Consider the following 72,089-nt stretch of genomic DNA (forward strand, 5'->3'; position numbering starts at 1 on the left):
TAATTTCTGAATTATTGCCGATAAGCCTCAGGGACTAACTCGTATCCCATCAAGATATAATCCTTAACTACATCATAGTCAGCGCTCTGCTCTGGTGACAGTGAAATGTAAATATCACGAGCTTTGCCTCTGAGTACACATTGCAATAATAGAGTCAAGTACTCTCTTGACCACTTCAAACTCTCAGCAATTTTTTTCAAAATAAGGAAAATATATGTCTACGTCTTCTTCTAGAAAGGGAGGTACTAACTTGATATTTCTTAAAACATCAAAAGTAGGGGAATGTATTCGCTTTGTCAGCTCTAATTATTTTAACCTAATCTGAAATTCCCTTTCTTTTTCTCTTTCTTCCTTATCTAATTGCATTTGTTTGTCTGGTAACTACATTTGTCTTTCTTCCATCTCTTTTCCCATTTGTGTCTTTTCTATCTGAAACTGAACCTATCTTATCTCTGATTCCAAGCTTTTAGTTGTACTTCCATTTTCAATATTTCCATCCAGTCCTGAGTAAAATTCAAAATATTCTCTACTTTTGATAATATTTTTAGAACAAGCTTGTTGATTTCACTAAAGATTTAAAAATTGTAAATGAATACTTGGAATTTTGAAAAGATTTTTAAAAAACTAGGGAAATTAAAATATCAAAAAAGTTTTCTGAAACACTTCAGCCAAAATTCAAATATCCAACGAGAGCGCCCAATTTCTTTGTTCGTGTTTAGACTCTCAAATACAGTAACAAAGAAAACGGTAAACTACAATCTTTTTTAAAATGTAACAAATAATTTATTTCCCTGCGAAAAGAATGTAAAAACGGAAAAGAGAAATTACGATTTTAAGAATCAAACCCGAAAATATCCAAGAATAATCCACGAATTAAATTTTAGAAGTCATAGTAATGAAATGTTCTAATGAATTCAACTTCGAGTCCGGACAAGAAATCCAAAATGGAAGGCTATGATGTATACTATAACCAACGTATTGATGTTGTGTCTACGGTTCTGTGTTTTGTTTGAATTTCCGAATAAAACTTCAAGAAATGTCTTTGTCAAAGACTTCTGTATCATCACAAATATTTTCAGGAAAAAAAATTTATATTTTATAATCCAAATAATTTGAATAGATGTTAAAATGTAATTCCAAACTGGTCACAATGACACGAACACCTTGCTATCAAGTGTTTAAACGCGCAACTGACTAAATTCTCTATAGACAAAGGTTATACAGTAACTTAAGAAGCAAAACAGATTCCCGGATCAGGGTCAACCCTCCGGTAAAACCAGAATTTCTAGAACATCGTGGACTATTTACGTCGGAAGTTACGTAGTCACAGTCAGCCTCTATGTCACTATTATCAATCCCACTTTACGAATGAATAATAAGAAAGAAGTAATTTACTTCATTCTCAATCAAAGTCAGGAACTAGGTCAGCATAAGGTTACAAAGTTCTATTTTTAAGTGTTTTCGACAGATCAGTCAGGTCAAACTAATTTCTGGAAAATATCAAGTTCGAGTAAACAAAATTACATTATTTTAACATGTAATAATTCTTTTTAAAATCTTACAGACAATTAAGTTAAATCAAATATAAATTAAATGAAATATACATAACACTGGTAAGAGGAACTACTGTTTCCATTCCAGCTTTGTTTAGCTGAATGACAGTCGAACACATAATTGCATTCGTTTATGGTTTTGTTTTTCATTGTTTATATAGGCCAATGAAAAAATATGGATATAATAGAACAGATTTTGAAAAAGTATGGATATAATAGAACATATTGTTAGGGGTGATTATTTAGGGATCATAAATCTATTGCTTTAAATACCCTGTCCAAAAATAGCAAAATCATTAGCTTTATTGGGAATTTTAATACTAATTCACTCACTCTTACATGATGTATAACTTATGCTATTGACCTGCATTTTTATTATACGAATATATTTCTTCAAAATCCAGTACATGTACTTCTGTAGTCTTCATGGAATTCAAAAGCAACGCGGTCAAATATATCTGAACAAAAAAATGATCAGTTTTGAGAGTAAAATCAAGCGTACTATATCTATGTAGTAGAAACCTAATCACATTTAGATAGCATTAAGATAACCTTCAACTGACACCAATTTCTTAGGGCGGCTAAAGTATCATCAATTAAATGGGCTTGAAGTTAATTGAGCGTGTAATGAAGCTAACGAAAAACAGTTATGTAAGCTATCACTTGAAAATGTTTGAATGCCGAGGTTTATATCAGGTTGAACTGGTTCGAAAAGAGTAAACTTAGAAAGGTTCAAACGATACTTGCGGTTAGCCTTGAAAGATTTATTGACGAAGGTATGTTACAGATATATTTGGTAGGATACAGTCTAGCTCTTCGATTTCACTTTCTCCTCGTCTAGAAGTTATGCAACGTTCGAGGTGGAGTATGAGCTAGAAATGTTTATATTGACCAATCGCAAATAACGTTACTGTTTAAAATTAGTTTTTATATTGACCAATAAAAAATAGTTTTACTGTTGAAAAGTAGATTTTATTTTTGACCAATCACAAATAGCGTTGCTCTTGAAAATTTTATATTGACCATTCACAAGTATTATTACTGTTGAAAATTAATTTTTATATTGACCAATAAAAAAGTGTTACTGTTCAAAATGAATTTTATACTGAACAATCACAAATAGCGTTACTGTTCAAAATAATGTTTTAATTTGACCATTCACAAAGAGCGTTACTTTTGAAAATTGATTTAACCTGACCAATCGCACATAGCGTTACTATTAAAAATTACTTTCTAAATGTCTTAAAACGGAAAGTCAATCTTAAACGTCAGGTCAGAGTTTTACTATGCCAAGACTGCTCGTCGATTTATGTTTTGTTTCTGGAGGTAAAGCAATCAAAGCTGAATACGTAAGGACAGCTTCTAACGGAAGAAGGCAAGTATAAAGTCAGACCGAATGTCAAGGATTACGGTGAAATCTATTTTAGTTTAGCTCTCTTTAATTAAAATTGTTTAATATTAATTGAACCTTAACACAGTCAAAGAACCACTCTCTTCATTCTGTTTATGAAGGAATTTTCTTAATATGCATTTCAATTGTTTTATAGTGTACCTAATTATGGTGGTAAAGAATTATTGTATTTATTACGTTAGATTATTTCAAACCAATCTATATTTGAGTCAATTAATGTTTTCACGTAAACAGCAATAAATATAATGTAGCGTCTGCTAATGAGACGGCAAGGCTACAATTTTCATTCTAACTCTAGTTTCTAGACAGTTAATAATTGTATCGTAATAGTATATCCTTTCTATAACTTTCGTAGCTTCTCCCAGGCAAATGAAAGAAACGACTGGGTATGCCTAAAAAGCGTCAAACGTTGTTTCTAACATATTACCGCAAATTTATGAGTGAAGTTCCAGTAATGAAATTTAAGCCTTTCATCTAAAGGATTTGAAATTCAAGTTTTTCTGTCTTTATTTCTTTTGAAAACTAGTAATGTTTCATAAACGTCAATATTCACTAAAACGAATCATATTGTATCAGTATTACTATTTTGGTCTAGGTTTTAATTGCAAATTATATCATAAAAATTAAATATAAAAACATACAAAAAGTAGGCCAATGTGTAGTCTGAATACAAAACTCACTTAATAGCTATTTTGTGCACAGTTAAGTCGAAATTTTCATTAAATTCGGAATGGTAAATGATACCACTTGCAACCGCCATCCCACCCTCATCGATAACCACAACAATACCCCTACCAGCACCACTCCCACCCTTACATTTTATCTGCGACGTAATTTTGTTATTGGGAGCAATAACACAACAAAAAAAAATTTTAGTGCATAAAAAATTATATTTGGTATTCCACTGACACTTGTCGCGTATCAAATTAAAAACGAGAAGTTTTATAGTCCGATATCGCCTTAAATTGATTGAAACATTCTATCCAACATCAATTTTTTTAATTTCCATCTAAATATATCGTGAATCAAAGGTTTGCAACATCGGTATCAAAGGCCAATAGTCCTAACACCAATACTTGTGACGTCGTTATCATGGACCAATCGTCCTAACATTAAAGATTTGTGATATCGGTATCAAGAGACACTCGTCCTAACATTAAATGTTTATGACATCGGTATCAAGGGACACTCGTCCCAACATTAAAGGTTTATGACATCGGTATCAAAGGCCAATAGTCCTAACACCAATACTTGTGACGTCGTTATCATGGACCAATCGTCCTAACATTAAAGGTTTATGATATCGGTATCAAGAGACACTCGTCCTAACATTAAATGTTTATGACATCGGTATCAAGGGCCAATCGTCCTAACATTAAAGTTTTATAGCATCTGTATCAAATGCCACTCGTCCTAACATTAAAGGTTTATGACAGCGGTATCATGTGCCACTCGTCCAAACACCAAGGTTTGTGACGTCGTTATCATGGGTCACTCGTCCTAACATTTAAGGTTTATGATATAGGTATCAAGAAACACTCGTCCTAACATTAAATGTTTATGACATTTGTATCAAGAGACACTCGTCCTAACATTAAAGGTTTATGACATCGTTATCAAGGGCCACTCGTCCTAACATTAAAGGTCTATGACAGCGGTATCAAGGGCCACTCGTCCTAACATTAAAGGTTTGTGACATCGGTATCAAGGGCCACGCGTCTTAACATTAAAAATTTATGACATCGGTATCAAGGGTCACTCGTCCTAACATTAAAAATTTATGACATCGGTATCAAGGGCCATTCGTCCTAACATTAAAGGTTTATGGCATCGGTATCAGGGACTACTCGTCTTTGTTGCTCTTTAACTTGCAGTTTTTTTGTTGTTTTGTTTGCTTCTTTTTTATATATATAAATAAATCTACGCTGAATGCATTCATGTATTTTACTAACACCAAACAGTTTGTGTTGCGGAAGAAAAGGAAGAGATACACTGAAAAATGGCATACTGGATCCGCAAGAATTTAATTGAAGGTTAAGGATAAACCCATCGACATTATTTTTGCTTGTTTTCGGAGCAGAACATCCGATATACAATCTACACGATACGTTTATTCCTTCCTCATTGTGTGTTTGTATTTACAGTACAGATATATCATTATTATTTTATTGAGTGGGGTGGGGTCCTTGAACCACCATTACTGAGACCTGACAAGAGGATTTTGAAGAGAAAAAATAATTTTAATGCTGGTTTTTGTTTTGTCTCCTTAGGTTGTTATTTAATAGTCTATTTTGTCTAAAAACAGTTAAAGCAAAGATGAAGAAAGGTGTTCTCTGAAGTTAAAATAATGTAGAATAAGTTAAATAAATTGCTATTCTATACCTATTTAATAAAATAATGGGAAGAATATATATATATATATATATATATATATATATATATATATATATATATATATATATATATATATATATATATATATATATATATATATATATATATATATATATATATATATATATCTTTGATCATGTGACTCAAGTCAGCAAATTATTCACCATTCTTGGTTGTTGTTGTTTTTGTTATCTCGTGAAAAGCACTTAACGAGAGATCCACCGTAATACGCTATTTGAAAACATCTAAACATGTTTTGTATAGATGCATGCTTCCTAAGTACACGTGACAGTAACACGACAAATCCCACTGAAAGGAATCGCATGATTGATTACCGGAATTGATAGAACAGCAAGTTGTCTCCATGAGAGGAGGTTGAGTTATATATTATTCCAGTAGATTTACAAGTAGTCAAGTGCAAAATATGTACACTTACATGTTGCGAACATACTTGTCTGCACAAATATTCCCAGTTTAATAAATAGGTGATATCAGTCCCAAACTGTCCACTTGTAGCATTACAGATCTGGGGGTCTATTTATCAAACTACTTTTTCTCGACCTAACTTTATCCCGAAATTACACCAGACCTTTGCGAAACTGCGCTAGGCCGTGAAACGGGGTGTACTAGAAGACTGTGACAAGGGAAGATTAAAGATGCTTCACAAGTCAAATATATTCCTATATCCAGTCCCAAAAAGATTTAGTTATTTTTATTGAATAATTTAAACACAGAAAAAATATAATGACCTCAAGTATGGTATATGTGTTGGGAGTAATATGGTATATGTGTTGGAACTAGATGGTATATGTGTTGGGACTAGATGGTATATGTGTTGGGACTAGATGGTATATGTGTTGGGACTAGATGGTATATGTGTTGGGACTAGATGGTATATGTGTTGGGACTATATGGTATATGTGTTGGGACTAGATGGTATATGTGTTGGGACTATATGGTATATGTGTTGGGACTAATATGCATTAACCGCGAACGCAAGACCTATTTACTTCATCCATAGTCTTTAACGCCGTTGCTACTGGTCGGTATCCAGCTGTATTGACCGTAGTTAAGTAAAAAATAATATTCACAGCTTCCTAGACGCGTGCCTATTCGATGAATTGCTAATGGCAAAGGTTAAAAAAAAAATGGCGATGGAAGCGTGTAATGCTAACCACTTCATGATTCCGATGGCCACCAGAATCAGTAGATCTAGGTCTCATCCAGAAAAAACTACATATCATACACAATAAATAAAGAAAATATTAATACATCCATCCATTTAAACTGAAAAGAGAACTATACAATAAATATGATTTATGAAAGTATTGACAATGGACGGCTTGTGAACACTAGTTGTTGCTCTGAGAGAGAGAGACAGACAGACAGACAGACAGAGACAGACAGACATGAGACAGACAGACAGAGACGGAGACGGAGATGGAGACAGAGACAGACTGTCATGAAGACAGAGAGAGAGAGAGAGAGAGAGAGAGAGAGGAGGAGGGAAGGAGGGAGGGAGGGAGTGAGGGATGGAGAGAGAGTAAAACTGACCGTAATATTGAATATTAAGAAATATTATACCCTTATTCATGTGGTCCAATATATTTCAAAACTCAGTTAATAAACCTATACGGAGTTTTTGTCAGTTAGTTTCAGTCAGGAACACAATTAAAATCCGTTATTCTGGGTAAAATATACATCACGAAGTCACGTTCATTATTTAAATTATCTTACTTAGTTTTCTGAGTACAAAATATTTTATCAGATATTCAAAAATTATCTTTTATTTTTATTTGGAATGGTAAAATTGATAGGATATTACTAAACATATTCTTTAAATAAACCCTCTTAATTTCTTCAGAATATGATTCTTATTATAGCAGATAGTGTCTGGATGAACAAAATCAATCAAGTATGGAGATTATAGACTTATTTCATTAATAGAGAATTAGTGTAGTTTCAGTGGTTGAATAGGTGAAAATATATCTATACATTCAAAATGCTATCATAGTTTTCATGTCTTTACACTCATTACCAATTACTGACGATGAAGGCGAGGATGTTCGCTAACAGTTTTAGATAGCATGTGTTAACTGGACTTGTGGTGGTTGAGAGAACTTTTCCATCTGTGATTTTTGTGTTAAGTTGTAAAACTGCACATAATCAACGATTTCCAATGATAATTACGTTAATTATCCTCCAGACTGATTTCACCGTATAATTTATATTGATAAATTCCTGTATTAAATGGAGAAATCAATGCCTAATTGACTAGTAATTAGGTAATAAAATCAAATTAATAATACGTTGACTAGTTTTTCGTTTATAAAACCATCTCACTAAATATGAATCAGTGCACGCACTGTAATTTTCTCAGATGACATTACCGATGCCCAATGATTATTGTCTTTTTAAGGACAATAATTTTTCAGGGCTAAATCAAGTTCTTTGGTTTATTGTTAGGATTCTGCTTTAACAATTAACGAACGAAATCAATTATGTACCGAGGAGAGAGAGACAGAGAGACAAATACAGAGACACAGAGAGAGAGAGAGAGAGAGAGAGAGAGAGAGAGAGAGAGAGACAGAGAGAGGAGAATATATCTTCAAAGAAATATTCAAACTTTCAGTCTGTTAGACCTTACACTGTTTCCCCATTTCCTAGTTGTTTCCATAGAAAACGGTTTTTGTTTTTCAGACCTTTGGAATTCACAGTCCACTATTTTTTAGCGATCGATCAGAATAAGCGCTGCATTTTGGCGTTAGGGAGAGTTATCATTAAAAACGTTATGTTTTTGAATAAAAATTCTTTTAATTTTTAATAAATGTGAAAACTGTAATTTGATTGGCTGACACCAAAAGTCAACAGAACATTAACTGCTGTTGGATATCTCAATTTTAATCAGATTGTCATTATTACTGACATTCAAGTGATGAGGTTTTCTGTTTGAATCAATCAAAATGAAGATTCAAACATAGGTTTTGATGTTTGAATCAGTCAAAACGAAGAGTCAAACATATTTTTATCATACATTTTTGCTCGTATGTATACACGTTTCTAAAAATACATGTGAACAATGCAATATCTTATATTAGAGTAATGAAAAGGCAAGCAAAAATACAACGAAATTCATTACATGGAAATACTCGGGTGTCGATGGAAATGTCTTTAAAAAAGCGTTTTCCATGATAAATTTGATATGTATAACGGAATATTTATCCTCCTAAACGAATGAAACAAAATGTTGAGCAAGGCTCCCGACTAGAGTATATTGTTATATACACGAAAATGGGACCAGGTGTTTTTTCCATGCATGGTAGGCCGTAAGAAACTATTAAATCAGATAATATAAGAAATACAATTTTATAAGAAAGAGGGATTTGATGGTACATATAAGTAGTTAATGAGATTTCATGAGAACACAAGGATAAGACACATTTCATTACAACTAGATGACAAAATTAGGTAGTCGATATTAGAATACTTAAAAACAGAAAGTATTATCAAAGGGAACGTATTGATGAAATAGTAAAATTTGAAATGGAATTTAAAAAATGGTGTATATAAAAATATTAAGCGAATAAATCTTGTTAGAGTGATAAGTTGATGCTCCGCCAACTGGTTGCGTCATAAATACAATTATTGATAACGGGAATCTTTCCATCTAATTTTTCCGTCTTTAAGCAAATTGATAGATCATCAGCAAAACAATTATCGATCTATATCAATGTTACCAACCTTATATAATCTGTTTGCAAAACAATTATCGACCTATATCAATGTTACCAACCTTATATACTTTGTTTGCAAAACAATTATCGATCTATATCAATGTTACCAACCTTATATACTTTGTTTGCAAAACAATTATCGACCTATATCAATGTTACCAACCTTATATAATTTGTTTTCAAAACACATCGTTCTTCATTTACGCCAAGCTTTAAAAATATATAATGTTATGCATATCTCACAATAAGGTTTTAAATAAAAGCATTCATACTAAACCGTCTTCGCATAGTTGGCTGATACGAAGCTAGCGCATATAGATGGCAGATAAGTAATCGGAGCAATTTAATGAGATTTTTAAAAAAGGGTCTGATTTCGTAGATTATGAATTATTGATGAAAAAAAATTAAGATATACAAACTCTTTGATAATTCACTTGCTTCGTTGGATTTTTACTTAACAGGACGTCAGAAGTGTGTTTGTTTGGACGATGCTACGCCTTTACAATACGTCAAAAGTGGAGTCAGCAAGGCTTGATTTTTTTTTGCCCTTTACTCTTTCTAGTTTTTAGTAACTATTTACCTCTTGATATAAATGCAAATGAAACAGAACTTTCTGTGGATGAAAAAGTCCTGCATGTGATGAGAAATACAATTCCTTCTATTGAACAAAATATACAAATGCAACAGGACATTGATGCTGTTATACTGTTGTGCAAAAAGCAAAACGATGCAATTAAACATTGAGAAATAACTGTATGGCAAATGGAGCAAGGCAAGGATTAAATAAATTGGATGATATCAATATATTTGTTTAGGAAAAAAAAAATAATGACATTTAAAACAAAAAACCAGTACATGTGATTACTGACAGGCATTTATCGTGGAAAAACAGTTTCAAGAAAGCTCGTGTGTTCTGCAGAATCCTCTTGAACGGACCTATTGAACAGTCTGTCATCGTATGTGCCAGAATATATGCTAAGAACGTTGTATAATAGATAGGCGTTGCCAGTCTTTGATTATAGTTGCACCATTTGGGAAATTTCAATGCTAAAATCTCAATGAGATAATTAAACTCCCCAAAACTAGCTGCTAGAATTATTACAGGAAAGACTCTCTATCTTATCATTTATTAGCTAATTTTCAAATAGTTTACTTTGGAATAATAGAGTAACATGTGTGTGCGTGTGCGTGTGTGTGTGTGTGATTTAGATTTTTAACGTAGCTTATACATTTTTTCAGTCATATATCTACAATGTCTGCAGTGTGGCAGTTTATGGTGATGTCTAGCACTGGGGCAACTTTGCCGCAGATATGCAGCATCATGTCCCACCCAGTCATATCATCCTGACACGAAGCCGACCATTCCAAACACTAACTATTAATGCTGAGGGCCAATCAAAACAGCGGCTAGTATAGAGCAAAGTATTTAATAGCTATTTTGACGTATAAGTCCTTTCATAAAATATCTACACAAAATGTCAATAATCTCCTAATTCCAGCTTCCAATATCTGTTCACACACGTTAGTACATATATGTCAACTGTACATCATAATACATATCTGTAAACAGTGCATGGTAGTAGATATGTCAACTGTACATCATAGCACAAATCTGCCAACTGTACATCGTATATATCAACTGTACATCATAGTACATATCTGTTAACTGTACACCTTAGCACATATATGTCAACTGTACATTTTAGTAAATATCCGAAAACTGTACATTTTAGTAAATATCCGTCAACTGTACATAATGGTACATATCTGTCAACTGTACATCATAGAACATTCCTGTCAACTGTACATCATTGTACATATCTGTCAACTGTACATCATATATGTCAACTGTACATCATAGTAAATATCTGTAGACTGTACATATTAGTACATATATGTCAACTACATGAAATGGTATATATCTGTTAACATTACAGTATGGTACATGTTGTGATTGAAATCTGTACATCACAGTAAATATTCATCAGATCGGTCACCATAATGTAGACTCGAATTACAAATATCATGTTTGGCTGGTAGTGTTACGATTTTAGGTCTTACAATAAGTAACAGAAGGAAATGAAATCAACAGTTTTAGTAAAACCAACAAGAAATTTGTTTCTCTATAATACAAAGTGAACATTCAAGAGATATATTATTGTGAACTAAATCGTAAACAATTCTAAATCACAAGTCCAACACAATAGAATATTCCGAATGAATTGCAATAGTCTTGAATGTCCTGATATAACACTTTGATGCAGTCAAGAATGTCTTTGAATGATTTCACAATAATTCGAAAGTGATGTGTTAATCTAAACTCAATGAGAACGTTAGTAATTCGAATGAATAGTTTAAATAATACAACTATAAAATCTGATCACAGTTGGATTCCCAAGGAATGATATGATATAGGAATGAATTATTTGTTTATCAAAATCCCGTTTGTACACATTTTTACCTGACCGAGATGTGAATCATTCCAATGGAATATTCTTGTCTATTTTGTCATAGTTCGTGGCCTCGAGATAATTGTTTTAATTGTTTATCTATAAAAATGTCCCTTTCATGCTTCCTTAGTATATGACATTTGTGTCCAAATTCTACTTGATGCGTGATTTTTCAAGGACATTTTTGGAAAGGAGTCCATTAACGTCATGTGACAACGTGACTTTCAACACCGCACTTCTATTCTGAAAGTTTTTCTTATTCACTTACTATTCATTCTAATTACTTAGTCAGTTTGATTCCAAAGAAAAGCCGACTTGTTTGTCATTTGTTATTTTTAAGTTTGAATGCATACCAGCGTGAAAAAAGAATAAAACAGATACATAAACAAACAAACAAACAACAACAATATCGCAAACGGCTAAAGAAAAAATGACAAAGTTTACTGTGATTAAACCGGTTTAAAACATTTAAATGCCATAAATGACATCGACATCACTTTAAAAGTGTTAGATGAAAATATAACCAATACTATATTGTGAGTATCTGCTCGATTTCCCCTTTAAAGATTGATATTATTGATTTTCATTCAGTGCTATGCGTATATTTCTTTTAATTAAAATCTCCATCAGTCAATGTCGGTCATCTGAACTCGTCAGATCATACGTGCTAACAAGAGTTAAAATAAATGAAATTAAAGTTTTGTTAATCTTATTTCATATACTGCTCTATTACAATCTATAAGTACTGAATAAAATTCAATTAATCTTCAATCAAGTTCATTAAAATGTTTCATGAAGCACATGGTATTATTAACTGCGTGGAAAAACAATCAGCTGTCAGAAGCTGTGCACCACACGATTGCTGGCTAGTTAATCTGTAACTTTTATGTGTTATTAATTGACAGAGCGACGCTAGGCAGCCACGAATCAATGGATCAAAATTTACATCAGTCTTATATGTACGCTGAGTGTACACGACAACACCTGAGCAGTAAGTAGTCCAGTCTAGTACTGTTATATCCATTTTTGTACTGGGGCAACGTACAAATCTATCAAAATTAAAACTGTCCCATTTGTCAAACTGACGAGACTGACACCATTACGGCACTTTATTTTATAATGACAACATTAAATGGTGTCACATAACTATTAGAAAATAGTTGTAAGAAAGAAAATGTAAAATGCAAATTACAACTACAATAATAATGATAATAATAATAATAATAATAATAATAATAATAATAATAATAATGATGATGATGATAATAATAATAATAATAATAATAACGAAAGATATCTGCAAATTATTCTTCTTCTGTTAATAATACCAATCGATTGTGCTTCTTGTCTCGAAACGAACAGTCATGCGCATTACATGAGAAATTATTCTACCCCCGTACCTTCACTAACAGCGTTGAAAGAAATCCCAGATTCATATACACTCTTTCGAAGATCATTAGAAATGGCAAGTAATATATCACCTTCTCTTTCATAATATAGAAAAGGTCCCAATGCATTCCTGCATGCCGTGGAAAACACCGTTTTGCTCTAGGATGCGTCCAGTGGTGGTATTCTGTGATGTTCTATCTTGAAAGGTCTTGTAAATATATATTGCTTCTGCATATCTTTATTTTGTTATCTTAGTAACCAGAAGACATCATTTTTAGTTTTCTTCAACCATGCGTAAAATCTCGCTAAGACAGAGGAAAGTATGTGTTCTTGTGAGAGGGTGCTGTTTCTCTGCAACAGAACAGATGAATTTACTGTGACGTTCCCGCTTTAATTAGCGCAGACATCTTCGAGCTATAAGACTACCCACAGCATATGGTAGTTTGGCTTTTCTTTAATATTCCTTTTTGCATCATATCTGTGGCATCTTTGGTTTCCTTCCTTTTCTGTGAACTAAAGTCGAACACTCTTTCAAGTGACACAGCTGATAATTCTTTTTCAATACTTTGATGAAAACTAGGATAAAATTGCATGTGGGATTGATTTAAATATTACGCGATTTATATAATTTTTTAAATACAAAACTCGAGACCAGTAGCAATTAAAGACACCAACAGCTACACAAAACTTAAGACCTCTAACAACTAATGACACTCACGGCTACACAAAACTTAAGACCTCTAACAACTAATGACACTCACGGCTACACAAAACTTAAGACCTCTAACAACTAATGACACTCACGGCAACACAAAACTTGAGACCTCTAACAACTAATGACACTCACGGCTACACAAAACTTAAGACCTCTAACAACTAATGACACTCACGGCAACACAAAACTTAAGACCTCTAACAACTAATGACACTCACGGCTACACAAAACTTAAGACCTCTAACAACTAATGACACTCACGGCTACACAAACCTTAAGACCTCTAACAATGACACTCACGGCTACACAAAACTTAAGACCTCTAACAACTAATGACACTCACGGCTACACAAAACTTAAGAACGGTAACAGTTAAAGTCACCAACTGATACACAAAACTTAAAACTTTTTTATCTAGAGAAAGCGTTTTCTTGAAAATCGTCCTGATACTGTTGGCAAGTCTATCGCTTTCTGTATACTCAGTTATTCCAACAAATTGTAATTTCTATTTGTGGTATAACTCTATGTTAGTTTCAGGTACTTATTATGTGTACTTGTGGGATTACTCTATAATATCATTAAGTAAGTATCATTTGTGGGATTACTCTATATTATTATTCAGTAATTATCATGGTCACTTGTATGATTACGCCATGTTAGTAGCATATAGTTTTTATGTTTATTTGTGAGATTACTCCATGTTAGCATCAATTAATCATCATGTTTCTTTGTGCGATTACGCCATGTTAGCATCAAGACATTATCATGTTTATTTGTGCGATAACGCCATGTTAGCATCAAGACATCATCATGTTTATTTGTGCGATTACTCCATGTTAGCATCAAGACATTATCATGTTTATTTGTGCAATTACGCCATGTTAGCATCAAGACATTCTCCTGTTTATTTGTGCGATTACGCCATGTTAGCATTAAGACATTATCCTGTTTATTTGTGAGATTACTCCATGTTAGCATCAAGACATTATCATGTTTATTTGTGCAATTACGCCATGTTAGCATCAAGACATTCTCCTGTTTATTTGTGCGATTACGCCATGTTAGCATCAAGACATTATCATGTTTATTTGTGCGATTACGCCATGTTAGCATCAAGACATTATCATGTTTATTTGTGCGATTATGCCATGTTAGAATCAAGACATTATCATGTTTATTTGTGCAATCATGCCATGTTAGCATCAAGACATTCTCCTGTTTATTTGTGCGATTACGCCATGTTAGCATCAAGACATTCTCCTGTTTATTTGTGCGATTACGCCATGTTAGCATCAAGACATCATCATGCTTATTTGTGAGATTACTCCATGTTAGCATCAAGACATTATCATGTTTATTTGTGCAATTACGCCATGTTAGCATCAAGACATTCTCCTGTTTATTTGTGAGATTACGCCATGTTAGCATCAAGACATTGTCCTGTTTATTTGTGGGATTACGCCATGTTAGCATTAAGACATTATCCTGTTTATTTGTGAGATTATGCCATGTTAGCATCAAGACATTATCATGTTTATTTGTGCAATTACGCCATGTTAGCATCAAGACATTCTCCTGTTTATTTGTGCGATTACGCCATGTTAACATTAAGACATTATCCTGTTTATTTGTGAGATTACTCCATGTTAGCATCAAGACATTATCATGTTTATTTGTGCAATTACGCCATGTTAGCATCAAGACATTCTCCTGTTTATTTGTGCGATTACGCCATGTTAGCATCAAGACATTCTCCTGTTTATTTGTGCGATTACGCCATGTTAGCATCAAGACATCATCATGTTTATTTGTGAGATTACTCCATGTTAGCATCAAGACATTATCATGTTTATTTGTGCAATTACGCCATGTTAGCATCAAGACATTCTCCTGTTTATTTGTGCGATTACGCCATGTTAGCATCAAGACATCATCATGTTTATTTGTGAGATTACCCCATGTTAGCATCAAGACATTATCATGTTTATTTGTGCAATTACGCCATGTTAGCATCAAGACATTCTCCTGTTTATTTGTGCGATTACGCCATGTTAGCATTAAGACATTCTCCTGTTTATTTGTGAGATTACTCCATGTTAGCATCAAGACATTATCATGTTTATTTGTGCAATTACGCCATGTTAGCATCAAGACATTCTCCTGTTTATTTGTGGGATTACGCCATGTTAGCATTAAGACATTATCCTGTTTATTTGTGAGATTACTCCATGTTAGCATCAAGACATTATCATGTTTATTTGTGCAATTACGCCATGTTAGCATCAAGACATTCTCCTGTTTATTTGTGCGATTACGCCATGTTAGCATCAAGACATTCTCCTGTTTATTTGTGCGATTACGCCATGTTAGCATCAAGACATTATCATGTTTATTTGTGCGATTACGCCATGTTAGCCTCAAGACATTATCATGTTTATTTGTGCGATTATGCCATGTTAGAATCAAGACATTATCATGTTTATTTGCGCAATTATGCCATGTTAGCATCAAGACATTCTCCTGTTTATTTGTGCGATTACGCCATGTTAGCATCAAGACATTCTCCTGTTTATTTGTGCGATTACGCCATGTTAGCATCAAGACATCATCATGTTTCTTTGTGAGATTACTCCATGTTAGCATCAAGACATTATCATGTTTATTTGTGCAATTACGCCATGTTAGCATCAAGACATTCTCCTGTTTATTTGTGAGATTACGCCATGTTAGCATCAAGACATTCTCCTGTTTATTTGTGGGATTACGCCATGTTAGCATTAAGACATTATCCTGTTTATTTGTGAGATTACTCCATGTTAGCATCAAGACATTATCATGTTTATTTGTGCAATTACGCCATGTTAGCATCAAGACATTCTCCTGTTTATTTGTGCGATTACGCCATGTTAGCATTAAGACATTATCCTGTTTATTTGTGAGATTACTCCATGTTAGCATCAAGACATTATCATGTTTATTTGTGCAATTACGCCATGTTAGCATCAAGACATTCTCCTGTTTATTTGTGCGATTACGCCATGTTAGCATCAAGACATTATCATGTTTATTTGTGAGATTACTCCATGTTAGCATCAAGACATTATCATGTTTATTTGTGCAATTACGCCATGTTAGCATCAAGACATTCTCCTGTTTATTTGTGCGATTACGCCATGTTAGCATCAAGACATTCTCCTGTTTATTTGTGCGATTACGCCATGTTAGCATCAAGACATTATCATGTTTATTTGTGCGATTACGCCATGTTAGCATCAAGACATTATCATGTTTATTTGTGCGATTATGCCATGTTAGAATCAAGACATTATCATGTTTATTTGTGCAATTATGCCATGTTAGCATCAAGACATTCTCCTGTTTATTTGTGCGATTACGCCATGTTAGCATCAAGACATTCTCCTGTTTATTTGTGCGATTACGCCATGTTAGCATCAAGGCATTCTCCTGTTTATTTGTGCGATTACGCTATGTTAGCATCAAGACATCATCATGTTTATTTGTGAGATTACTCCATGTTAGCATCAAGACATTATCATGTTTATTTGTGCAATTACGCCATGTTAGCATCAAGACATTCTCCTGTTTATTTGTGCGATTACGCCATGTTAGCATCAAGACATCATCATGTTTATTTGTGAGATTACTCCATGTTAGCATCAAGACATTATCATGTTTATTTGTGCAATTACGCCATGTTAGCATCAAGACATTCTCCTGTTTATTTGTGCGATTACGCCATGTTAGCATCAAGACATTCTCCTGTTTATTTGTGCGATTACGCCATGTTAGCATCAAGACATTCTCATGTTTATTTGTGCGATTACGCCATGTTAGCATCAAGACATTATCATGTTTATTTGTGCGATTATGCCATGTCAGAATCAAGACATTATCATGTTTATTTGTGCAATTATGCCATGTTAGCATCAAGACATTCTCCTGTTTATTTGTGCGATTACGCCATGTTAGCATCAAGACATTCTCCTCTTTATTTGTGCGATTACGCCATGTTAGCATCAAGACATTCTCCTGTTTATTTGTGCGATTACGCCATGTTAGCATCAAGACATCATCATGTTTATTTGTGAGATTACTCCATGTTAGCATCAAGACATTATCATGTTTACTTGTGCAATTACGCCATGTTAGCATCAAGACATTCTCCTGTTTATTTGTGCGATTACGCCATGCTAGCATCAAGACATTCTCCTGTTTATTTGTGCGATTACGCCATGTCAGCATCAAGACATTATCATGTTTGTTTGTGCGATTACGCCATGTTAGCATCAAGACATTATCATGTTTATTTGTGCGATTATGCCATGTTAGAATCAAGACATTATCATGTTTATTTGTGCAATTATGCCATGTTAGCATCAAGACATTCTCCTGTTTATTTGTGCGATTACGCCATGTTAGCATCAAGAAATTCTCCTGTTTATTTGTGCGATTACGCCATGTTAGCATCAAGACATTCTCCTGTTTATTTGTGCGATTACGCCATGATAGCATCAAGACATTCTCATGTTTATTTGTGCGATTACGCCATGTTAGCATCAAGACATTATCATGTTTATTTGTGCGATTATGCTATGTTAGAATCAAGACATTATCATGTTTATTTGTGCAATTATGCCATGTTAGCATCAAGACATTCTCCTGTTTATTTGTGCGATTACGCCATGTTAGCATCAAGACATTCTCCTGTTTATTTGTGCGATTACGCCATGTTAGCATCAAGACATCATCATGTTTATTTGTGAGATTACTCCATGTTAGCATCAAGACATTATCATGTTTATTTGTGCAATTACGCCATGTTAGCATCAAGATATTCTCCTGTTTATTTGTGCGATTACGCCATGTTAGCATCAAGACATTATCATGTTTATTTGTGAGATTACTCCATGTTAGCATCAAGACATCATCATGTTTATTTGTGAGATTACTCCATGTTAGAATCAAGACATTATCATGTTTATTTGTGCAATTATGCCATGTTAGCATCAAGACATTCTCCTGTTTATTTGTGCGATTACGCCATGTTAGCATCAAGACATTCTCCTGTTTATTTGTGCGATTACGCCATGTTAGCATCAAGACATCATCATGTTTATTTGTGAGATTACTCCATGTTAGCATCAAGACATTATCATGTTTATTTGTGCAATTACGCCATGTTAGCATCAAGACATTCTCCTGTTTATTTGAGCGATTACGCCATGTTAGCATCAAGACATTCTCCTGTTTATTTGTGCGATTACGCCATGTTAGCATCAAGACATTATCATGTTTGTTTGTGCGATTACGCCATGTTAGCATCAAGACATTATCATGTTTATTTGTGCGATTATGCCATGTTAGAATCAAGACATTATCATGTTTATTTGTGCAATTATGCCATGTTAGCATCAAGACATTCTCCTGTTTATTTGTGCGATTACGCCATGTTAGCATCAAGACATTCTCCTGTTTATTTGTGCGATTACGCCATGTTAGCATCAAGACATTATCATGTTTATTTGTGGGATTACGTCATGCAAGCATCAAGACATTATCATGTTTATTTGTGCGACTACTCCATGCTAGCATCAAGACATTATCATGTTTATTTGTGTGATTATGCCATGTTAGCATCAAAACATTATCATGTTTATTTGTGAGATTACTCCATGTTAGCATCAAGACATTATCATGTTTATTTGTGCAATTACGCCATGTTAGCATCAAGACATTATCATGTTTATCTGCGCGATTATGCCATGTTAGAATCAAGACATTATCATGTTTATTTGTGCAATTATGCCATGTTAGCATCAAGACATTCTCCTGTTTATTTGTGCGATTACGCCATGTTAGCATCAAGACATCATCATGTTTATTTGTGAGATTACTCCATGTTAGCATCAAGACATTATCATGTTTATTTGTGCAATTACGCCATGTTAGCATCAAGACATTCTCCTGTTTATTTGTGCGATTACGCCATGTTAGCATCAAGACATTCTCCTGTTTATTTGTGCGATTACGCCATGTTAGCATCAAGACATTATCATGTTTATTTGTGCGATTACGCCATGTTAGCATCAAGACATTATCATGTTTATTTGTGCGATTATGCCATGTTAGAATCAAGACATTATCATGTTTATTTGTGCAATTATGCCATGTTAGCATCAATACATTCTCCTGTTTATTTGTGCGATTACGCCATGTTAGCATCAAGACATTCTCCTGTTTATTTGTGCGATTACGCCATGTTAGCATCAATACATTATCATGTTTATTTGTGCGATTATGCCATGTTAGAATCAAAACATTCTCCTGTTTATTTGTGCGATTACGCCATGTTAGCATCAAGACATTCTCCTGTTTATTTGTGCGATTACGCCATGTTAGCATCAAGACATTCTCATTCTCCTGTTTATTTGTGCGATTACGCCATGTTAGCATCAAGACATTATCATGTTTATTTGTGCAATTACGCCATGTTAGCATCAAGACATTCTCCTGTTTATTTGTGCGATTACGCCATGTTAGCATCAAGACATTCTCCTGTTTATTTGTGCGATTACGCCATGTTAGCATCAAGACATTCTCCTGTTTATTTGTGCGATTACGCCATGTTAGCATCAAGACATTCTCCTGTTTATTTGTGCGATTACGCCATGTTAGCATCAAGACATTATCATGTTTATTTGTGCGATTACACCATGTTAGCATCAAGACATTATCATGTTTATTTGTGCGATGATGCCATGTTAGAATCAAGACATTATCATGTTTATTTGTGCAATTATGCCATGTTAGCATCAAGACATTCTCCTGTTTATTTGTGCGATTACGCCATGTTAGCATCAAGACATTCTCCTGTTTATTTGTGCGATTACGCCATGTTAGCATCAAGACATTATCATGTTTATTTGAGCAATTACGCCATGTTAGCATCAAGACATTCTCCTGTTTATTTGTGCGATTACGCCATGTTAGCATCAAGACATTCTCCTGTTTATTTGTGCGATTACGCCATGTTAGCATCAAGACATTCTCCTGTTTATTTGTGCGATTACGCCATGTTAGCATCAAGACATTATCCTGTTTATTTGTTCGATTACGCCATGTTAGCATCAATACATTATCCTGTTTATTTGTGGGATTACGTCATGCTAGCATCAAGACATTATCATGTTTATTTGTGCGACTACTCCATGCTAGCATCAGGACATTATCATGTTTATTTGTGTGATTATGCCATGTTAGCATCAAGACATTATCATGTTTATTTGTGCAATTACGCCATGTTAGCATCAAGACATTATCATGTTTATTTGTGCGATTATGCCATGTTAGAATCAAGACATTATCATGTTTATTTGTGCAATTACGCCATGTTAGCATCAAGACATTATCATGTTTATTTGTGCAATTATGCCATGTTAGCATCAAGACATTCTCCTGTTTATTTGTGCGATTACGCCATGTTAGCATCAAGACATTCTCCTGTTTATTTGTGCGATTACGCCATGTTAGCATCAAGACATTATCATGTTTATTTGAGCAATTACGCCATGTTAGCATCAAGACATTCTCCTGTTTATTTGTGCGATTACGCCATGTTAGCATCAAGACATTCTCCTGTTTATTTGTGCGATTACGCCATGTTAGCATCAAGACATTCTCCTGTTTATTTGTGCGATTACGCCATGTTAGCATCAAGACATTATCCTGTTTATTTGTTCGATTACGCCATGTTAGCATCAATACATTATCCTGTTTATTTGTGGGATTACGTCATGCTAGCATCAAGACATTATCATGTTTATTTGTGCGACTACTCCATGCTAGCATCAGGACATTATCATGTTTATTTGTGTGATTATGCCATGTTAGCATCAAGACATTAGCGTGTTTATTTGTGCAATTACGCCATGTTAGCATCAAGACATTATCATGTTTATTTGTGCGATTATGCCATGTTAGAATCAAGACATTATCATGTTTATTTGTGCAATTATGCCATGTTAGCATCAAGACATTCTCCTGTTTGTTTGTGCGATTACGCCATGTTAGCATCAAGACATTCTCCTGTTTATTTGTGCGATTACGCCATGTTAGCATCAAGACAGTATCATGTTTATTTGTGCAATTACGCCATGTTAGCATCAAGACATTCTCCTGTTTATTTGTGCGATTACGCCATGTTAGCATCAAGACATTCTCCTGTTTATTTGTGCGATTACGCCATGTTAGCATCAATACATTATCATGTTTATTTGTGCGATTATGCCATGTTAGAATCAAGACATTATCATGTTTATTTGTGCGATTACGCCATGTTAGCATCAATACATTATCATGTTTATTTGTGGGATTACGTCATGCTAGCATCAAGACATTATCATGTTTATTTGTGCGACTACTCCATGCTAGCATCAAGACATTATCATGTTTATTTGTGAGATTACTCCACGTTAGCATCAATTAATCATCATTTTTATTTGTGGGATTACGTCATACTAGCATCAAGACATTATCATGTTTATTTGTGTGATTATGCCATGTTAGCATCAAAACATTATCCTGTTTATTTGTGAGATTACTCCACGTTAGCATCAATTAATCATCATGTTTATTTGTGGGATTACGTCATGCTAGCATCAAGACATTCTCCTGTTTATTTGTGCGATTACGCCATGTTAGCATCAAGACATTTTCCTGTTTATTTGTGTGATTACGCCATGTTAGCATCAAGACATTATCCTGTTTATTTGTGGGATTACGTCATGTTAGCATCAAGACATTATCCTGTTTATTTGTGTGATTACGCCATGTTAGCGTCAAGACATTATCATGTTTATCTGTGCGATTACGCCATGTTAGCATCAAGACATTATCCTGTTTATTTGTGGGATTACGTCATGCTAGCATCAAGCATTATCATGTTTATTTGTGCGATTATGCCATGTTAGCATCAAGACATTATCAAGTTTATTTGTGAGATTATTCCACGCTAGCTTTAAGTAATTATCATGTTTATTTGTGGGATTATTCCACGTTATCATCAAGTAATTATCATGTTTATTTGTGCGATAAATCTATGTTAGCGTTAAGTAATCATGTTACGAATCTATGGTTTGAAACTATGTAACATAAGAGAGCGAAAACCAACAAGTTTTGTTTAATATATTTCCCTAGAATACATAGTGAAATTGTTTCCAAAATAAATGCCACTGGTTAAGTATAAGTGAACTTGATTTTGCACGCAAAAGCACAAATGTATGAAGCATATAATCATTGAGAAAAGCCAACAAATAATCTAAATTAAATATACATAATAGCATCAATTAGTTATCATATTTATTTGTGGGGACATTGTGGTTAACTTCAAGTAATTATTTTATGTTAGCATCAAGCAGTTATCATGTCTATTTGTGAGATTAGTGTATGCTAGCAGCAACCAATTACCATGTTTGTATGTGGGATTACTCTATGATAAGATAATTAAATATCTCATCTATCTCCGGGATAACCATGTAGTTATTATGTTTATTTGTGAAGTTGCCCTATGTTAGCATCATTTAGTAATTGTGTCAGTTTTAGTGATAATTCTTGGTTAGCATCAAGTAGTTATAATGTTTATTGTGGGGTTGCTCTATGTTAACATCAATTAGTAATCATGTCGGTTTTAGTGATAATTCTTGGTTAGCATCAAGTAGATATAATGTTTATTTGTGGGATTACTTTGTGTTAGCATCAATTAGTAATCATCTCGATGTCGGGTTTAGTGATATTACTAGGTTAGCATCAAGTAGTTATAATGTTTATTTGTGTGATTAATCTATGTTAGCATCAGTTAGTAATCATGTAGGTTTAGTGATAATTCTAGGTTATCATCAAGTAGTTATAATGTTTATTTGTGTGATTACTTTATGTTAGCATCAGTTAGTAATCATGTAGGTTTAGTGATAATTCTAGGTTATTATCAAGTAGTTATAATGTTTATTTGTGTGATTACTTTATGTTAGCATCAGTTAGTAATCATGTCGGTTTAGTGATAATTCTAGGTTTGCATCAAGTAGAAATAATGTTTATTTGTGGGATTACTCAATATTAGCAGCAGTTATAATGTTTAGTTGTGCGATTACTCAACGTTAGCATCAAGTAGTTATAGTGTTTATTTGTGTGGTTATTCTCTATGTTAGCATAAATTATTTATTATATTTTTGTAAGCTTACCTTATATTTAGCATTAAGACATTATCATGTTTATTTGTATGATTACTCTATGTTAGCATCAGTTAGTTATCATGATTAATTGCTGGATCGCTCGCTGTTTAGCTTCAAGTATACATCGTGTTTATTTGTTGAATTTTAACATTATAACCGACCAGTATGCTGAAAATTGTATATAACATCATGGTTTAATGTTTTGGAATCAATACGCCAATGGAATAATCAGTTCGATCTAGAAAGACATGGTCCTTTCTAATCTCAAAGTTATCAATGCAAACACTTTTATACTGATGTTTTCTTACCATAAAACTGTATATGAAACTTAAAATGATCTAACTGTAATGTCGATGTCCTACTTTGCTTCTCGCCCTCTCAATTGTATTAGGAAAGCAGTGGCGTAGCCAGGATATTTGGATCCCTACGCAATCCTTACCGATGGGCCTCTGCAATATTAATAGCTAGGATATTTGTGCCCCTATGCAAAGCTTACCGATAGGCCTCTGGAATCTTAATAGCAATTGTTTGGGTAAAAAATTACGGCCTTTGATGGGGGGATATTTTGTTTTCCTAGTTTTATTTCATAGTGTATAAAAACTAATTTGCTTGGGTGGGCTTGTGGACCCCCTGTATTCATGGGCCCTTGTGCTTTGTATGCTCTTTGCTATATGGTAGCTACGCTCCTGAAAGAAAGCGTCATCTCATCACTCATATATCCAAGGCTTATTGTCATCGCATGGCTTAGAAGGTCACAAGAAGAAATCAATCCACCCTCAGTAAAGCATATCAAAATCCAATTAGTGATAAAATATGGGAGTTTATCGCTTCAGTGGGGATATGCATGAAGGGCACCTAAGAAAATAACCTCGTCCAAGCCCCTAACTGTTCAACTCTTGAAAGCCTCCATAGGGATCTAATGATCGTTTTATCAAATATGATTACCAAATCTCAAAAAGATTGAAACTGATAGCCCATGAATTCTTAGAGCTTATGTACACGGGACTCTTTTTCTCCATTACTGAAAGCTACCAAGAAAATGTTAAACCTTTTCGATCAAATAAAGATTGTACTGAAGCCATATGATGAAAGCTACATTTTAACGGTAGCCGTAGGCCTATTGGTATCGGTTATAAGTCATATCTAATTTGTTTCGCTTTTCAATCCAAGTCACACACCGGAATTATTTTGGTAAGAAAATATAGATATAACCAAAGCCTCAAATGTCTTACCTATCGTTCCTTACATAGTCGCTATATTTTGACGAAATTTCCATTTAAGGCGATATAACAATTGTTGACTCTTTTACTTGCACACACGATATTAACCTACTGATTTTGCAACCAATTGTATAATTTACGTGTCAAAATGCTTCTGATTAAATGATTGATTGCGTATAAGGCTTGCATGTACATATATATATATATATATATATATATATATATATATATATATATATATATATATATATATATATATATATATATATATATATATATATATATATATATATGTCAGATTTATTCCTATATTGGAGTCATTTTAATTTCATTTTTCCCTGTTCTACTATACTATAATTTTTGAACTAGTGTGAATTATTCAAATGAGCTCTGTACAACGCCGTTTTGACAAAGTCAAGATTGTTGGCTTACTAGTACATTTCCGGTTCTGAAATGTATAAGAAACTTTTCATTCTTTTTGGCTTTAATGTAACTTTTGCAGTATTATTTTGGATTCACCTCATAATACTGTAAGTTCCTCTCGCGTTTTTCATTTATAACTTTGATAATTAAATTATTTGTTAATATTTTATAAAACTTTGTGGTTTTGCTTTTTTCTGTTACTCATTTTATGACCATAGAGTCGAAACCGGATCCATGATTATACGAAGCGAGTTGGTAAAGTTGAGAAAACTAAGATGTATGCAGGGTAGTTTAAGTTAGCAAACATTTAGGTTCGTCATTGTTTTTAATTGAAATTTCAATGCTTGAACACATTTTCATTACTATATACCTTTCAAGGCAAACGATGACAATTGTTTTCTTTCTCCTTCGTCTCCAATATCACCTTGATTCTTTAAACTTATTTCTCAAGTTTTTTGACGTCCACAAATGACAATGGCTTTTAAGAAATCGTGGCTAAATTAACTTTTAATTATAAACATATAGTATTTAAATGATCTTATCATTCATAGGTCACATACAAACGTATTATAGACTTTGCAGATGAAGACAGAAAAAACTTAATACTCTTATAATAACGTAAAAATAATTATATATTTCCATTTTAAACATAGCTACATCTTTTCACAAAACATTTGTGCCGAACTACTCCGAAACGCGTTTTCAACAGTAAAACCACTTTTAAGGAAGTTTTCTTTTATATATGTTTTTTATGGACGTGATTCTTTTATGAGACTACGTTCAGCTTATATTTTGTAAGTGTTGTTATTTATGCAAATTCAGGGAATATAGCACGTAGAAGGATAAAATAAATTTTAGTAATCAGTAGTATATGTTGTTTCCATAGATAAATGTAATTAAGATACAAACCTAAAGCCAATTCTTTAAACTAAGATTAAATAAAAAAAAAATAAACAAGCATACAGTCACGTGGCTCTAAGTATGCTGTCAGCAACGCTGTGTAAAGCGCATAAGACGATGGCGACAAATTAATAGGCTGTATGTACTTCGTTCTGGTCTGTCATTATTTTACATGCAAACTAACCAAAATATGTTTGCGTACATTGTTACGACATTAAACTATGAGGATTTCGGAAGACATGGAAATAGCTTACAAGTTGTAGTCCAAGACTTAGATTATAATTTATTCTAGCTTGTTAGAACATACAATCACTATAGCTCCGAACCAGTCTCCTCAGAGACCACGACATCTTATTTTGTTGTTCGCTTGAAAAAGTCTATTTGGAAATAAAGATGTTATTTGCTAAGTTTTAGAAGTTACAAGACTCTTAAAGGAAGAACATTTTAAATATAAAACTCCAAACTGTATATGAATTTTTATCTTTTATTTGGAATATATTTTAACCGTAACTAGTTTGTTGAAATACTTTCATAACATCTTCGTTTCTTCGCTTCGGCTGTAATACAAAAAGATTATATTGTAAAACAAATATACAAATGCGGGACATTTTTATTACTTTAGATTTAACGTCCATTTATATCGAACAATAAACCTAACATATTTAGGATTTGTAAAGGAAATCATACTGTAATAAATTTGGAGTATGCGCATTTGGTTATAGCGCCCCTTTTTAAGGAATTCTTAGATTTGTGTGATTACTTGTGTGATTATTGGAATTCGACTCATTGGAAATATTCCTATCACAAAATAATTAGCCAATTATTAGGAGCAAACGTCACGGAGTGAAGTGTTAGTGAGTTTCCATGATGCCCTGGTTCACTAGTAGTGAATTCAGGCCAAAACCGAATGAACGTAAGATGGTCGTAAGATAGTCCATATTAAAATCGAGTGGTGTACATTGGTGGTGTGACTGCAATGACAGTATTGACGGCAGAAAACCGGTAAATTACACAAGAGAATAACTAAGAGGGACTTGGCAGATACCATTTATGTCGCCATGGGGGCAGATGTGGTGCAGTTATATTGGCGAAATGTGCCTGGAAACCATACATTGACTGGCCTAAGGTGGCGCAGTTAAAATAGTTCCCAGTGTTAGGGGATACTCGTATATTTTTAAGGCGTGAACGATTGGCGGTACGGAAACATGATGAAGATAAAACATGCCGATGTGCGGCTGATAGATATTTGGCAGGTTGTTTTATATGTGGTCTTGCATTAATTAGAGTAACATTTAAATAAGAATAGACACGTCGGGCTTTCTAATTTACAACTGAAGTTGTATGGAAGTATGAGGTAAACTTATGACTTCTAGCGAGAATCGCGCCAGGGTCAAGTAAATACCCGTTTGCGTGTAACAATACCATTTTTAAGACTGAATAATTCCCGTTAAACGCAATTGGATAGAAAATGACATCTGTGAAATATATTTTGAACCTATTTTATATCAAGGATGTATCTAAGACCAGATAATACGCCGTAATTTGATGTTCGCTTTGGGCTTGTATTATAAATTTGTTTTGCAACTTTTAAATGGTGTCGCATACTGGTCAGAATAAAACGTTATTTTCACTTAAAATGAGATATTTTTTAATACAAAGGATACTCAACCATCCACACAAGATTTAGAGCGATTCAGCAATAGTGTTTCTCGTTTTAATTTAAAGCTTGGTAATGATGGAGATATTGCTGCGACGGTGCCAATTCATTTTTCAGTGGCATCATTCATACTGTTTTTCCCCATTCTTGTCACATTTCAATATAGAACCCGTTGTCTAAGGTTTTTCCAATGTCATTTGTGGTAAAAGAAACAACAGTAATACAGTGTTGAATCAATTTTCCTTGTCTAATACATATTTTCAAACGAAAACAATTCCACAACAGTGTTATAAAAGTAAACCATTAATCTACTAAGATGTCAAATAGCTGGACATTTTCATATGACCAGTACTGTAAATGATTGTTTAGCACTCATTCCTTTGGATTACGACTTGTAACCAGTCTGCTCTCTTCTGATAAAGGGAATTGGTTCTTAAACAGAAGTGTGACAATTACATCCAACAAGGAGATGGCACCCAAGATTGTTACTAAAGGTCTTCTTTCTGGAAAACTACTTTTATACAGAGTAGTAACTAGTTATATAATTTTGCAACAATACATTTTAGCTCATTTAAAAATTTGCGGTATTTAAGATTTAATTAAAGCATCGGAGTTCGTTGGTAGTTCTCAAATAATACATATAATGTAAAACATAAAGTAAAATCAAATAAATTGCAAACTTATTTGCAATCCTTTTTTCAGACTGGTCTTTTTGTCATATATGTGTCGTTCACTCATTCGTAAAATGTCTCCTATTATATTGAATTGATGACATATTCTTGCATAATAACAGAACGAATGCTTGGCATATTAACAGTAAAATCTATAATGCTTTGGACAGTTTCCTTCAGATATAGGGTACATGTCAATTAGTACACTTTTCTATAAGGACACTTTAGTACCATTACAACGTTGTCCGCTATCGACAGGTGTACTTGATATGCATGTGTCCTTTATATAAAAACTGTCCAAAATACTTAACATTTTTCGTGTACATTTGACCATGTATTTCAGTCCCGAAAATATTCTATGAACTTATGCGTTCGTGTTTATTGTATGCTAAGCATCAAGTAAAGAACTAATTTAAGTTCATGCATTGTTAATTAAACTTTCTTATCAGAAAATCTAGAGCATATCCTGGCATGACGCAACTGACGTTTACCGATCCGAAACACAGTGTAAAACACGCTTGCTTATACGACTAGTGAAATGCAATACAAATAATTTATCAAGCATTGATTGCACAGCACGTTCTGTCAGCTTACGTGCTCGTAGCACCTCAAACGTTGGTCCGATACTGTTATGAAGATGTAGCAAACCTCAGAACCAGCGAAAGCAGGAAGGAAAACAAACAACAAACCCAGCCGAACTTTGAATGGTCGACAACATGTCCATGCATACCACCCATCTATAATAAATACTTATTTCCAAAATAACTAAAGGTATTGACTGAATGCGACCACATTTTCAAACAAAATATAAGTAATTATTAGAAGAGAACTCTAAAAGTTTCTGTTGAAATGGCTGCATTCAAAACGACATTTACAGTTATTTTCATTGCAGTTTTGTAAATGGATAAAACACGTGTATTAAGTAAATCATTTAAATTCTAAATTTCCTCTTGAGAATAGTTCAGAGAACGTGAAGACGATACGTGAATGGGTTTGTAATAGACACTGCTACACTCCAGGAGAGATCCTAGAATCTGGAGACGCTACTACTACACTCCAGGATAGTTCAAATTACCTGAAGGTGACATGTGAATGGATTTGTAATTGACACTACTACACTCCAGGATAGTTCAAAGAACTTGAAGACGACACGTGAATGGGGTTTTAATAGACACTACTACACTCAAAGATAGTTCAGAGAACTCGAACACAATATGATTTGTAGTTGACACTACTACGCTCCAGGACATTTTTAAGAATTTGAAGCCGATATGTGAATGGGTTTGTAAGAGTCACTACCTCACTCCAGGAGAGTTCAGAGAACTTGAAGCCGATATATGAATGGGTCTGTAATAGACACTACTACACTCCAGGATAGTTCAAAGAACTTGAAGTAGATATACGAACGGGTTTGCAATTACCACTTTATCAGTACAGAATAGTGTTTCTTGTCGATGCCGAATTGTTTAAGTATCTATACCAACTAATGCTAAGCGTTAATATATCATAATCATCGTTGTTTATTGCTTCAGATAATACTGTAATAAATAAAAAAACTAAAGGCTGAAATTATATCAGATTTGTTAAATGTATTAATTTATTTTTGTTTATTTATTTTGGAAGTCATCTAATTTTGATTGTTTGATTGATTTATTAATTTATTGATTGATTGATTTATTGAGCAGCTGATTGAGCAGTTGATTGATTGAGCAGTTGATTGATTGATTGAGCAGTTGACTGATTGATTGAGCAGTTGATTGAGCAGTTGATTGAGCAGTTGATTGAGCAGTTGATTGTTTGATTGAGCAGGTGGTTGATTGATTGAGCAGTTGATTGAATGATTGAGCAGTTGATTGAGTAGTTGATTGATTGATTGAGTAGTTGATTGATTGATTGAGCATTCGATTGATTGATTGAGCAGTTGATTAAGCAATTGAGCGATTGAATAATTGAGCAATTGATTGTTTGAAAATTGAGTGATTGAGCGATTGATTGAGTAATTGATTGAGCAATTGATTGAGTAATTGATTGAGCGATTCATCTTTTTCTGTCTTCCTGCCATAGATGAATTATCTACGTCATCCCTTACAAGAGTATCGTCCTGAATTGTCAACCTGATCTTTAAAAATATTTTTCAGTGCAATCCACATACCAATAAACGCAAAGTGACTAAGATATAAAATGACCTAAGTCACTGAGTTCATTCAGTGCAATATTTACGCGATTCTGAATAAGCCATGGCAAATTGCCCGACAACGAATTATAGCGTTTATTGTTAGCAGAAATATTGATTTCTCATTGAGATTAATAACCTTTTATAAACTGTTTGTTTGGAAAATTACAAATGAGGGCAAAATATGCACAGTTGTATCCGGGTTGTGAAATTGTCCTTCGATTCTTATAGGTATAGTAAAATGGTACCCCGCCCCCCCCCCCCCGTGTTTAACTTGTGGTTGCTTTAAAAAAAAAAAAGACATCTGTCTAGTCTCATTACTTATCTCACTTGCCAGAAGAATACTAACCGATGCATAAACGGGAATTTTAGGTGATTATATATTTCATAATAAGATGCGAAATTTCCGTGAATGCAAAACGTTACACGTCATAAAAGGCATTTAGATATAGGTCTCCTTTATGAGAATGTGATTCACTGACCTTTTAACGGCGAGTATTCACTTTCTTTTTCGCTCTTCGTCAATCAATATTCCTTGGAAAATTATTGTATTAACGCAAAGAGAAATGCATATTACAAAATCAATGTTATAGTATGTCGCCACTTTCGGACTAACCAACTAAGAGGTGTGATCCAATTTAAACCAGGTTGAATGTCGCACTACGAAATCACATTGGAAACATTAAAGTAGCTCTTGCAATGATTAGATCGACTTGTCTTGATCCAGTTTACTTCCAGTTTGCAATAATAAAAGTCTATAGCAATCAAATGTTTTATCTGGAAGTCTTACGATGACAGCAACGGTGTACATCACTCAATAACCAGGAATGAACAGACTTTGGTAAAACGAATATTCAATTTTAGATCAACAATAAATGTAATTTTAAGCTGAATTGTTTCCGCATTTTCCTGTTACATGTTAAATTTACAATATAATATTTATAATATACTATTTATATATACAAATATAATAGAAGCAGATGTGCCTCACGTTTCGTCGTGGTTGAATGAATGCTCTGTGCATTTTAATAGCTTACTGGGAAAATCAGCTCGCTACCTACTTAAATGAATCGAGATAAATTTTGGCAGAGTGCAGGGCAAGGTGTAAGGGGATCAGATATACATTGCAGACGTTACAAATTAATCATTGTATCATAGTTTGCCAATTACTTCGTACTTTGACCTTTTTCACATACTTCTATGGAATTCAGTTATATTTCTAGACTAAAGAAGACAACCGTCACCATGTTGTCACTTTAATTTGTGTAATATGACAATATCCAGATAATTCATTATTTATTATTTAATTAGTCTTTGTAGCCAAAGAAAATGACAAGTGACGAACATTTGTATGAAACTTAAATGGAATCAACTGTCTAGTTCTTTCCGTTTTTTGTCAGGTTAGGAACTCGTTCATATTACCCGACAGAAATAATGTCTTCATATTCATGGAATACGCCTGGAACTATTGATGCCATTGTATGACACATACAATACATAACATTCAGTGGATATTTGGAACCAACAAACTCAGTCTGTACCAGAAGTCTGGCATACAGATGAATACATTATGTACAATATATCGTATATTATTCAGTGACTACTCAATGTATTCACTGCTTGCGAGAATATGAAACTATGGCCTCATTATTTCCATAAAATAAAGACACACACACACACACACACACACATATAAATACATACATACATACATACATACATACATACATACATACATACATACATACATACATTATTATATCGTTTGATATGTTGCCTGGTTAAAGAAAATCTCATCTTGTAAATGCATTAGTTGATGATTGCGTATAATTACGTCCATTGATATAAATATAAATATATATATATATATATATATATATATATATATATATATATATATATATATATATATATATATATATATATATATATATATATATATATATATATATATATATCAATGGACGTAATTATACATATATATATAATTTGTGGCTTGAGTCATATATTCAAATCGAACAGTTGTCTGTACGCGAGATACTCCAAGTCCCAATTTAGTGAACGTGGATACATTAGATCGAAGCGAATGGACACATGCGTGGACTTCTTTTGAGTTTTTCAATTTAATTTGTTAAAATATACAGTCGATTAGGTATCGCTCCTTGAATTATTTAGTTGAATACTGATTTGTCGCATTTAGTGGAAGCAATGTGTGCCTGAGGATGAGACAACGTAGATTTAGTGAAATAAAACTTATTTTTACAACCGTACAATACTCACCATTCCAGCAATTGTAGTCATCGTATCAATAACACACAAGCTTGAATTGAAACGAGATTTGGCTAACGCTTGCTTGCATTATTTATAATATTTTCAGAAATTCTTACAAATAATTCTTATAAATAAATTCGATTGCCTTATTAATACTTTCTTGTCACCCAATTTTATTACATATAATCAGGCAGTTTATCTTATTTTTGCAACAACAACAAAAATACTAGACTTAAATCATGGTAAAGTTCTGCATGTCTTATAACTTTACTACATGGTGACTCTTACCACATCCACATTGATCATCCAGTATGGCAATTTATTTCAGGAATATCAATCGCATCCATTGCTGTAAACTGTTTCAGAAATGCCAAATATTTCCCATACATTAGGCATTTAATTTGAGGCATATTAGTCATGGCTCCCTGTTAGTCAAATTTATAATAGGTATAACATGTTTTCGATAGATAGGCATAGATTTTCAGGTATATTATTCAGGCCACATGACACAAGTCTTCACAAAGTAGAATTAGACAAACAGTAATCATATGATAAGTGTGTGTTTGTGTGTGTGTGTGTCTCTCTCTGTGTTTTAGATTTTTAACGTAGCTTTAACAATTGTTCAGTCATATCGCTACGATATCTGCAGTGTAACAGTTTATTGTGATGTCTAGCACTGGGGTATCATGCCGCAGACACGTAGCATGATGTCCCACCCAGTCACATTATCCTGACATCAGGCCGACCAGTCCTAACACTAACCTCTTAACGCTGAGCGACAAGCGAGGTAGCTCTTAGTACCATTTATGTAAGTCTTTGGTATGACTCGGCTGAGGTCGAACCCACAACCTTCAGCATCCGAGGCAGACGCTCTAATCACTAGGACACCGGAGCGGTCATATGATAAGAGGATACACTACCAATATACTGTACAAAATTATTCGTATCGTTGTTACACATGGTTTCACTTTCAATGGGTCGCGTTTATGGCAAAAGGACATGTTTTCACTTTCAATGGAGTCGCATTTAGAGCGAAACACACGTGATTTCACTTTCAATGGATCGCATTTAGAGCACAATGCGCCATACTCACTGCATATACAATTATCCGGCACTAGATTGCCATTCTATCCTCAACTTTATCATGTATATATGTAATTTTTGGTCTTGCAAATCATTTTACAACGATTCTTCCCACTTTATTCTATCCAGTTTTCATATGTATTTCACAATTCTTTTAATTTTGTTTTAAGATTTAGAAGAAACTACGTCTTTATTGTTTCTACTACGGATAATTTACTAAACTGTTTGAAATCGGTAATGTCAGAAAGTCCAACCATCCTAGAATAGCTTTGGAGAATTATACATAAAAATTAGGTTACTAAATCTACATCAAAACAGAATATCCAAACGCTTTGTCATTTTAAAAATATTTACTCATCCTTTCAGCCTATCCTGCCAAAAGTAATTTGAAATGAATACAAATTTAGTGACTTTGGAGGACACGTACAAACCATCCCTATTTGTTTCTAAATATGCCAACTCTTTGAAGATGAAGTTATATAGATCATGAAAAACAGGTTTGGGTTTGAGAACAGATATTGACAGAATAACTAAGAAATATGGTATGGGTTGTGTTCTTTTAGACAATGCAGTAAGAGTACAAACAGAAGGGATAATTGTTTGGAATCGGCATATTATTGATATTATTCAAAACCATGACGAACTACCCGGAGAACAAATATGAAACAAAGCGGGTGATTTAATTCACTTCAGAAACATTCATTTGGACTTAAAACCAAGTAGCATATGGTTTCTCGGGCGTAAATTTCCATCTATGGCCTCTCTCTGAGGTAATGAAACTATATATCATGCCTGTTGGTAAAGTTATGATATGCAACTCTGTGGAAAAGAGACTGACGACAGAGAGAAACATCTTATTTTAGGTTGCGAAATGCTACTTGAAGAACAAAATGTTTACTTTGAGAGAGTGATTGACTCTTTAGAGGTGAGAGACAAGGTTAACTTATTCAATCAAGAAGACGATATATTGTTGGAGAGTTTTCTTGGAAGCCGGGTTGACTGCATGTCGTCTTTTGGCGATGATGTATGGGACAGACTCATGGTGGTGACGGCAAACATCATAGCTTTGTTCTACAATAAAATGTATGCCCTACTATCAACCAACATGTCCAAAATAAATAGCAATAATAAGTAGCAAATTATCATTTAAAAAATTAAAGGCCAACGCCTTCTTGTCAAATCCGCAAATTTTGTTGTATGACAGCTGTATACAGTGTAGATGTATATGTATATATATATGTATGTGTATATGTGTGTATATATATGTATATGTAGGTACGTATATATATGCATGTGTATATGTGTGTATATATATGTATATGTAGGTACGTATATATATGCATGTGTATATGTGTGTATATATATGCATATGTAGGTACGTATATATATGTATGTGTATATGTATCTATATATGTGTGTTTATGTTTACACACGCATACGCGCAAACAAGTATATATATATGCATAACACGTGTGTCATGTAGAAAGAACTACATATATAATTACACTGTCATAAGTTTTCCATTTCCTTTTCGTTACTATTTAATTTTAATATTAAGCACATAACAATATAGACGTATTAAAATTTTCGAAATATTATCATCATCACGCAATTGTTAAAAGATCAGTACCATGCTAAGCCAAATGATTACAGATTTGCATAATTGCAGGTATTGAGATATTTCGTTTTGTCAATACGATAGCTGACACAGTACTACCGTTGTATTTTTGTCACTTTTCTGTTGTATTTTATGATCTTTTATTATCCTGAACTTGATTAATCTGATGTAATCTTTGTTGAAGAGGAAATAAAGTCATACATACATACATACATACATGCATACATGCATACATACATACATACATACATGCATACATACATACATGTATACATACATACATACTGCATATACAATTATATGTATATACTTATCTTATTTATACATACTACATACATACTACATACATACATACATACATACATACATACATACATACATGCATACATGCATGCATGCATGCATGCATACATACATACATACATACATACATACATACATACATAGATGCATTCATACATACATACATACATACATACATACATACATACATACATACATACATACATACATATAGTAGACAGACTGACAAACATACTGAAATGTATTTGTATTAGTTTGATCTGTTATATTGTGTTCTTTTCTTTGGATACAACTATTTTATTTATTTCTTCTACGAATCACGGAAGACTGAAAGCGCTGATATTTTTGAATTGTTACAATTTTCTGGAATTATTTGCAGGCATATGGACGAAATCTAGGAATCAGATCCGGAAAGAACACTTACATTACGCATTTCTCCACACCCGTGTTCTGTTCGATGTATGATCTGAGTGATGACATCGATAATTTTAATTTTCTATATTCCTTATGGAATTCGATCGTGCTTTTTAAATGTATGTCGGATTGAAGAATACAAAAGAATGATCTCTTACTTTAAGGCTTGCTTGAATGCGGATGTTCGATATGAATTATTTCAAAACTATTGATGACATCGTTTTGGAATAATAAAAATAAATGTGTTATGTATGTTACCAAATATAATTGCCATGTAATTATATTGACTAATATCATTGCCATGTAAGTATATTACCAAATATCACTGCTATGTAATTATGTAACCTAATACCATTGTTACATAATGTTACCTAATATCATTGCCATGTAATTATGTGACCTAATTTTATTGCTATATAATTATGTTACCTAATATCATAGCTATGTAATTATATTACCTTATATCATTGCTATTTAATTATGTTACCTAATGTCATTGCCATGTAATTAAAACTATGTAATTATGTTACCTAATATCATAGCTATGTAATTATATTACCTTATATCATTGCTATTTAATTAAGTTAACTAAATATCATTGTTACGTAATTATGTTACATTATATCATTGCCATGTAAAATTTAAAACGAGCAAATTTTTGTGGATTATAAGATTTGAAATAGTTTGAATTTTATTTCAACACGTGAACAAAAACAGTTCTACTTAAGAAAAGGTTTGAAAACGAAAAAATGTCTTATGCCAATCTTCATATCGTCTATAGTTTATAAATATAGATCTGCAGAATTTGCAAGACACGTGAGTTATAAATAATTCACAAATTGCTGATAGCAAACGACAGTTATTAGGAAAGATAACGGGACATTTACAGGTACAAACTAATGGCGACCCTGGCGAAAGTAATGTGAAATATGGTATTATTACATGTAAAGCTGGCGAAATAAATATGTGCTATGAAACAAAGAATGACGGCAAAATTCCAGAAGCTTTTAATTCTTCAAATTCAGCTGTTTATTCACGTATAACCACTTTCTTCATTAATTGTTTATTGTAACAGGTTTGAAATGCTTATGCGTAATGAGTTATGTAATCGCCTTATTCACTTAATCGATCATTAATGAAGCAGATAAAAAATGACATACCAGTAAATTTGTTACGATTTTTATATATGGACATTCATTCTCATGTTACCGTGGACTTGATCTTCGTTCCTCGTAGAAACCGCGGTGGTTTTGCTGCCAGGGTGCTGGACTACAAATGTGTAGGTTCGAATCCTGCCATCGGATCAGTCCCTGTTGGCTACCGTAGTGTCCTTGGGCAAGATCCTTTAGCCTTGGTTCCTCAACACTAAATGATCTATTTATGTTGATTCATCGTAAGACAGCAAACTAAACTAAATAGTACTAAGGTAAGAAGTTTAAGCCAACCAGAATAGTAGAACATAAACCATGTTTTTGTCTAACGATGCAACACCCGTCATTGGTTGCAAATAGTTAAATTACTTAAGCTTGTATTATGACTGCAAAGCAAATAACGGGAAGAGATTATAAAAAGAACAACAATGGATGTCACTTGAATATGCGGCTTCTATTGAAATCTTGCTGTTTTAAAAAAAAATTAAATATAAAGCAAATGAATCATGCAAATAGGTAAATTGCTAGCATGTATTTTGTCTAAAGATGCAACACCCGTCAGTGGTTGCAAATAGTTAAATTATTTAAGCTTGTATTATGACTGCAAAGCAAATAACTGGAAGAGATAAAAACCAACATTGGATATCACTTGAATATGCTGTTTCTATTGAAAACCTTTTTTTTAAAAAAAAAAACAAATACGAAACAAATGAATTATGCAAATTGGTCAATTTACACCGCAGTGAAAAGAAATTTATCGCACGGTAAAAGGAAATTTATCGCACGGTGAAATGAAAGTTAGCAAATGAATAATTGACTCATTTATCGTGCTAGCTTTGAACATTAATTGTGCGAAACATTAAATGAAGCATGTCTACAGAAATGCTGTTTCTTGGGAATAACATGTGAAATAGCAGTATTTATATCTGAAAGGTCATTGAGAATCATAAACCATATCCATTAAAATTCCAGTTAGACAAAACGCCACATATGTTACCTTTTGGATTAAAGAAGAGACTTTGCAGCATTATATGCATGAGATAAATATATTTCTTTAATTATTATTAAATATCAATTACTGGTAATGTTTTCAATGCATTGAATGCTGGTGATGTCTTCAATGCAATTAATGCTTTTAATGCTTTCAATGCACTAAATACTGGTTGTGCTTTCATTGCACTGAATACTGGTAATGCTTTAAATACACTGGATACTGACAATGCTTTCAATGCATTGAATACTTGTAATTCTTTCAATGCACTGAATACTGGTAAAGCTTTCAGTGCACTGAATATTGGTAATGTTTTCAATGCACTGAATACTGTCAATGCTTTCAGTGCACTGAATACTGCTAATGATTTCAGTACAATGAATACCGTTAATGCTTTCAGTGCACTGAATAATGGCAATGCTTTAAATGCAATGAAAACTGGCAATGCTTTCAATGCATTGAATACTGGTAATGCTTTCAATGCACTGATATTGGCAATGCTTCCAATGCACTGAATAGTGGTTATGATTTCATTGTATTGGATTCTGGTAACACTTTCAATGCACAACATACTTGTAATGCTTTAAATGCGATGAATAATATATATGCTTTCAATGCAACGAATACTATCAATACTTTCAATGAAATGAATGATGTTAATGCTTTCAGTGCAATGAATACTGGCAATATCTTAAATACATTGAATACTGGTAATACTTTCGATGCACTGAATACTGTTAATGCTTTAAATGCAATGACTACTGATAATGCGTTTAGTGCATTAAGTACTGTAATGCTTTCAATGCAGTGAATACTGGTAATGCTTTCAATGCATTGAATACTGGTAACGTTTTCAATGTATTGAATACTGGTAATCTTTTCAATGCACTGAATACTGTCAGTGCTTTCAATGCATTGAATACTCAATGCTTTGCAATGAATTGGATATCACTGAGTCTTTAATAATGAGTCTACCAATGTGTCGGTGTACATTAGCGAATGTGTTTAATTTTCAAACTCACTCTAGTAAATTATAAGTCATGTTATGTAAATTTACTTTAACCATAGGGATAGATAGATAGATAGATGTGTGTGTGTGTGTATATATATATATATATATATATATATATATATATATATATATATATATATATATATATATATATATATATATATATATATATATATATATATATATATATATATATGTGTGTGTGTGTGTGTGTATATATATATGTATGTGTGTGTGTGTGTGTGTGTGTGTGTGTGTGTGTGTAAATCATTATTGTGTATAACAACCCCTAGTCAAACGTTCCAATAAATTTTTCCAGTTTGTACACTTTATTGTGACGTTTACAACAGGCATCATTTTCGAAGCAGAACATTATTTTCATAACTTCGTTCTCACTGCGTAAGTGTTGTTATATATATACAACACCAATGTTAATATATAATTCCGCATTGGTATATAAAACACCAATACAAATATACACTTCCGTGTTGGTAAATATAAAACACCAATGTTAATATACACTTCCGACACTGGATGTTGGATATGAATATCCAAACGGTGTTGAAAACAAATGTGGGAAAACATGAGGTCTTAGTTGGGTATACAATGCAGCCGCAGCCGGAAATGTTATGCCAACCGCAGGCGGAAGCATGGTTTTGGTAGCCATCTTTAATTTTTCTAACTCCGATTCATGAAGTCTTTTGGCCTTTGCTCTTCTGTTTTGGAACCAGATTTTTACTTGTGTCTCAGTTAAATTTAACGACGCTGAAAACTCAGCCCGCTCTGCTATTGACAGATATTGCTTTTGTCTGAATTTTCTTTCCAAAGCAATAAGCTGTGATGTTGTAAATGGTGTCCTAGGTTTTCTGTTGGGTTTATGCTTTTTCAAGGTGCACTTCTGTGGAGTTAGTCTCGGAGGGCTATTCATGCCTGTGAACGAAATTCAAAGAAATAGAGTGTGGCTATAACAATCAGTATATTATTTATATTACCTTGCTATGTATAGCCTGTCGTGTGCTGAAAAATGACGTTAAATCCTACAACAACAACAACTCAATTATCAAGTAATACAATAAATATTTAATAACTGTATATGTTTCCAGAAACTATCAGTTCAGTACCCAGAAAATAAACAAACATAATAAATAACAACACGCCAGAGTTTTCATTCGCAAATTGTGGTTCACTTGACAGGAACATAATCCTAACTAAACTGGAACTGAGTATTCCTTATGCAGATGTGACCACGTACAAAATACGAAACACTTCTTCATCTCTTGTATGTACTACGGTGAACAGGTCTTGGGGTATTTCAAATCCACCTACGCGTACGCAGTTGTAGTTTAAATACCTTTCTAACTTAGGATATCATGTTATATTATGAATTTATTTATTTGGACCTCTGACGCAGTACATATATGTAATGAAAATGCTAATAGATTTAACTCTTTCTAACATAACGTACACTGTTCATGGTTTATTCTCTCCCCCACCTCCCCCACCTCTCTCTCTCTCTCTCTCTCTCTCTCTCTCTCTATATATATATATATATATATCTATATATATATATATATATATATATATATATATATATATATATATATATATATATATATATATATATATATATATATATATATATATATATATATATATATATATATATATATATATATATATATATATATATATATATATATATATATATTCCAAATGGAAGGATTACCCTTCGTACATATCACAATGAACTATGGCTTTTAATAAAGTAATGAGTTTTTTGTCTCTTCTCTCGTCTCCCTTTGGCAGTTTACACTTGAGTTTCATTCTTCAAGCTTATTTCTATATGTGGTACAGTGTATATTAATGTAAAATTAGCATGCTGTACATTTCCATTGTAGTATTACATGCGGTTCACTTGTACACGGAAAAGTTACCGTCTTTCTTATGGTTTAAACGAAGATCAAATTTAATAATTTAGCGCAAAGCAATTTTACCAAAGGATGAGAAATAACTGCGTCGTTTTCAACCACAAGACGGAATCATAAAATATAAAATATACGCGAAGGGAATTTATTATTATTATTATTAGTAGTAGTAGTAGTAGTAGTAGTAGCAGCAGTAGTAGCACTAGTAGTAGTAATAGTGGGAAAAGCAGTAGTAGTATTAATGGTAGTAGTAGTATCAGTAGTCTAAGCAATAGTATTAACAGTAGCAGTAACAGTAGCAGCAAAATATGCATGTTTTTAAACTACTTCTAAAACATCCTAACGAAGTAATTGTTTAAATAATTGTTGTAGATTATATACCCTACAAACAACTTTGTTTTGTTAAAATATAAGTTACGTTTTCTAGGCATAAATTCAACTCCAAAAAGGATGAATCTAGGTCTACGACGCAAAGCCAAGAAACTCTACAGGTGAGTGTTCTTTGTTTATTCGGCAAGCTTAATAACAAAACTTCACTCGTCTCTTTATTTAGTTGCTGAACGGCAAATAAATACAAAAATCAAATCGCCTTCATACTGTGCAAGTGAAAGAATATCGTGGGACAACAAAGCTGTGACGTTTCTTGTTTCTGTGTTTTAATTTTAATAGTTCTGTCTTATGGGAAACTTTCAGAACTGATCGGTTTGGAATTTTGTAACGTTATTGATCTTCAGCGCTAACGTCGAACGTCAAAATTCACAAGGTCCAGAATCTACGTTTAGCGCTCAAGCGTTTTCGACTTCAGTATGCGCTGCTGGTACAATAGATGCATGTTATTAACGTTTGAATCCGGGATATTCAACTCAATACGAGTAATATATCACTCATATATATTAAACAACAACCCTCGATAAGGTCCATATGAGATGACGTTTGGATGTAATGACGTTTGGATGTAATGACATTTCGTGATAACTTACTGATTTGCAACCAACACAATTTTACACGTGTTGCTGTAATTAGAGATTTGTTTCTTCGTTACGTTGGTGTTAACTTCCCTTTGTCCTGTTAGATTTCGAGTTTAAATAATAAATGTGGTGTATATTTATAAAGACTTGGTTAATTGCAAATAGTGATGTTACAGAAACCAAAGAAAGACTATTTTGTACTTAAAAAAGAGATACTGACCAAAAATAGCTTTCCCGAATACAGGCACAAATATCTATCAAACTATCTATCCATCCATCCATATATATATATATAAAATTCAAATTCTATCTGATTTTTCTAAAAGTGTTCAATTTAACATTTAAATTAAACATACATTGATCATAAGGTTTTTTTTTCTTCTCTTTTTTCAAAAGTTTAAAAGTTGCTTTTAAAAAAGAGTATGTGAAAGGGTCTTCGCAGATTTTTTTATTTGTAGTTGTGAAATATCATCCGCATTTACTAGAAATTAATAAATAAATTTGAAGGCACAATATAATCAGTTGAGGTACCTACAATTAATTTCTTGAGGAGCGTCCGTCTAATTGTCTCTTTCTTGAAATTATCATATACGTTTTGAGGAACAAAATACATAATAGTTGTAGAAATTTTGAAAGAAAAATGATAAATTGACAATAGAATTTTGATTTCGTCAAATTGCACATCGGGCCTATCCGCCTGCGTATCCTCAATTTTGACTAACAATCCGAACAATTAAAAAAGATCGGTACAAAACTGATCATCTGTCAAATCGGATATTCGGGCTATCCGCCTGCAGTAGCGTCACTAAGGGTGGCTGCAAACCGCACCGGGTGACGCCATCAGAGGGGTGACACCAAAATGGCTGTCTATAAAAGATTTTGTGCAGTGTTTCAGCAGAAATTTATTATTTATTTTAAAATATCCCTGTATTAGTTATAACCACAAAAACATTTTTCGTAAGCCCAGCGTACATGAACTGTTTCAATATACCTACAAGACTAAAACTCCATGGGGGTGACACCATGAGTTAACGCACTGGGTGAAACCAACCCTAGTGACGACAATGTCCGCCTGCATGTCCGCAATTATAACGAATAATCCGAACAGTAAGAAAAATATCGGTTTAGACTGGTCAGCCGTCAAATCGCACATCGGGTCTATCCGCCTGCATGTTCGCAATTATGACGAGCAATCCGAACAATAAAAAAAAAATCGGTATTGACTTGCTTTTTCATATTCATCTTGATACGATTTCTTCTCAAGTCAGTTCACTTTATCTCAAGATGAAATTACATGCATTAATTACTACTTCTCTTCATAAGTATCGATAGCACACAGAGCTAACCAATGCCTAAATAATTACGATATCGAATCCATCTTTTGTAACCAAGAACACACAGAGCTAATTCATGTCTAAATAATCACGAACTCAAATTGATCTTTTTTAACTAACAACACACGGAGCTAATCCACACCTAAATCGTCAGTCAGTCAAATCGATATTTCATAACCAACAACATATGGTGCTTATCCCCACATAATTCGTCAAACAATCAAATCGATAGTTTGTAATTAACAACACATGGAGCTAATACACACCTAAATCGTCAAACAATCAAATCGGTACACTTTCATAACCAACAACACACACGTCTAATCCACGTTATGCTTTTGGTATGCCTATTCAATACTTTTAGAAAGAACGCTATGCTTTCAGTATGCTTATTCAATCAGTTTAAAATGAACGTTATGCTTTCAGTATGCCTATTCAATCAATTTAAAATGAACGTTATGCTTTCAGTATGCCTATTCAATCAATTTAAAATGAACGTTATGCTTTCAGTATACATATTAAATCAATTTAAAATGAAAGTTATGCTTTCAGTATGCATATTCAATCAGTTTAAAATGAACGTTATGCTTTCAGTATGCCTATTCAAGCAATTTAAAATGAACGTTATGCTTTCAGTATACATATTCAATCAATTTAAAATGAAAGTTATGCTTTCAGTACGCCTGTTCAATCAATTTAAAATAAACGTTATGCTTTTAGCATGACTGTTGATTCAATTTAAAAGAAACGTTATGCTTTCATTATGCCTATCCAATCATTTAAAATGGATGTTATGCTTTCAGTATACATATTCAATCAATTTAAAATGAACGTTATGCTTTCAGTATACATATTAAATCAATTTAAAATGAAAGTTATGCTTTCAGTACGCCTGTTCAATCAATTTAAAATAAACGTTATGCTTTTAGCATGACTGTTGATTCAATTTAAAAGAAACGTTATGCTTTCATTATGCCTATCCAATCATTTAAAATGGATGTTATGCTTTCAGTATACATATTCAATCAATTTAAAATGAACGCTATGCTTTCATTACACCTATTCAATCATTTTAAAATGGACGTTATTCTTTTAGTATGCCTATTCAATCAATTGAAAATGAACGTTATGCTTTTGGTGTGCCTATTCAATCAATTTAAAATGAACGTTATGCTTTCAGTATACCTATTCAGTCATTTTAAAATGAAAGTTATGCTTTCAGCACGCCTGTTTAATCAATTTAAAATAAACTTTATGCTTTCAGTATGCCTGTTGATTCAATTTAAAATGAACCTTATGCTTTCAATATACCTATTCAATCATTTTAAAATAAACGTTATGATTTCAGTATGCCTATTTAATCAATTTAAAATGAAAGTTATGTTTTTAGTATGCCTATTGAATCAATTGAAAATAAAAGTTATGATTTCAGTATGCCTGTTGATTCAGTTTAAAATGAACGTTATGCTTTTAGTATGCCTGTTGATTCAATTTAAAATGAACGCTGTGCTTTTAGTATGCCTATTCAATCAACTTAAACCGAACATTATGTTTTCAGTATGCCTATTCAATCAATTTAAAATAAACGTTATGTTCTTAATAAGTCTATTTAATCAATCTAAAAGGAACGTTATGCTTTAGAATGCCTATCCAATGAATTTAAAATGACCGTTATATTTTAGTATGCAAATTCAAGCAATTAAAAATTAACGTTATGCTTTTAGTATACTTGTTGAATCAATTTAAAACGAACGCTGTGCTTTTATGTGCCTATTCAATCAATTTAAAATGAATGCTATGCTTTCAGTATGCCTATTCAATCAATTTAAAAGGAAGGTTTTGCTTTTATTATCGATATTCAATCAATTTAAAATGAGCGCTATGCTTTTAGCATGCCTGTTCGATCAATTTAAAATTAATGCTGTGTGATTTGTTTATGCACATTCAATCAATTTAAGATGAACATGGTTCACCTTTATTATGCCTATTCACTAAATTCAAAATGAACACTATGTGCCTATATATGCCTATTCAATCAATTTAAAATGAATAATATGTGCCTATATATACCTATTCAACAATTAAAAATGAACACCTTTTGCATATATATGCCTAATCAATCAATTTACAATGTACGCTATCTTCCAATATATGCCTATTCAATCAATTTAAAATAAACAGTGTGCCTATATATGCCTATTCAATCAGTTTACAATGAACCATAGGTGCCTATTTATACCTATGCAATCTATGTAAAATTAACATTATTTGCCTATATATGCCTATGCAGTCAATTTAAATGAACAATGTGCCTATATATGCCGATGCAATCAATTTAAAATGAACACTATGTGCCTACATATGCCTATGCAATCAATTCAAGATTAATATAATAATGTGTGCCTATATATATATATATATATATATATATATATATATATATATATATATATATATATATATATATATATATATATATATATATATATATGCCATCAATTTAAAATGAACACTATGCACCTATATTTGTCTATTCAACTACTCAATCAGTTTAAAATGAACATTTTGTGCTTATAGTTGCCTATTCAATCAGTTTAAAATGAACGCTATGAGCCTATATATGCCTATGCAATCAATTTAAAAGAACCCTGTGTGCCTATATACGCATATGCAATAAATTTAAAATTAACACTGTGCCTATATATGCCTATGCAATTAATTTAAAATGAACCATGTGTGCCTATATATGCATATGCAATCAATTTAAATGAACACTGTATGCCTATATATGCCTATGCAATTAATTTAAAATGAACCCTGTGTGCCTATATACGCATATGCAATCAATTTAAAATTAACACTGTGCCTATATATGCCTATGCAATTAATTTAAAATGAACCATGTGTGCCTATACATGCATATGCAATCAATTTAAAATTAACACTGTATGCCTATATATGCCTATGCAATTAATATAAAATGAACCCTGTGTGCCTATATATGCATATGCAATCATTTTAAAATGAACCCTGTGTGCCTATATATGCCTATGCAATCAATAAAAAAATGAACACTGTGTGCCTCTATATGCATATGTAATCATTTTAAAACGAGCGCTTTGCTTTTAAGATGCATACCCAATGAATGAAAAGAAAACTGTGTGCTTTTGATATGCATACTCAAAAAACTTACGATGAACGCTGTATGTTTTTCTATGCCTATTTAATCAATTTAAAATGAGCGCTGTACATTTAGAATGCATACTCAATGAACTAACATGACCATTGTACTCCTTTACAATGCATACTCAGTGAACATAAACGAACATTGTGTGCTGTTTTCATATGCATTCTCAATCAATTTATGATGAATTGTGTGCGTTTAGTATGAATACTCAATGAACTAAATTGAACATTGTGTGATTTTCATATGCGCACTCAATCAATTTAAGATGAAAACGAGGCTTTCAGTATACCTGTTCAATCAATTTAAGATGAAAACGAGGCTTTCAGTATGTCTGTTCAATCAATTTAACATAAAAACGAGGCTTTCAGTATGCCTGTTCGATCAATTTAAGATGAAAACGAGGCTTTCAGTATACCTGTTCAATCAATTTAAGATGAAAACGAGGCTTTCAGTATGCCTGTTCAATCAATTTAAGATGAACGATGTATGCTAATTAGAAGGCCAATTCAATGAACTTAAAATGGAACTGTATCGTTGTTATTATACTCGTTAAACATAATTCGTAGCAAACAGCAAGGGCTTTAAAAAGTGGATATTTTTATATTTTAAATGATTCAATAGATTAGTAGTTTATAGTCTCCATCGCATCGTACTTAAATTTAATACACTTGAATACTATTTTTGGGGTGTGTATGGCTGTTGTCGTCAATATTTGTTTAGCATATTGTTATGCATAGTTTGTACTATTTGTGAATTACAATGAATATCGCACTTATGGCAAGATTATCAAATAAATTAATAAATGAAAAGAAAACAGCTGCCAACTGTTTGATTAAAGTCGTTTCTTGTAATGCTTGCTACTCTCTAGAAACAATAGGATGAAAAACCGAAAGACGCTAGTCACTTTATGTTGCAATTAATTTTTATTACAGTAAATAATAGTGACCTCTTTTATCTAAGTTAATCTAGATTACTATAAAAGACTTTATATACATACATATATATATATATATATATATATATATATATATATATATATATATATATATATATATATATATATATATATATATATATATATATATATATATATATATATATAACACGATACTTTTATACTTTTGTGGAAAAAGTTTGATTTCGATTGCTTCATAAGCATACAAAAATCAAGTTGGAAAATATTTATTTCAACGGTTTAAGTAATTTTATTTTACGAGTAACAGCTTAAATTTATAACTAAATCAAACTCATTATACAGAAATTATTTCCAAAATAATCAAAGGTATACATTCTAAGATGCCAAAACTGATCATATATTGCCCAGATTTTTTTTTGCATGATTCATGTAATAGATAATTTCATCCATTTATGTCTTTGTAAAATCTTAGTCTCAGACCCCTTCCACAGTCCTAAAATTATTTATGGAATATATGGAAGTTTACTATATATGTACGTAATCACAACTTCATCCAAAGGTCTTTTAGATCATGCACAAAACACACAAGAGTATTTTAGTTCGTGTGTATAGAGTTTAATGAAAATTTTAAAGGCTTCTTTGTGGTGTGGATTTGATATATATATCTCGGAGGATTCTGTTAAAACTCGTTAGAATGCGGCCAATTATATGTTTCAATACACGTCTAAGAGTGATAAATTTTTCTTAGTTTAAAAAGCAAAAATTTTCATTTGAATCAACCTGTAGTGGCATGAATATTGAATGAACGCATAGCACGGTAGATTGAAGCCGTTGAAAGAAGTAAAAAGCCACCTGAGGGGAGCAAAAACTGATCTTTGTAAGCGTATGACCCGTTTAATAGACATTATCTAGTATTTTACTGTGTCTCGTTGAACCTATGCTTTTATATGGGTTGCTTCTATGCCGAGTTGATCGCCGAGGCAGATTGACTACACAAATTTAACCCAGATGTGATATCAAAAGATATAAGAAAACATGGCCCATTGTGATCAAGTTAGCTCTTGTTGCAAACACAAATTACGCTATTGAAATTTCTGGGTTGTAAATTATTTATTGAAATAGGTTTCGCCAGACCCTATAGTCTGGAAACATCACGTGTCTTTCATGATTTTAAATTTTAATGACGACAGTCCGCGCTATCAATGTTTTCAGCGTTTAAAATTTCAAACTGGAATTAAAATTTTGCGCCATGACATTTTCTAGGCTTACATTATCAGAACTGACCTTACGAGTTATTACATTAGGACATGATTGGGATATATCAAACTATTTTCATTATTAGAAGGAAGGATATTATGTTCTTACGCTTTTGCTTTCTATCGGAATATTTTCAGAAAATATGCTTTTGAAACTAGTCTTAAATTTAATTACTTCAGCGAAATTAGTCATGATTTAAATTACACTGGCGAAACTAGTCATAATTTAAAGTACACAGGCGAAATTAGTCATAATTTAAATTATACTGGCGAAACTAGTCATAATTTGATTACACTGGCGAAACTAGACATAATTTAAATTACACTGGTGAAATTAGTCATAATTTGAATTACACTGGCGAAACTAGTCATAATTTAAATTACACTGGTGAAATTAGTCACAATTTGAATTACACTGGCGAAATTAGTCATAATTTAAATTACACTGGTGAAATTAGTCATTATTTAAATTACACTGGCGAAACTAGTCATAACTTAAATTACACTGGTGAAATTATTCATAATTTAAATTACACTGGCGAAACTAGACATAATTTAAATTACACTGGTGAAGTTAGTCATAATTTGAACTACACTGGCGAAACTAGACATAATTTAAATTACATTGGTGAAATTAGTCATAATTTGAATTACACTGGCGAAACTAGACGTAATTTAAATCACTAAAGCGAAACTATGCCCTATTCTAAAACACTGTTGCAGCGTTTACCTCAACGTAAATAGAATAATTTGGATAGCGTTTACCTCAACGTAAATAGTATAATTTGGATAACAAACATCACCACAAACGTTACAGTGATTTCTTTGTCTTCACGGTGAGGCAGTCACATTAATTCGGGCAGCGCTAACGGCTAATGACTTCTTCGATCATTCCCAGCTTTAATTTTCATTGAAAGAAATAAATTCTACCTTAATTATTTATTCGCGTATATAATAATTCAATTGCAATCTCGCATTAATCAACATTTACGATGTTGAGATTATTCATTAGAAAAGGCACACTAATTCCAAATGTTATTCTCTTTATTAGCAAGAAAAATATTGTAAAACAAAATAAATAAACACTTACGTGGCGGAGAAGATATCGTGGATCCTTCGACCCAGCGAAACCCCGGTCTTGCTGCAAGCCCGTAAGGACATCGGTTGTCTAGTGTAGGATTACAAGGAATTGAGGAAGGTGAACTGTCAGAACATATAGCAGACTGAGATTTTCCAAGAATTCTATCTACACTAAATGAATATGTTTTTGACGAACAATTAGGTGAAATAAAAGAATTAGTTCTTTCAGTTTTATCTGTGCAACCCCACTTCTGTTCCGATATTCCGTTCTGATTTTTGGCTTCGGGTGTTTCTGAGATTATCGAATCCACGCTGAATCGTAACGGTTTCTTTACCAAGCATCTTGTGAACATGTGCCCATTGTTAACTTGATTTCCTACATTACTATCACTCTCGATAAAAATTGCACCGTCAGCGTTTATGTCCCCTGATTCCTCCTCAGAAAGAGGAGAACCTGGTCTTGAATCACACAATTCCGAATTACTGCTGATTTCTTGAGTCATGGTTGTTAGCGATTTTATGGGGTCCAAATCATATGCTTTCAAGTTACAAACTAACTTTCAAAAATGAACTTGGTTCTACTGTGTTTGAAAGTTTGGAAGAGGTTATAAATCTCCTCAAACCCTTACACAGACTAAATCGTGAAGTTCATTGCAGAAGCCATACTTTGATACTGGGTGTGACGTCACAGCGGAGTCGCGAGCTGATAGGTGAGCACGCATATCAGTCAAAGATGAAGTATTCGTTGCCGCGGTTTGACTGGCTGCAGTTAATATCTGTTTAATTTCTTTGCTTCTTGACACGGTAACTTGATGAGGGTAAACAAATCATTGGTCTTTTGCTACACGTGGGTTTCTGCCTGAACTATCCAGCTGATAGCGTATTATGGAAACAGAAAGAAACGCCTTTTTCGTCTCTATGATCACAATGCCACGAGGCGCGAACACTGTATGTGACCATATCAAATTTTCCTTTAATAACCGCATTACTATAAATTTCGAAGGCAGAATGTATCGGACTACAGATTAAATATGCGGGAATATTGAACACTAGTTTCACCCATTCTCGCTCTCCTCGAGTTATCAATGACTCAGGGCCACTGTATCCTCGATTAATTTCCTTAATAATTCTTGTAAGTTATTGTCAGGATTAAAATTTTGGATGCTGTGCTCTCGAATTGTTCCGGCGATGTTTGTGTTTCGTTCCACAGAATAGGGAATGGGACGAAATGTCAATATCCAACTAATACATTCTTAATTATCACCATATTTGGTCATTATTGAAACATTTAGTTTGCTAATCTACCACCGCTTGGAAAGAATCAAAATATTTTTCCTGAACCGTATTTTTTTTTCTTAATTTTTGTTGATCTTTCTGTCTCTATTTACATTGTTTCTTGATTGTGTTTACTATTTCTTTCATTGATTCTTTTTTTTTATCTCTCTTTCTTTGTGCATACAATTTGTGAGTTGCTAATTTATTGGCCGTTTCACTTCCAATAATAGTTTTTTTCCTCCTTTTTAAGTTCATTCATTTTATATTTTGGTCAATATCGTATTCATTAGTTTAAGATATTAATTTAATTAATATGTCATGAAACTTATTTCATGCTGAAAACAAATTTCCTTTTATTTCATGGATCTTCTCATTCGACTCTCTGAATCCGATTACTATAAATATAAATGAAACGAGTTGCAAAGGAAAGACAACAAGTGAGTTCGATAAAAGATATAACAACCTGAAATGTGTACCTTACGCACGATGTCATGTCATACTGTACGTAAACAAAACTAGAATCTGATACCTTCAAACAATGTAATCATTCATTTTATAAGTAACCCTTAGGTTTAATCGAGAGAATGTCACCTTCCTTTTTTGGTAAAATACACTGCGTAGAATTCGTTAACAATCAGATTAAGGTCTTTGGATTGACGAGTTAAATTCCGATCCTACAGGACAGCGGAGTTCTAATAATACTTTTGTAACTTTGACTAATCAAGTTGTTTGAAACATGTCAGTCCCAAACGAGTACATGGAATTTTGCTATTCAGTAATATTGACATTCAAAATTCGAAAGCAGCACCAGACGTTTTGGGTAGAAATGGGTTGAATTTTTATGCAACATTTAATGGAAATATTTGATCTGGCTATTTTGATTTAGGTAATTTTGAATGCGTTTTATGATCACATACCATAGAATCTCTCTTGCTCTCATGTGACTCCTATCAAACATCAACCATACACATATTTAGTTCGTATTTCCATCTGTCTTATAGTTTGCTTACATCAACGACGACGACGAAGATGATGACGATGAACCGTCACTATTGTCTGCTACGTTCAAATGTCACGTGGCCCTAACTTGAATCTTACAATCAACCAGATGCTTAATTGCAAATAAAGGCAGCGCGTGGGTGAATTGTTTGCACGCGCTACATTTTGCAGATGACCAAATTTAATATAATTATAGAGTGTTTTCAGTACATTGGATAGACACATAGTAGTATATAACTAAGTTTTTAACAAACCATATATCCGGAGGTGGAAGTCTCGTGGACCTGGATGGTTTCTATAGTGAGAATAGATCAAATGTGTCTTGGGTTTTCCAAAGCTATCTCTTCTGTGAACATGTGAGGAGAGAACAATATGAAAGACAAAAGTCGGAAATCAGTTTCGCGTGCAGCCAGTTTGAACTATTGTCTAACAGATACACCGTTGTAACTATGTCACAAATACTAATACTATTTAGAAATCTGTTCATCCTGTAATTCACAATTTAAAAATAATTGCGATGTTCAGTATATAAGGCTGTAAACTGACTCAGGATTACGTCACGGCACTAACCGAACGGATGACAAAATATATAGGATATGTGATGGGCAGTTAGGACTAAATAAAAGGAGTCCAACAAGCTCATAAAGAATCCCATGTTTCTCATCATGCTGTCAATTTTGAAAGTTTAGACATTATTTGAAAATAGAGAATTGTTTGATTTAAATGAAAATCAGCACATATCTCCCTGTTCAACATTTAGTCATTAGGGCTTATTCGGCCTTCAAGATAATGACCAGACATGTAACCATATTACGAAGTGCGTCAAAGAGTTATAAAGATAACTTTCACCCACCGTTTGTAATTATCCCGGAGGTGTTAGCCTTGAAAATTATGCAGAAAGTGATATATATAGATATATATATATATATATATATATATATATATATATATATATATATATATATATATATATATATATATATATATATGAGATATTTTAAAGCGTGGCGAAGCTACGACTTAGAATGTGTATTTTTTAGTACCACAATATTTAGTTTTTGGTACAGAAGATAAAATATATCCAGTATTAACGTAGTAATAGAAAAATTTATATGTATTATATACCCAACTCGAAGTTTAGAATATTAAACTCACTCTTCGGCAGAAACACTCACCATCATCCTCATGTAAATTCGCCTTACTTTCATAGCCTGATCCTATCAATATACACCCACTACAACCTACGTCATCAGAAGTAATGCATTTCTGGACATTTAAGACATCAAGGTGGATTTTCGCTTTGATTGAACGTATGTTTTGCTTTAAAATTCGGCATAAATCAAACCTTCCACGTCTGGGATGGTGTGTACCAAAGACAAAAGTTTATCTTTGTTTAGGGTTATGACGTGTAATTTTTATTAAAAAAACTCAACCGATAATCGGTTTAGATGTTTTAAGTTATTAGCAGAGCTTGAGACAAATATTAAACAGCAATAATACTCTGCAAACCTGCTGACTTTGGTACACTAGATCTTTTTGCATGAAATTAAATCGAAGTCAAATATGGCGGCTAAAATTTCCCGCAATGCATCACTTTCCGTGACGTAGATTGTTGGATATGAATCTGTCTCAGCAAATTACATTTTTATCATTTTGTAAACATTTTGACCATATTGAAAACAATGCAAGTCCGATTCAGCGATACACAACAGCCAATGTGTCGTTATTGCCAAGGATATAAAGGGAAATAACTTAAGAGACGCAGACGGTATCTTATCAAAATTTCTTTACCAAATATTATTTTCCATCTCGGTTTCTATTTATTTGTTCTAGCTCACAACGCACTTTTTGTTGTATGTACAGCTTTTGCACACACACACACACACACACACAAGCGTTGCATGGCCTGATGGGAAATCATATATTTTCACATGTGAAAACATAAGGATGTAATTTTCACATGTGAAAATATAAGGACATTTTTCATATGTGAAAATATAGCAACGAAAAAATATGAAAATAATTTCGGCAATTATTCATAATTCTATATATTTTACACTTCAGTATATAAAACGTGAATCATTCTAAGATGGACTGGGCCCGTTACCAGCGACAGCAAATGTGAAAAACAGTTAAATTTGCAAATCTTATTAAAGATAAATGTGTGACAGATTTTGAAATTCGTAGAATCTTTGTTTCATATATTCTGTTTTCTCTACATTGATGCAAAATTGTGACCTTTATAAGACTTTCACGCTCTCTGTTGCCTTTTTCGGGAACTAGCGCCCTGTCTATTTCCGCTACAATGACGCAAAATTCTGTCTTTTTTAAGACTTTCGCGCTCTTGGTGGCCTTTTGGGGAATTGGCGCCCTCAGATCATGAGGGATTCATCTACTGCTTAGTGAGTAAGAAAGAGGAGAAAAACGAAACACTTAATGATGATAGATCAGCGGCAATCAGAAATTATTTCTTCATAAGTGCTGCACTTAAGTTTTGGAACATTTTCAAAGATTTCGGGAAGAAAAAGTGCAGTAAAACCAATATCAAAGGAAGATAAAATTGATAATCTTAGTTTTGCTCTCTTTTACGATCTAATTACTGGTTAGGTTAGGATGTGATTTATGGCCGTTGTAAAGCCATGCATGTTTGACGTAGTGATGGTGTAATTCATTTCCTTATGAATTTATCAAAAGTGTGAGCACGGCTTGCACAGCCCTATTTCACGACTAAAGACACATTCTGCGTTTGAAATTACACTGGCGAGCATAAATGAGCAACGTTCAAAGAACACTGTAATGGACACTCCCACCTCTCCTCCTTTAATGTCATAGAAATCTACTTGTTCCTAGCGAAAAACGTATACGGTTTTAACTCTTTTCCGTTCAGCTTTGCTTTTCCATTTTAATGATATTCAGTGTATAAAACGAAGGAATACCTGATAAAACAGGAGTGTGGATTTGCGATGACAAGATAAAGGAGATGGTTTTTTTAACTAGAATAATGGACGGAATATTCATTGTTATGAATCTATGCAAAGGACTGGTGTGAATTAAATTAGGAATGACCTGGATTATTTTCTCTATTAAATACAAGTCCAAATAAATACCGGATAACTATTCTAATTATCAAACACCACACATAGAGAAATAGCCATGATCGAAAAAATATTAAAATGCTTTAAAAAAAATCAATACCAATAATTGAAGCTAAGGAACAAATATAATGTATGTATGTATGCATGTATGTATGTATGTATGTATGTATGTATGTATGCATGCATGCATACATGCATGTATGTATGTATGTAAGTATGTATGTATGTATGTACGTATGTATGTATGTATGTATGTATGTATGTATGTATGGTAGGTAGGTAGGTAGGTGTTTATGTATGTAGGTATGTATGTATGTAGGCAGGTATGTCGGTAGGTATGTAGGTATATAGGCAGGTATGTGGGTAGGTATGTAGGCATGTATATATGTATTTATGTAAACATGAAACAAAATAAGATACTCAAGCAGACAAATTTAACATAACATACAACATAAGTGAACAGTTTGACGTCTAGTCCCACGAAGGTATGACTACATAGCCTGCTTTGTGCGGCCACCCTATTTTTAACCTTAAGTGTAAATGGGAGACGTATAGAAAATGATAGAGCAATGTTAAAGTTCTAGGCAGAGAATTAACCCCCGCCCCGCTAGACTTCAAGACGCCAGCAAGAAACAACCGGTAAATTCAGACTAATGTTTCAATTAAATTTTATACTTCATAGTTTGCTCTTGGCAATTACAGCTCAGCAATGATTTTTTTCTCCTTAGAAGCACATATACACATTGTAAGAGTATTCCTCATGAAACGCAGTCTTCGATTTTCAAGACGACTTGCTGACACGAAATATTCATTCCTAGCTTCAAAATATTATTTCTTAAATGAACATGGCGCACATGAAACCTATCACTTTCATCTCAGTTTAGTTTCCAACAAATCAATAAATGACCATCCAGGTTAGATATGGATAGCTGGAACGAAGCCTTATAGGAAGCACACTCGGAGTCTGATTGGCTGTCACTATTTCTAAGGAAGACTTCCCAGCTTGTAAATGAAGATGAATGATACAATTGCCTACGATCCATTGACCTCCAGGCTCCTGAATGGTTAATAATTCTGATAAGGCTATAATGTTTCGAAAGAGTAGACTGGTTCTATGTGCCTTTTGTAAATAATCAATCTCTCGTAATGATAGTTTATCATCACTAGCCTCTCCAGAACCCTGCCGATCATAGCCATTAATACGGGAACATTAACATATTCTACTCAACCTTGATTTGCATTTCGGGGCCTCGAAAGGAACTAACATTAACATCGATTAACAGTTAAATCTGGTTAAATGTCGTATTACCGGGGAAATATCCTGTATAACAATATATGTAGTAAAACGTGACTTTCCATAAACAAAAATTAGAAAATATTTACGGCTGATAGTGCCTCAATTGTTGCACAATAACAAGTATTCTAGAAGGGGTACATGATTACTGAGTTACGTTCTAAGTTGTTATATATAGAAAGCCCCTCACCCCGCTTGAAATAGACAATAAGCATCCCTGCAGTCAATATGCTGCCTTTATCACCAGTAAGAAAGAGTAAATTTGATTAAATGTATACTGTTCGTGGAACAGATCATGAAAAGAGTTGCAAAACCACTCTTATACGAACTAGGCAAACAGTGAATGTTCATATTTCGTCACCAGAAAATGCCTCTGACGTTCGAATGAAATTTGCCTGCAGTTTTTTTAATTTTGTCCGAATTTTTCGATAAACATATCAAAACATTTGCGTACATGTGCTTGTGGATTTGTAGCGTGGCTTTAACAATTTGAGTCATATCGTTACGATGTCTGCAGTGTGGCAGTTTATAGTAATGTCTAGGACTGGGGCATCATGAAGCATTATGTCCCATCTAGGCACATTATAGTGTTCTAGGTCGACCAGACCTAGCTCTAACCTCTTAATGCTGAGCGCCTAGCGAGGCAGCTGCTGGTACCGTTTTTATAAGTCTTTAGTATGACTCGGCCAAGGTTCGAAGAAGCAAACTCCCGCATCAAAGGCAGACGCTCTAATCACAGAGCCCACATGAACGGTCTTGCGTAGAGACCTTAATATAATGAAATAATAAAACTGAAAATTGATTCTTCGAAATGAATTTATTCCATATATTACTTTTCACTGCCCCTACTCTTATCGGTACTAATATAACTACCAAGAGTACATATCGTTTTGCAATCAAAGACCATCACTAGAGTACAGATTGCTTTACAATCAAAGACCATAACGAGAGTACCGATTGCTTTACAATCAAAAACCATCACTAGAGTAATTATCGCTTTACAAAGACCATCATCCGAGTATCGATTGATTTACTATCAAAAACCATCATGAGAATACCGAATGCTTTACAATCAGAAACCATCACTAGAGCACCGATCGTTTTAAAATCAAAAACATCACGAGAGTATCTAACGCTTTACAATCAAAATCCATCGCGAGAGTACCCATCGCTTTACAAAGACCATCACTAGAGTACCGAATGCTTTAAAATCAAAACAATCACGAGAGTACACAACGCTTTAAAGTGATAGACCATCACGAGAGAATCCTACGCTGTAAAATCAAAGACCATCACGAGTGTACCCTACGGTTTAAGATTAAAGACCATCACGAGAGCACCCATCGCTTCGTAATCAAAGACCATCACGAGAGTACCCAACGCTTTACAATCATAGACTATCACGAGAGCACCCATCGCTTTACAATCAAAGACCATCACGAGAGTACCATACGCTTTAAAATCAAAGACCATCACGAAAGCACCCATTGCTTCTCAATCAAGGAACATCACGAGAGTACCCAACACTTAATAATCACAGACCATCACGAGAGCAACAATCGGATTAAAATCAAAGGCGATCACGAGAGTACACAACGCTTTATAATCATAGAACATCACGAGAGTACCCTACGCTGTAAAATCGAAGACAATCACGAAAGTACCCATCGCTTTTAAAATCAATTACCATCATGAGAGTACACAATGCTTTACAATCAAAGATCATCACGAAAGCACCCTAAGCTTTAAAATCAAAAACCACCACGAGAGTACGTACCCTAGGCTGTAAAATCAAAGACCACCATGAGAGTACCCTACGCTATAAATTCAGAGAACATCACGAGAGTACCCATCACTTTGCAGTCAAAAACCATCACGAGAGTACCCAACACTTTAAAAGCAAAGACCATCACGAGAGTACCAGTTGTTTTTTTTTAAAAAAAAGACAATATCATACAATTACCTAAACTTTGTCCTCTTTTTAATCATCGTCGTGACGTCATCATTATTCTAGTCATATAATCAGCATCGCAACAAAAACTTTTATAATAAATAAAACATTTCATTCCATTTTAGCTCTCTTTGTGTAATTTTTCACTCTAATACTCAGTGTGCATAGCCCCTTAAAACAACAATAAAGCATGTAATCTAGTCTAGTCTCTTAAAACAACAATAAAGCAAGAATCCTGTCTTGTCGCTTAAAACAACAATAACGCATACAATTTTGTCTAATCCCTTAAAACGACAATAACACATATAATCTTGCATAATCCCTAAAAATAACAATAACGGATAAAACTTTGTCTAGTTCATTAAAACAACGATAAAGTATATAATCTTGTCTAGTTGGCCTTGTGTTTAAGATGAATTGGTGCACACATTAATTTGCCTCTGGACTGATTATTGATCATGGATTTGATCAAATACAACAAATTTCAAGACCTTTACACTTTTCTTGCTAATACTGTAATTTGTGGCCTCTATTATATCAAATACCATGTTTTCTGTCCATTGATACGGTTTATATTTTACCCTAACCATCGTTCTTTTCTCGTCATAGACATGCGCATTATCTTTTTTCCAAGACAGTAGGCATCTAGGCCTGAAGATATGAAACGGATGCGACGCTCGTTTTCTGACTCATGTATCCCTGTTCGCTCATGTTTATGATAACCGTCAATTATCTAACATTTAGTGTCTATAACTGCAAACTACGGAGCTAATTTACTGCCGAGAAGAGGCACTTAAAAAGGTCGACACGTCGCACTGATACGAGCTTTCACAAAGCCTTCGTGTTAGCTAATAGCAGGTGTAACTGATCTATGCTTTATACCGGATTAAAAAACTATCGGCGAAATATGTATAAGTGCTGGTTATAATAAACGCATACAGTTTTGTTTCACACATGGTGTTGATTCTAATATTTACAGCAGAAGTACATTCAACAAAATTATGATACTTAGATTCATGGATTGCTGTAAAATGCATTTCATCAGTTGTAAACCTTGGACTTTAAAGCTTAAAAAATTTGCTTAACACATATGGAGATGTTACAGGCTGCAGTCAGCCATGTATGTGATTGGAAAAGGCACTTAGGCAAACAGCAAAACAGAAAACATGTTGGGTTTGTTTTCTTCCCCAAATTTTAAAATCTGACACCTTTTGTGAAATTATGTTGCAAATTAGTTTTGATATTCTCTTGTAGTCTAAAACTGTCCACTAAAAATTAACTTAGAACACGCAAGAAATTAAACACTGCATTTTGAATGCTTTACATTTCATAAAGACAGACATTTTGAATGCTTTACATTTCATAAAGACAGACACGAAGAGAGTAATATGTAAAGAAAGTGACAAATGTCATAAATATATGTGAACTTGCATAACCGGATGTCACAGTAATCGTAGTATACGCACTTTCATAAAAATAAAAAAATAAGAAAATAAAAAATTCTAGTGTGTGGCAGAGGCATCCGATTTAAATTTCATTCACGAAGATGAGCTAATCACGTGCTAGGATCATGTTACGAAGTACCACCTTCTTGTGTAAATATAACCACAAGCTAACATATTCATTTATTATTTAATAAGATTCGAAAGTTACGTTCTGTGACCAATATATTTCTTAGAAAGGATATGTTTCACTGTGTGCCTCCTAACATATTTGTTTCGTCGATTGGGAAAATAAATCTGCTTCAAACATCTGTGGTATCTTCTGACTCCTCTGATAATGTAGGGGTTATTTCAATTGGACGTCGCTACGGGTGATTTTTAATTACATTTCGTGACCTCCGCTTACTTTTGGCAGATCCTCGCTGATCAATTATCTAAACCTATCAGCACGATGTATACTGCGTGAAAACGATAACGTAAGTCATTATGACACTATCGTGCATACAAGTAGTGTTTAATGCATGACAGCAACTCTCCCATGACGCAGTAATAATCAGGTAATTTGCCTTTTTCTGAGAAGTCTACTTCTAATGAAAGTTTCTTTATTCAGGAAGCAGAGTGCGGCTTTATTAATGTTCCTCTCCATTATGTAACTTTGTCATCAGCTTAGTCAAGGAAGCCGTGATAGTCGGAGGTATTCGTTATTGCTAAGCATGTAATAGCTGGAGATACGGTCGTTGTCAATCCATGCGTAATTGAAAGGCTTTGTTTGAATCAGAAAACCCATCCTATTGAAAATTAAATCCCTGATTTATACCCAGCTCGTGCGGTTACTAGAGATATGGGGAAGAAATCTACTAGGAATAATGTTGATTAAGAAATTACTCCTTTAGCTGACACATTTATTCATGAGGTTACATTTACTAATTTTATGGAAAAATCAAACGTTATTGATCACAGTTATCCTCTTTCTACTAGGATGACAAACTACAAACACTTGTTTCAGAGAGCTATTAGCAAATCTGAAGCCACAGAAGTACCTATTTATTATTTTGCTAAAAATGGGGACCTTATAAGAAACTAGAGATCATCTCTGGTGAAGAGAGGTCAATGAGCTATCAAAGTGTTTTTCCTAAGTCCTATAAACAGGACATTCCTACTCTAACCCGCGAAACTTCATCGAATGATCATTTGGGGTCATTAAGACTTATTACAAGATCTTGAATCATAATTGTATTTGCCGAAAATTAAAATTGATGTTTTCAAATGCTGTAAAGCTGGTCATATAGTCGAAAAACCAAATCAGAAAATACCTAACGCTCATCCGCAACCTATTTCCGCATTCGACAAACCATCTGGTAGATTAATGATAGACCTGTCGGTCCTTACCTAAGATCAAGTCAGACAACTAGTATTGTTGACTATAATATATGCGTCCACAAGATTTCCAGAGGCAATTCATTTGAGGTGTATTGAAGCTAAATCCATAGATAAAATTGTTTTGTTTTTCACAATTTGACCTTCCCAAACCTATCCGGTCCGATCGGGGGTCAATTTATATGTCTGGAATTTTCCAACAAGCTATGTGTAAATTAGGCAGCCAGAAATTCAAGGCTTCTTCCTATAACCTGAAAGCCAAGAGGCTTTAAAAAGATTGCATCAAAGTTTGTTTTGGTAACGAAAAGATGACGAATGAGTTCATTTACTGTTGTTTACTGTTAGGGAATCAGTTCAAGAGTCTTTAGGATTCAGTCTCTTTGAACAAGTTTGTGTACATACTGTCCGTAGGCCACTGAACTTATTAAAAGAGAAACTTCTTTCAAACGAAGATTCAGAAATCAATCTGTCTGTGTATATTTTTAATTTTAAATATCATTTGTCAAAGTCTTGTGAAGTTGGAAGAATTAATCTTCACTCCGCTCGGTAAAACAATTTAAAATAAGCATGTCAAAAAATAAAATAGAGGAGTTTATCAGCTTGGTGTTAGAGTTCTGGCTCCTTTGTCCTTACCTCGAAACCTTCTCCTGCCTCAATAGTATGGTCCTTACACAGTTAAAAACAGAGTAAGTGATTTAAATTATATAATTAAAACAACTGGAAGGTGATGCCAAAAACGACTTTGCCATATAAAAATATTAAAGGTGTATGCTGCTTGAGACAGCTATGTTAATCATGCAGTAATTTTAGCCGTATCTGCCCTACACAGGTAGGATTTAAACAATGGAATGCAATTGGACTGAATTGACTTTAGGGTAACCAATCTTTGGATTTCAGTAATTCTGAATAATCTGAACCAGTTACGTTTATACCAACATCCACAAGAAAAGAGTGAACTAAAACGGCGATTACTTGAATATGAGCGTTTATTTCCAGATGTTCCTACACGAAAAAATAAACTCTACCATGACGTTGAAATTGTATGTGAAGCAGCATCCGTTCAGTATGAATCTTGTCAGACTGGAATATTTAAAAAAAAAAAAAACGAAATTCAGTATTTGCTTGAGAATGATTTCATATAATCGTTTAAAAATGACTGTAGCTCACCATGTATTCTTGTACCAAGACTAGATAATACTTTCCACATGTGCACCGATTACAGAAAAGTGAATAGTGTGACCAAAACAGATTCATTGTTATTGTTAAGAATCGATAACTGCATTGAAAAACATGGATATGCAATATATGTCACAAAGTGTGATCGTTTTGAAAGGATTTTGGCAAATTCCACTTATGGAAATGACAAAGGAAATTTTGGCTTTGCAAGTCCATATTCACTTTATCAATATTAGGTAATGCCGTTTGGGATGACAGGTTCGCCTTGCGCTTTTCAACATTTAATGAACATCTGGTTTACATAGATGATGTCATCATCTAGAGCAGAGGTGGGCAAACTTTCCAGTGCAAGTGCCGCATACACAAATTTGCACCTTGTCGCGGGCCGCATAATTCATTAAATAAAATAATTAATATTTGAAATAGTAAAAACAAAAGGTTTTTCTAAATAACATCATAATTAATTTTCAGTTGTTAATATGTATATGTTGTTAATATTTGAAAACTTAAACTTAAACTTCAAAAGAAGCACATTTATTTGATAAACAGAGTAACATAAACAGAGTCAGTGGGAATGATGACTTGTTCCTAGGCCGCATGAAAACCCTTGGCGGGTCGCATGAAATCCCTTGGCGGGCAGCATGCGGCCCGCTTGACGTAGTTTGCCCACCCCTGATCTAGAGCAGCACCTGTACAGATCCCTTGCAAACTGTTAGAAAATTCTTTGATGGACTAAGTGATGCAAAATCAACAATTGATTTTTGTTTTAATTTATAGGACATTATGTTGGACAAGGACAAGTTGAACCTATCGAAGTTCAGGTCAGAGGCTATTTCTGAATTCCCCGTGCGTATCAACAAAATGCAGATAATGCGATTTGGGGGAATGGCTTGATATTAACGGACATTTTGATCCAATATTTTCATAATTGGTGAACACCCGGCAAATTTGTAAAGTAAGAAAATGAAGTTTCGTTGGTCTGAAAAATGGCGTGAGTTGTTTTTTGTTTTTTTTTTATAGGTTAAAGGTCATGCTTATAAGTGCACCAGTTCTTTTAGCTATAAATTTCAGTAAATCATTTGAATGTCTCTTGATGCACGTGATATTGGGGTAGGTAGAGTATTGATCCAAGAAGACAACAATGGTGTAGTTTATCCAGTGTGCTATTTTCCTTAAAAAATATTAAATAAGCAACGGAGAAATTAATCCACAATCGAGAAGGAATGTTTGGCTTTGACACTGGCTTTGTAACACTTTATAGTATGTATTAGTTCAGTTTCTTCTCTAATAATATTTAGTAATCACAACTCCCATATTTTCTTTGACAAGACGAAAATAAGCAGAGATTATTAAGTTAGACGAGCTTGATTGATGCTGGAAAAATACAATATTGACACGAGGCACCTGAAGGGTCAAAATAATTTAAATACAGATGCACTTTCACTTGTATCGAAGTACCATATTGCTTCCTATAATTTTTGTGTCCTTCATAAAACATCATATTGTGTGATTTTAATAATAGTTATATTTGACTAATATGTAAAAGAAAGCTTCATGTGCAGAGACGTTATGTATGTATAATTGTTTGTTGGCTGTTCACCATTATTGTATGTTATGTATATCTATACAAAATCTATTTTTAAAATCTTGTTGTTTTGTTAACTTAATCACTATTTTGGAATTATTTTAAATTCATTCAGGGACTTTTAGATTATATCATCGCGATACATCAATAGTTTGGCAAACAAGCACACTCGAAACTTCACCACATGCAATACTGGATTTGATATATGATAACTGCAATACAAATCAACGCAATTACCGATAACTGCAATACAATCTAACGCAATTACTGATAAATGCAATACAATTCACTGTACAAAACAGACATACAGTATTCTTATTATCTGCCAATTTCTTTTTTTTAAATAAAAAATTAAATGAACGAAAGGGTACTTCCTTGAGTATGTTATCCAGATGATTAATATTGTATAAAATAAACATTTTTCGTATCATTGTTTATTTTTAAGACATAGACATGCAATTTTATCAGATAAAGTAATACCAAAATGAATAGCGATGATTATTACTTTATTTCTTTTATAAATTAAAACTGTGCCCCGGAAATTTCATATAGTGCATTTTGAATATCAATCCGTTCATTGAATTATACACAAGAATATTGATCTGTTTTGCCTATAAAATTAAACACCGGCTTAGGAAGACGGTCTTACCATTATGTTTGTAAATTGCCCGGTAATTAAGGATTCATGAATATAAAATTGTTTTATTTTGATGATTCGCTTTTATCATGGGTTCGTATTCCTATCTGAAGTCAATTTACGTCAATTAACTTGCAATTATGTTCCTTAATTGTCCTTAAAACACACCTAATAATTCTTCATTCAGAGAAGCAACGCCATCACCCAACAAAGGTCGCACATTTGCCAATTACTGCCAAGTGGAATATGTATTTGTTTTCGGGAATTAATGGACTGCGACACGAACGGCGCACTCGAGAGAGTGCAACATTCAAACGATCCCAGACATCATTTATATGAAATTATAGGGCTATTTGGTATAATGGTGTACACTTTTGATTATATGTTGGTTTAATACAATCGGTGGGGGGGGGGGGGCTGAGCAATTGACTTTAAAGATTTCGAAGATCGCAAAATCAAAATATGTTTGCGTGAATTTCATTGCCTATCAGGCAGAATAAATAATAGGCGAATATATTTGATCGTTTACATCAGTGTTCGAGAAATGGTAAATAGGCTGACAGTAACCACTCACCCCCCCCCCCAAAAAAATATTCATCACTTAACAACTCGTGGTTGGAAAACTCTGGTTTCAGAAGTGTCATTATTGTTGTTGTTGTTGTTGTTGATGTTTCTGTGTATCTTGTGTGTTTAATTACCATGTGATTTTTGTTTTTCACCATATAATATATACATAGCGTTGGGTAGGGGACTACCTCACAATTCATCTGAAGCGCGAAATACAGAACAGGGAACATATATATATATATATATATATATATATATATATATATATATATATATATATATATATATATATATACACACACATTGCATATGCACACACACACACACACACACACACACACACATATATATATATATATATATATATATATATATATATATATATATATATATATATATATATATATCTCTGTGTGTGTGTGTGTGTGTGTGTGTGTGCACATGTAATGCTGTTACCATCATTAGATTCAACAGTCACTAGATATTATTAAAAGGTTTTGTTTAGTAAATATTTTCTTCACTCATTTGAAAATATTTGCGTGGTGTGATCATATTAAAGATGATGTCTTACACATACTACTATTCTCCTAAACAAAAACAATTATTAAGTAAATAATGGTTCACAATATAGAGTACTAAATACTTTTGAAACTGCTTTTCTTTTGACATGTGTATGCACACCTATTGTAAAAAAAAAAAACATGATTTTCCCCCAATATAATTTGCTTTAAAAAAACTTTTAAAATCGTGATGCCTTGCATAAGTCAAAGCACGCCTTCTTAAAGTTATATGCAGATATGTTTTATATGTTTCTAAATTGTAATTTCGACTTTTAGATATAGTACAAATCATTCGAAGCTGTTTTGTGAAATTGCCAGTTATTATGGAACATTCTCCATGCACTATTGATATATGTGGAATAATTTTTAATGTAGTAAAACTTGATTTTTGTACAAAAACGAACCAAATTCGGTGATTCATTGTTAAATCTACATTTTCAGATATATGATTTCAGTTGCAACAAAATTAGTTTTAACACTGTATTGCTTTTGTTTTGTCTATTATACTAACAATAAATTCTCTTTTGAAAACTATAAAGTTATGAAGATGATTACACCCCTTCCTTTATTAACCTAAGGAAAACTAGGAAGTATTGACTCAGACGTCATCCACGGTATAATACTATTAAATATTGACTCACTTATCATCCCCTATAAATCTAGTAAATATTGACTCTGCTTTAATCCACACAATAAAACTATTAAATATTGACTGGGTTGTCATCCACTCAATAAAACTAGTAAATATTGACTCTGTTGTCATAAATACTATAAAACTAGTAAATATTGACTCAGTTGTCATCCACCTTATAAAATTAGTAAATATTGACTCAGTTGTCATCCATCTTATAAAACTAGTAAATATTGACTCAGTTGTCATCCACCTTATAAAATTAGTAAATATTGACTCAGTTGTCATCCACCTTATAAAACTAGTAAATATTGACTCGGTTGTCATTGAACCTATAAAAGCAATAAGTATAAACTCAGTTCTGGGACAATTCCACCAAAATAAGGAGATAATATCTAAGAAGTCCTTTAATAAAGGGCAAGTGCTTGCATGTACTTTTCTTCAATTTTGTTTAGAAGTTTCCTCGTTTCATAAACTATATGTGTTTGTTTGGTTTGATACCCTCTCATTTTAGTTAATTTTAAAGGCAAGGGAAAAAGTTATTCCAGTCCTTGCCATATATAAACTCGTATTATCGATTCTGTTTCAATATTGGCGTTTGTCTGAAATGTTTAACATTTAATATCGATGTATGTCCAATAGAGACTATTTCCTTAAAGAGCAACATTATACACTCTTGTACAAACGGGCCACTTATAATAGAATTGATGTTTGTATCGTGTCTGTTTCAAAACAAATATGATGGCCTTGACAGTCTAAAATGTTTCCATGCATTCCATACTTATTACAAGAACTATCGATATTAATCTATGAACTATATTCACTGATAAAGTCGTTTACATGCGATTTTTTTTTCTCTCACTCTGTGAATATGCGTAACGCTATAATCCCCAGCTCTAACATTAAGATTCATTCATACTGACGTTTTATAAACATCTTCTGTGACCTCCCCAGTAAATATGTTAAGTCATTTAAATATGCCATAAATTCATTTGTCCAAAACGTATACAAAGCATTTCTCAGTGTTGTCATAAGAATATGTGCCAAAAACGAAAACATTTTCAAAATTAGGCGCGAAAGTTGTTAAAATGCGTTCCATTCATGTTCATCGGTAATATGTCTTCTGACTCAGGTTGATTCCAAAGAATGCACAAACATGTTTATAACTATCATTTTCAAATCGGATTCTAAACGCTCTTTGCGTAGAACTTTTATTTTTTTAATATTTTTTTACAACGTCATACAAATTCATGAAAAATGCGTCTAACTCTTGAAGAGTAAAGTGCTTTGGAAAATTTAGAAATAGGTTAGTCATCTTGGAAGTAGTTAAGTGAGCCTCTGAAATCATACGGAATTAACATTACCTGTAGTTCTGGGCACAAGAGATAATAATAATAATAATAATAATAATAATGATAATGACTTTGTATAGCGCCTAATCCTTAGAAGCTCTAAGCGCTTTACAACATTAGACAACACCTATAAGATAAAATACATATAATACATATATAATGATATGAATTAGAAAGCATAAAAAACATGCTGAGAATATTTAAGGTAGGAAACATTATTAGGTCTTTAAGTTTGTTCTTGTAGTCGAAATAAGTGAGTTTTGAGAGCACTCTTGAATGTGATCACTGTGTCTTTGTGTCTAAGTTCAGTGGGCAATTCATTCCACGTTGCTGGGCCCTAGTATGCAAAAGAACCCTGTCCATATGACTTTGTTTTCATAGTGGGAATAATGAGTATACGATTGTCAGAAGAGGATCGTAAGTATCTTGCTGATGTGTACACATGGGTGAGGTCGGATAGGTATATTGGACTAGAGTCCGTCAGTGAAACGTAGTACAGAGAACAAATTTTGTGTTTGATTCTGGATCGAATGGATAGCCAGTGTAGGGTACAGAGCAGCGGGGAGGTGTGCTCTGATCGTGGTACTCTAAGTATGATCCGAGCAGCTGTGTTTTGAAATTTTTGAAGTTTCTGGAGCAGATATTGAGATGAACCAGACATAATTGAGTTACAATAGTCCAGTCTTGAAAGTACTAATGAACACACAAGTGTTTTAGTGGCATGAACTGAAAGATATTTGCGAACTGAGCTGATGCGTCTCAGCTCAAGATATGCAGCTTTGCATATGTTCATGACATGTTGGTGCAATATCAGAGTACTGTCCAGAGTAACACCTAGGTTTCGTACTGATTGCGTGAATTTAATGTTGGTGTTGCGGATATTTATTGCTTGAGGTAAAGGATGTGAATGAGAAAGTCTTTGTGTTGTGATCAGAATGGCCTCAGTTTTATCATCATTCATCTGCAGCTTGTTACATGTCATCCATGATTTCACATCAGAAATGCACCTCTCTACAAATTGGATGGTAGCATCAACTTCAGTTGGGTGGCTAGATTTGTATATTTGAGTGTCATCAGCGTACAATTGGTGGGACACTGGATGATGATCTATGACACTTGAGAGCGGCTGAGTGTATAGAATGAAGAAAACAGGTCCAAGAACAGACCCCTGTTGAACACCACAACATAGATCAACTGTGCTGGAGTGTATTCCATTTGCAGACACAATTTGTGTCCTGTTGACCAAGTAGGACTTGAACCACAGTAAGGCTGTATCATGAATGACAAATACATGCTGGAGATGGTGAAGTAATATATCATGGTCTATTGTGTCAAATACTGCAGACAAATCAAGGAGGGTAAGGACTGTAATCTTTCCGCTATCCAAAGCAGAGAGAATATCATTAACTACTTTTAGAAGAGTAGTTTCAGTACTGTGGCAAGGGAGATATGCAGATTGTACATTGCTAAAAAGACTGTTTGAATTCAGATGAGATACAAGCTGGGATAGAACAACCTTTTCTAAGATTTTTGATATGAATCAGAGATTAGAAACTGGGTGGTAGTTCTTTAAATCGTTATGGTCTAGTGTTGGTTTCTTCAACAGAGACTTTACAATAGCAGTTTTGATAAATTATGGGAATTTCCCGGATGAGAGAGAGGTATTAATAACATCAGTTAGTGACGGCAATACTGGATATAAGCACTCAAGCAGCACTGATGTTGGAACTGGATCAAGTTCACATGACTTTGGTACACTCTTCATCAGAATTGTACGTACGAAATCCACAAAGACAGGTTCAAATGCTGTTAATGGTTGGCGCACAAATTCCGTATCCCAACTGTATGGTGACGACGAGTCAATTGAAATTGTGGTGTCAAGCTTATCTCTAATGGGTTGTACTTTGTCACGGAAGAAATTTGCAAACATATCCAGAAGGACAACTGGAGAGAAGGTAGTTGGAAGTGGTGTAGATTTGTTCCTTGACATCAGCTTGTTAGAAACCTCGAAGAGTTTTTTGCAGCTGAAACTTTCCATGATCTTAGTAATGTAGTGGGCTGATTTTGCTGCATGGACTATATTTGTGACATTCTTCTTAGCGGCTTCATAGATTTGCTTATGAATAGTGAGTCTGGTGGAAAACCAAAGCTTTACGGCGGTCTCTTTTAGCAGTGCGAAGCTGGTCACTAACATTGCTATACCACGGAGAACACTTTTGAATTGATACTCTGCACTTGGTAGCTGTGGCGTGTTTGTCAAGCAATGAACGAAGGCAGTTATCGAGTTGTTCTGCTGTAGGAGGTAAGCAAGTTGTTATGTTTGCTTGGATGTCATGCATTAGTTTGGTTCTATTTATCATACGGATGTTTCTCTTAGTAGCAGATAAAGGTGGAGGGTTATGGACTGATTCGTCAAGATGGCATATAATGCAGAGGTGATCTGATGCAAGTTCATGGGATACTAGGGAAGACCATAGAATGTTATCATCAGGTCTATGAAGAATCCAGTCTAAATACTGTGTTAAAACTGTCTATAGGTTTACACGTGCGAGCCGTTCTGGTGACAAGGGGAATTTTACATAGCTTTTCTCTTGCCCACAGAAATTTAATGGCAGATGAACAGCTTCGGGGACAGTTAGCAATCAAAAGCGCCCATTTCCAGTTCCAGTTCTTCTTCTTTTCTTCTTTTTCCGAACATGTTTATGAGGTCAGAAGTGTTTCGGCGTCTTTGTCTGCCTGGTCCTTGCACTGGAGTAAAGGAAGAAGTAATGCCTTAGCCAGAAGTTTGAAGTAAATGCAGAGGGATGATTCGGAGACCCATATGTCTTTTTTCCGTTCTGAAGCCAAGCATTCGCTTTTACTCTCGTCAAGGCTTCTATTGGATCTCGTCGATGAGGACGTTTTGATCAAATTCATTCCTTGTGTTAAAGCTGCAACATTTAAAGCATACAATCCCATAGTCTGTTTTAAGATGAATGCTGATTTTTGCATCTCTCTAAATCCATGTCAATCGTTGTTTTCAACGTATTTCATGAGTGAAAACATCGTATCATTTGAAAACTGACAACACACCGGACATAAGGAAAGGACGTTATTATACTGTTATAAAAATTCATGACTTCTACCAAAGCGGCTTCCCAATGAGCTTCGTGATCCAATCAAATAGCCGCAGGTATTTTCGCCGTGAAACAACATAAGGTATTGTTGGGAAACACACAGGCAAGGCGGAAGTACAATGTGTCGACTAGCATCCGTATTGAAAAAGTATGGAAAATAGCCTTTTACCATATCTGTCCTTCCACACCTTTTAGGCATTCTACTCAAAGGTATGGCCAAATAGCTCATGGAAACTTGAAACTGTACTTGTTCCATATTCAAGTAGATGACGTTTGCTCCGTTCATGGTTACTTGGATCATTTGATATGAATTCTATTTGAACCAGATTGTCTGACGTATACAAAGAAATAGTATACAAAGAAATAGAAAGCCACAGCAGTAGCATATCGGTGGCAGTTACTGTAACGCTGGATGACATGTTCCCTCAAAGTGTCATCGGTATGGACTAAAATCCTTTCAACAAAATTTAAAAGAGTGGGTTATCCCCAATATTTTTTCTCGTCCTCCAGGAATCTTGTTATAATTGGGACAGTAGCGTCTCTCATATCCTTCTCCCTAGCACTATGAGCTACGCAGAAATTAGGG

The 72,089-nt window shown here is 33.5% G+C and overlaps 1 protein-coding gene across 1 annotated transcript; it reads right to left on the bottom strand.

The window, feature by feature from the left end:
- Positions 1 to 40,090: 40,090 nt before the first annotated feature.
- Positions 40,091 to 51,098, bottom strand: LOC149794620 (homeobox protein MSX-2-like). Its single transcript, XM_089963943.1, has 2 exons — positions 50,457 to 51,098; positions 40,091 to 40,710 (listed from the first exon to the last, which is right to left on the bottom strand). Exons 1-2 carry the CDS (start codon positions 50,947 to 50,949, stop codon positions 40,292 to 40,294), a joined length of 912 nt encoding a protein of 303 aa, XP_089820069.1. The 5' UTR covers positions 50,950 to 51,098; the 3' UTR covers positions 40,091 to 40,291.
- Between the last annotated feature and the right edge of the window lie 20,991 nt (positions 51,099 to 72,089).

This window comes from Sinohyriopsis cumingii, chromosome 7 (assembly GCF_028554795.1).
Source record: "Sinohyriopsis cumingii isolate HCF-2022 chromosome 7, ASM2855479v2, whole genome shotgun sequence".
NCBI classification, from domain to species: domain Eukaryota; kingdom Metazoa; phylum Mollusca; class Bivalvia; order Unionida; family Unionidae; genus Sinohyriopsis; species Sinohyriopsis cumingii.

Bases quoted from the DNA above. Each gene is read 5' to 3' on its own strand.
- LOC149794620 (XM_089963943.1), bottom strand. From the start codon at position 50,949: ATGACTCAAGAAATCAGCAGTAATTCGGAATTGTGTGATTCAAGACCA. The intron at 40,711-50,456 runs GTAAGTGTTTAT...TTTCGTTCACAG, and splicing joins CACGATATCTTCTCCGCCAC to GCATGAATAGCCCTCCGAGA.